The sequence below is a fragment of the Rattus norvegicus genome, chromosome 8, assembly GCF_021556685.1.
Source record: "Rattus norvegicus strain SHRSP/BbbUtx chromosome 8, alternate assembly SHRSP_T2T, whole genome shotgun sequence".
In the NCBI taxonomy this organism is placed as follows: Eukaryota; Metazoa; Chordata; class Mammalia; order Rodentia; family Muridae; genus Rattus; species Rattus norvegicus.
This window is the reverse complement of record NC_141541.1, coordinates 73,432,093-73,502,677: the sequence shown is the minus strand read 5'-3', so window position 1 is coordinate 73,502,677 and position 70,585 is coordinate 73,432,093. Positions and strand designations below refer to the sequence as shown.

Here is a 70,585-nt window from a genome sequence, read left to right as displayed (position 1 = left end):
CCTTCATCATTAATGAAGTTCAGGTCACTTTGGGTGGCTGTGGCCGTAGAGACATTCCGAGGATCCAGGAAGGTCACACTGGCCTTTACTTTTCCTGTGAAGGGCTCCCCATTCTGCTTATAGAAACTTTTGGGTGGAATCTCCAGTTCAGCCACAGGATCCTCACCAGCCACCTCTCCCAGGGGGATAATGTTGGTTTCCGTGGCTTCCAACGTGATGGGCTCTTTCTGCCGAAGCATCTTGATCTCATGGAACACTGCGCTCCCTTTCTTGTTGAAGGGCAGCACTTTGGTAGTGTTGACAAATTTCTGCAGCCTGTCCACAAATGTGAGCACCAGCCTCTCCGTGTCCTGGGGGACGTGGAGGGTGAATGTGCCTTTGTAGCCAGTCATGCTCACACGGTTATTCCCCATGTACACGTGGCCAAAGCGCATGGGCTCCCCATCGTCAGCAGCAGTGACCCGGCCCCGAACGATGCTCCGTGTCTCTGCACATCGTTGACAGCTGCACTCCATGGCCACCTTGGTGGGCAGTGTGTACCCACTGCACTGGATCTCCCTCTCCTCTGTTCTGGAAATACCACAGCAGTTCTCCATGGCATCTTGGCACCGGATCCCATTGTCTTGCTGCCCTGCACAGGTCTTGATGGGGCAGCGGCCTACATCATAGTAGAAGGAGTTGGTGGCATTCTGGAAGCAATCATGGGGCAGCCGGATAAGGTAGCTCTCTGGGGTTGGGTTGCAAGGAGCCTCATCGTGTGCTAAAGAAGAAATGGTGCGGACGTTAAAACGTAAGTTTATGCCTTACACAGAATACTTCAACTTAATGGGCTCTCTCTCTCTCTCTCTCTCTCTCTCTCGCTCTCGCTCTCGCTCTCGCTCTCGCTCTCGCTCTTGCTCTCTCGCTCTCTCACTCTCTCTCACGCTCTCTCCCTCCCTCCCTTCCCCTCTCTACTTGTTTTTGTTTTGTTGAGATAGGGTCTCGAATGGCCCAGGCTGGCTTTAAACTTGAGCCTAGAATGATCTTGAATTCATGATCCTCTTGCTTCTACCTTTCAAATACTGGGATTGCCAGTGTGTGCCTCAGGCTAGTGAGACGGTTCAGCGGTTAGAGACACTGGGTCTGGCCTTACAGAGGACCTGAGTTCAATCTCCAACAACAAGTGTGTGCCTCCAAGACAATTTGTGTGTGTGTGTGTGTGTGTGTGTGTGTGTGTGTGTGTGTGTGATGGTGTGTGTGTGATGATGGTGCTGCTGCTGCTATTGTTGCTGATGATGTTGGTGGTTGAACCAGGGCCTTGTGTATGCTAAATAATTGCTCTACCACTGAGCCACACACACACCCCTTTCTACAGTTATCAAATGACTTATATATCTGCAACCCTGAGGTATGGAAGAACTATTACTAATCCTATTAGGGAAACATTAGTTGCTGAGGTCCATAGAGTAGCAGTTCTCAATGAGGAATCTTGCAAGTGTGTGAGGGTCTTTCGAGATTATCAGCAGACTCGGAAGTGTTGCTGGTGTGTAATAGAAGGGAGAGATTCCTGATCTATGTCCTGCAGAGCCTGGCAACTTCCCTATACCCTCAGCGGTTTCCACACATCCCAGGAAGCTAGGTAGAAATGCTGGTCTTGTTTTTATTTTATGTGTATATGGGTGTTTTGCCTGCATGTATGCCTGTGCACTATTTGCATGTCTGGTGCCTACTGAGGCCGGAAGACTACCTATCCATAGAGGCCATAAAAATGGATCTCCTGGAATTGGAGTTGCAAATGGTTGTAAGTCACCATGTAGGAATAGAATTTGGGTCCCCTGGAAGAGTAGCCAGTTCTCTTAACCTCCAAGCCATCTCTCCAGCCCCCCAGAAACCCTGTTTTAATGAGGCATGGTGACACATGCTTATAATCCTAGTGTTGTGAGGTGGAGTCAGAAGGACCATAAATTAAAGGTCATTCTTGGCCACATAGTGGGTTTGAGGTCAACCTGGGCTACAAGAAAACCTTGTCTCAAAAAACAAACAAATAAGGCAGAGAGACAGGAGGATCTCTATAAGTCTATAAGAAGCCAGCCTGGTCTAAGGCTACACAAAGAAACCATGTCTCAAAAAAAAAAAAAAAAACCCAAAAAACCAAAACCAAAACAAAACAAAAACAAATAACAAAACAAACAAGCCTTGTTTAAAAAATGGGAGCCTGGTGTTCTCCCTATGGCCTCTACCATACAAGAAGTTCTCAAGACTCAACTTTGCTGCTTAACCTGGAACAATGCCCAGAATTGTTTCTCAATGGAGAAGACCTGTCTTTATAACAGTAGTAGTCAAGGACTAATCCACTGAGGTTCTCCCTCTCTACCCATCAGCCCTTATAGGTCACAGTGCTGGGGACTGAACCAAGAGCTTTATTCTTGCTAAATAAGTACTCTACCAACTGAGTCGCATTCCCAGGCCCCTGCATGTTTCTGTTTTGTTTGAATTTTATTTACATTTCTGTACACACACACACACACACACACACACACACACACACACACCCCTCAAATGATGCAAGACAGCTCTTCACGGTATCCCAGGGAGCCTGGCACCATGCACATCATATGCCCAGTGATGCTGCCAGCCCTGTTGCAGGTCTGGGATCCTTAGGACCCAGACAGGCTTACCAATGACAGTGAGTTGGGTGACCTTGGACTTCACAGCCCCAGCATCACTCTGCGCCTTACAGAAGTACTCCCCTGCTTGGTCCTGCTGCAGGTTCCTCAGCACCAGCTTGCTCTGGTGTTTATAGAGGGAAGGATCCAGCAATGTGTTGTTGTGGTACCTGTAAAGATGTGGGGTGGGGAGGTAAATTTGAAGATGTGCTGAGAAGCAAGGGTTGCAGACGGTTCACTTTCACTCTGCTTGCCCGAAAGCCCCTGATTAGCTGGGAGTTGGGAAATTGCTTCTAAACCCCAGCCCCACCTCTTAACTGATGGCGAATCTTTAGACAAATGATAATTCCTGCTCCATAAAACAAGAGCAGTGATCTCCCAGAACTGATGGCATTCTAAACAAGCCTGGTGGCTGTAACTGCTTATTGAAGGGTAAAGAATTCACACCTAGCACAAGGGATTCTGCTCTTGCATTGGGGAGCAGGACTGGGAAATCTTGTGGCATGGTCCAAAAACATGCGTATTAGGACAGTAAAGTCAAGAGACATTTTGGGAGAATGAGCTGAGCTTTGAAGTAGAAGAGGGCTGGCTGGTTGTCTGGGCAGCCTCAGTCCTGCCTGGGTTCCCACTTGTAAGTGCCACCATTCAGTAGCCTATATGCACCTTAGTCTATCAGTCTTTGCTACTGTTTAGTCTAGACACAAGGCAAGCAAGCTCCGGGCAAGGTAGCTGGCAGAATACACACCAGAAGTACTTGTCTGGACTAGGTTTCCCTGTGGCCTTGCAGCACAGAGACACACTCTGCCCAGCCCGACGTGCTTTCGTCTCAGGGTTCATTACAATGTATGGGGTCTCTGGGAGAGAAGATAAAAGAGAAGTGTTTGGTTTTCTTAATTTGTGTCAGGTTCTAGAGAGCCCTGATTCCTCGGGGTCTTTGATGGTATTTCAAATGTATGGCTTTATCCCATTCCCCGCCTATCTCCAGTGGTCCCCTCAGACCCAAAGGAACTGATCCCCAGTGGATTTCCCTCCTCCACCTCCCCACCTGGGACCTATCCCATAAACTTCTCTGGTGGAATCTGGATGGGCTAACGGAGAATGCAGAGGACCTCTTGCCAGCCACACTCCAAGTGCTACAAAGGACAGAACTCATTGCTTCACTAGTGCAATTCACGGTCTTGTGCTCCAGCAGAATCTTTCGATAACTTCTGCACCATTTCTGTGCTTCCCAGGATCCTCTGTGACCTTTGTGGTAATTGACTATTTCAGACAATAGGTCAGGGAAGTCCTAATGCATTCGGGTGCTGGACCTACCAACATCTAGAAGAACACTAAGTACACACAGTAAGTGCAAAAGCTCTGAGGCAGGGGTATGTCTCTCTTTGAGAAACAGACAAAGCCATTGTGGCTATAATAAATTGATTCTGCATAGCAGGAATGAAGAAGGGAAATTAGGGAAAGCCAGAGGATAGAAGGCCTATGGGTCGTGGCAAAGATTTTGGGTTTTTACACTGGGGTTTTACACTTGAGCTGGTAAAGAAACCCTCAACATGGTAACCCCTTGTCCCCACCACGCATGTCATCACCTGCCCTCACAAACTCTGCGTTGATGGTGGCTGACTTCAGGCTAGTCTTGGGCATCGTGATCATAATTGGGGCAAACTTGCTCTTGGTGACTTTCAGGACGGTTTTGCCATCAGGACACAAGCCAGGAACTCGGAAACTTCCGCTGCTGTCTGTTTGGGTCAGCATCTTTGGTGCCTTAGCCAGCAGATAGACAGTGGCCCCTGGAGCTGGGCCACCTCCAGGGAGGGAGATGGCCCCGTGAAGCATGAAGTCCTGACACATGCAGGCATCACAGTCAGCATTTACCTGGCCCATGGGGCAGGTCAGGTCACAAGCTGTGAGACAAGGGGCCACATCAGCAGGACTTTACGGATTCTGACCCGTCCTATCCTCTGTCCCAGTCTGGATGTTCTCTCACACATGCTTCGTTTCTTCCTTGGTTCTCTCTTAACCCTTCCTTACCTGCCTGTACACCTAATTCCTAGTTGTCCTTCAGACTGAGCCCCAGAAACACCCTCTAAGCAACTTCCTGATTTCTTTTTTTCTTTCTTTTTCTTTTTCTGGGGTGGGGGGAATGGTGGATGTTTTTAAAAAATACATATTTACTTATTTTATGCATGTGAGTACACTGTAGTTGTCTTCAGACACACCAGAAGAGGGCATCAGATCTTATTACAGATGGTTGTGAGCCACCATGTGGTTGCTGAGTTCTGGTAGAACTCAGTGCTCTTAACTGCTGAGCCATCTCTCCAACCCCCGTGGTGGACGTTTCAAGACAGGGTTTCTCTGTGTAGCCCTGGCTGTCCTGCAACTCACTTTGTAGACCAGGCTGGCTTCCAACCTGTCTGCCTCTGCCTCCCAAGTACTAGGATTAAAGCCTTTCCCTACCACTTCTCAGTTGATTTCTTAAGCTGTGATCATTGACAATGCACTGTGTTCTTAGCTGTCCTGTCTCCCATCAGAACAGACGAGATGCCTAGTTAGGGCTCAGTGATCGAACAGGCAACTCAGTCTCACGCTGGTCCTCAAGCCCATTATGTAGGCTGCTTCAATCCCACCTACCACTGAGGCTCAGTCCGCAGACAGAGGGAGATACCTGTGCAGGCCTGGCTCATGCAGAGCTGTCCCTCCTCAGTGGCCTCATTACATAGTGACACTGTCTGTGCCAAGCAGGTGCGGGTACGGGTCTGGACCCCGGTGTGACCACAGGCGGCTGAGCACGCGCTCCAGGGAGACCAGGAACTCCAGATATGCTCTGTATCTCTCCGCAAGGACCCTACAAGATGAGATCAGCAGAGGTCACCTTCTCCCCCAGGGGACTGGGTCAGGAAGTCTGACCTCAAGGCTGTATCTTCTCTGGTGAGGGAGCACAAGGTGCCTATTGATAAATATCAGGGATATTTATATGTATTGCAATGAAGTAAAAATAATTTTGAGACAGTCTCTTTAACTGAGGCTAGCCTCCAACGTCTGATCCCCCTGCCTCTATCCTCTGAGGACCGTCACTATAAGGAGACAGGCTACCGCATGTCTAGTTGCGGACATGTTGCTGGAGATGAAACCTGCTGCTTTGTGGATGCTAAGCCAGCACTTGACAAACTGAGCTACACCTTGGCCCTGCGACAATTTTTTTCTAACAAGGGAAGTCTTGAGGAAGCAATGGCCCTAAAGCTTGCACAAAAGCAGCCTATGGGTGAAAGGGTTTTTTTTTTTTTTTTGGGGGGGGGTGTCCCAGCACTGCTTGTAGGACCTACATTGTTGGCAGCCCACTGTCTTCCATGAGTGAAAACAACTACATTCTCCCTGGAGACAGGCTCCCTGGGAATTCAGGGCCTGTAGTTTACAATGACCTGAATAGTCAGACTCCTTTTCGCTTCCTCAGCCTGTGTATAAAAAGGAGGGTCAGCCCTTGCTGTTGAAACCAGCTGGGCTCCTCGGCAGCATAAAACCATCAAAGGAACCTGATCCTGCCACATTAATCTGTATGGACAGGTAGAGCCCCAGGGGCTGGGTGCCCATCCAGAATGCAGGCCTGCAACTGGTCAATTAATATCTGCACTATTTGATGCATGGATGGAGTAGGATTTAAAGAACATGGATTCAAAAACATGGGCATGGTTCAAATCCCCGTGTAGCAAGCACTTAGCGGTGTATCTAGTGGACAAAAGTGTCTTCTCTGAGCTGCATATATCCTGTTGAGATGGCAATGCCTCAAAGATCAACTGTCAGGGCCAAATAATGAGGGCAGCCAGCATCTTGCACACACAAGCGTCTTGCACACACAAGCATCTTGCACACACAGATTGTAGCAGCAGTTGACATTTAGCTAACCTGGGCTCAACTGCTTCCTTCACTGCCTTACATAATCTTCATCAAAATCCCATTATGAATAGAAGGACACACCTGTATTCCCAGAACTTGGAGACCGAGGCAGATGGATTATAGGGGCTAGCTTAAACTGCATAGTAAATTTGAGGTAAGCCTAAACTAAGAGACTTTATATCAAAATTTAAACAAACAAACAAAATAAGAGGCAGGCAGACCTCTGTGAGTTCAAAGGTCAGCCTGTTCTACAAAAAGATGGTACCAGCTGTTACACAGAAAAAAACCTTGTCTAGAAAAAAACGAAAAACAAAACAATTTTTTTTTTGTTGTTTAACTTTAAACTCTGAAGATACATTGTTACGCCTGTCTCACAGGTAAGAGGCCAGTAGCAGGCAGGCAGGGGTGGCACTCCTCTTTCACCCCAGCACTCAGTAGGCAGGTAGGCGGATTTCTGAATTGGAGGCTAGCCTAGGTGAGTTCCAGGACAGCCAGGGCTACACAGAGAAGCCCTGTCTCAATTCAGAAGCAGCAACCTCCAGGACAAACAGGAGGATCGTGGCTTCAGGATCAGTCTGCATGGAGGCACAGGACTGTAATCCCAACATTCTGGGGAGAGGCAGGAGAATCAGCAGTTCAAGGATAGCATGGGCTACATAATGATTTCCAGGCCAGCTAGGGCTACATAGGGAGGAGAAGGAGGAGGGCAGAGGCTGGGGAATGTAGCTCACAGAATGCTTGCCTGACACTCATAAAGCTCTTGGTTGGAGCCCCAGCCTGTGGGTGTGGTGGCACGTTTCTAGAATTCCAGCACTTGGGGAAGGGGGCAGGTGGCAGAAGGAGAATCTGAGTTCAAGGTCATCCAAGATTACACAGGAAGCCCAAGGCCAGCCTGGGCTATAGGAGGAGTACAGTTGCACTGGGCTTGGCTTCACATATTTGTAATACCAGTTACTTGAGACAGAGGCAGCAAAGTCACAAGTTTAAGACCGGCCTGGGCAATTTAGAGAAACCCTATCTCATTATTTAAAATAATAATAAAATGGTAGGAGCCTGGAGATGTCTCTGTGTAGTAGAGGGCTTGCCTATCGTAAGGTCCTGGGAACCACAAAAATAACAGTGGCACACAGTAAGCTAGAGACTCAAAGCCCGGAAGTTAAGACTCTGAGCACTGTCTTCCCTACTGAGTCACCAGAACTCAACACAACCAGTTGACTGGAGCAGCTCTGGGGATCTTACCTCACTAAAGGGGCTGAGAATGTTTGCAGGTATGTGCTGTGCAGATCCTGGCCTCTGTGCAGATCCTGGCCTCTCCTGCTGAGAGGCAGGGGCTGCCTTCAGCCTTGTAGACTCACCTGGTGGGCAGAGGAAGCGCACTGTGTAATTGGAACAGTTCTGGCCTGGTCTCTGTTCCTTGTTGAGGCACCAGAAGCCCTCACGGGGACTGCCATGGACCACCTGGCCAGTGATGCCCGCAGGCATCCAGTCAGTGGTCCGAGCCTCTAGCCGGAGGGGACGGGCGCACACGCGCTCCCCGTAGTAGAATCGAATGGCATCCAGTCGCTCATAGTCACCCTGCCCACCTGGGTGGTCGATGTTAAACCAAGTCGTCCACTCTCCAGGACCTGAGGGACAGAGCTAGGTTGAGGAGGCACCATCCCTGAATAACAGGTGAACTCCAGCTATCCTTTCCTGATGCATCCCTGGGAGTCCTCCTGCTTCTGCTCAATCTCCACTTCCCACCCTAACCCCGCCCCTTATTTCTCCAGCAACTCTCCAATCCTTTCTCTGTGTCACAATGTGGACCCCTCCATCCCAGCTCTCATCAGCCTGGTGGACCAGGGCAGTGAGTTTCTGTGTAATCTCTCTTTTCTCCCACTCTAGTCCTCCCTCTCTAACACTGTGCATGGGGTAAGCTTTTCCCATGTGGTTTGGGCCACAGCATTCCCTGGCACAAAAAGCTCTCAGTTAGGGCGTTGGTGAGATTCCTGTGCTATTTCTATACCCTCATCGACCCCTTTCTACCCACCAGCTCCAGCATGTAAACACTCCATTTCTGGAACACATCAGGCCTGACTCTGAGCTTTCTTCTAGTCTATCTGGAGAGAATAGCCAAGTGTCTTGTTAAAATGAAGTTTCCAGGAATTCCTAACATCCTACCCAGGCTTCAGAGACTTACTCTCAGCAAAGACCCCGTCCCAACCCTCCCTGCCCTAGTGGAGACTCACTCTCCTGGGAGTTAACAGGCTTGGTGAGGATCTTAGGGGTCCTCTTCACAGGCTGGACTCTTCTTGCTGACTGGGTAAGCATCATCTGTCTCCCTGTAGGACAGAAAAAGAGAAGCCAGGGCTCACAGGGCTTGAAGATGTGGAGGAAGGTCAGGAGGAGTGGATGTAGCATGAATCCTAGGCACGGGCCCAAGCCCCCACTCTGCCACTCACTGGTGTGAAACCCCCAAAGGCTTCATTTCTCAGCCTGTTTCCCATAAACACACTGGGGCTGGCATGCTTGACAAATGGTAATTCCCTTTTCAGTTGTTTTAGAAATGGATGAGCAGCTAGCTTGGTGGTACAACGTGTGTAATCTTAGCATCTTGGAGCTATAGGCTAGAAAGTCAGAGGTGCAAGGATAGCCTTTGCTACATAGTAAGTTCCAGGCCAGTCTAAGCTACATGAAACTCTGCCAGAGAGGGGGGGGGGGGGGGAAGAAATGGAGAAGAGATGGCTCAGTGGTTAAGAGCACTGACTGCTCTTTCAGAGGTCCTGAGTTCAAATCCCAGCAACCACATGGTGACTCACAACCATCTGTAATGAGATCTGATGCCCTCTTCTGGTGTGTCTGATGACAGCTACAGTGTACTTATATATAATAAATAAATCTTTAAAAAAAGAAAAAAGATGTCTTTAATGCCTAAACTTAGGAGACAGAGGGAGGAGGATCTCTCAAGACCAGCCAACTAGGCTACATAATGAGACCCCATTCCAAAAAAATAAAAGAATAAAGGAAAGGAAAAAAGAGGGATTGGCAGGAATAGAAGGGGGACCAGAGAAATTAATTTGAGTAAGATATTCACATGTCTGAAAATGACATAATGAAATCCATTAATTACATTAATAATTTTAAATGGGGTCATCAGATACTTCAGGCAGCTAGTAGGTTGAGACTTCTGCTAGAGAGTCTGGATGTCTGGATGGAGCCTTATCTTCCTTTCCTATAAAGTAGAAACACACATTTCCCCTTCATAGGGTGCTGTTGGCCTGGGGGTCCAATGAAATGAGACACCAGCGACTCTCTGGAGAGCTGTGTATTCTGCCACTTCCTAACCAACCTGGGCAGGCTGTTTAACCCACGTGGCTCTGCCTACTCTCCCATAAAAAGAAGACAGTAAGAGTTTGTTCATAAAAATACTTAGTATAGCGTTTCTCAACCTATGAGTTACAACCCTTTTGGAGTTTTACAGATCAGATATCCTGCATATCTGATATTTACATCACAATTCGTAACAGTAGCAAAATTACAGTTATGAGGTACCTACAAAAATCATTGTATGGTGGGGGGGTCATCATAACATGAGAAACTATGTTAAAGGGTTGCAGCATTAGGAAGGCAAAGGACCACCACCTTGGAACACTGGGTAAATGTTAGCAAGCTCTAGCTCAGTGCCTGGCAAAGAGTGGATGTCCCTTTCCCGTGATTGGTTGGCACTGAGATCCCATCCCATAAAGGACTGGGTACACTAACTGGGCTGTGGTCTTCATTGTTCGGAGCTGAGGATGAGGACGGGGTGAGCATTCTCCAGCCCTTCTCTACATGTAGCTGGCACGAAGACTCCAGAAGCAGGAGAAGGGAGAACAGAGCAAAAGCCTTGAAAGGCAATTAACTCCCAGGCAAGGAGCCAAGTCAGAATTCTCTGTGCTGCTTAATTGGGGTGATGGGAGCCCGTTTAATCAACCTAATCTGATTTCCCCTCAGATGGCTGAATGTTAATCATCTACACCAACAGCAGCTGCCAAGGTGGAAAGGGCGGGGCAGGAGGCGGGCACACACAGGGCTGACGCTGTAGGGGGTTGGGGGAAGGGCTGCCTTTGTTCCTGCTGCGGTGGCCAGGAGCCTGCGGGGCACGCAGCTTTAGAAGAGGGTTGCAAGCACTCTGCATTAGCAGTATAATTTGAAATGAGGGGAGGCAGGCGAGATGGGAGAGTGAGAGATCTCCAAAGGGATGCAGCAACTCAGGTAGTCAGTAGCTGCAGCAGGCACCTTCTCCCTGATCTTTGGGTCACCAGAGTATCGGAGCAGAGGGCAAGAAAACCAGAAGGGCGTCTGGTGTGTTCATCAAACCTGGCTCCGGGGTATACAGGAAACAGAGTTTTCTTGCCAGAAGAATTTTCATGCAACTGAAAACAGGCGAACCTCAAACCTGCTTCTGGGAACACCGTGGATCCCTTGTGACTCCCTTTTTGCTTTGGCTACCAGGAAGCTCAGAGCTAAATTTAGTGCACAGGAGCAGAACCTTTCCTAACTTTTTTCTTCCTCCCCAAGAGTGACTTCATCTTGCTTGTTTGATTCTGTTCTATGAATCTTAATAGAAAGAAAGATCTCAGATTTGAAGTGAGAAAACTTCACAAACTATCAAACAGCCTCAAGTCTTCAGTCCAGGCTGACACATAGATAATTGGGTCCCAGAACAGAAATTGAATTCACCGTGGCAAGTAGAAGCTTTGGGAGCAAGCAGAGACTTGGTACATACATACCCAGCACGGTGGTGACTTCAAGGACCAGGAAAGAGAGTACCCAGGTCTTGGTTGCTGCCATCTCTCCCTCAGGCCCCGTATAAATGTCAGACAGGTGACGCTGCTTCACAAAGTTGGACCTGTGGCTCCCCAGGAATGTTTCATAGAGTCAATGATCTGCAAAGAAGCAAAGTGTATCATGTCCCACACTCCTGAATCACTTCTGAGACATAGTCCTCTGTAGCCCAGGCTAGCCTCAAATGCACTCTGTACACAAGGATAACCTTGAACTTTTGATTCTCCCGCCTCCATCTTCTGAGTGCGGAGACTACAGGTTTGTACACTGACTTTATGTGATGCCAGAGATGAAATGTAGGGCTTCCTTCAAGCTCGGCAAGCAGGCTATCAACTGAGCTACATCCCAAACCCGGGTCACATCTCTTACAGCTCCAGTCCAGGATAAAGGGAAGAGTCTCATGGAAGGACATCTGCTTGAACTGCCAAACTGAGCTGCTTGGGGGATGTAGAAATTGAGGATCTGAATCCAAACAAGCAGCACCCAGATTCTAAACCTGCCAGGTTCCCCGGCAGACAGACCACAAAGGAGGAAAGAGATAAGGAGGTTCCTGGAGAGTAAGAGGCCTGCTTCCAGCAGCTGCTGGGTAACTTATCACTTTCAAGCCCCAGGCTTTTGTGTTGCTGCCCTTTAATGGGGCTCACAGCTTTGCATAGGTGGCTACACATCCTGGTCCCAGGAAGACTGAGCCCTCCTTAGGGTGGGCAGGCAGGCAGGCAGGCTGAAAGCCACCAATGCTTCACCAAGCCACCTCCAAGAAGAAGACATTCCCAGATGTGCATGGACCACAGCTGGAGCCCATTCTGGTCTATTTATTTGCAACCTGGCTAGGAACACGTAGTCAGGAGCCAGCTAAAGAGAACTCAGTGGGTGTGTAGTGAGAACCCAGGGCTTCCAGTAACTGGGAGCATGAAGTTAGGGCTACAGAAGTAGGGAGAAGAAAACATGCCCAGAAACAGTGTTAAAGAACCAGGCTCCTAGGGGCTGGGGATTTAGCTCAGTGGTAGAGCGCTTACCTAGGAAGCACAAGGCCCTGGGTTCGGTCCCCAGCTCCGAAAAAAAAAAAAAAAAAAGAACCAGGCTCCTCCTCAGCTGGGTATTTTTCTCCCCGAGAGTTAGGACCAACCAGAATATAACCTAATAATTTGTTCCCTCATCTGAGTAGAATCCCAAGTGCAATATCAGCCCGTGGGAGACTGAGGTAGGGTAGATTGCTGTGAGCTGGAGGCCAGCCTGGGCTATTATAGTGTGTTACAGGATAGCCTTGGCTACCCAGCAAGAGCAAGATTCTATCTTAAAATAAAATAAAAATAAATAAATACATACATACATAAAAGTTACCTTTGATCACTAAGTCCGGTGCAGAAGGAAAGAGAAGCTGTCTTTTCTGGAAGAAAAGGATCCCTTGAATTTTTGGATGTCTGAGGAAACAAACAAAACCACAGCAAAGACTGTCTAACCCTGAGACCGCTGTACCAGTTGGTTCAGGCTACTCCAAGCTCCAGGGCTCTGAGCAGACAGAAACAGCCAGAGCCAGCTCTAAATCTGTGGAAGAGGCCAGGGTGGCCTGAGGCACCTTGTGGAAAAGCCATTTCCCATCTGGCAGCCAGCAGAGAGGCTCTCTACAGCCCACCATTTCCTCTGAAGAGGCCTGGCTCTCAGGCTCCCCAGCGGATGTTCCCTGGAGTTCCCGGACAGCGCACAGTGGCTGGCCACAGAGGGAAAAGGTATAGAGACCAAGATGGGGCCACTTGGGGGCATTGTGACTTCAGGTAGGCAGTGCTGAGGGAAGACTTTGGATAATGAGAAGAATGAAACAGAAAAAGACATCTGTGTGTGTGTGTGTGTGTGTGTGTGTGTGTGTGTGTGTGTGTGTGGTCAGCCAGCAAAGGAAGAACAATGAGGTATCTAGTGAGGTATCTAGGGATGGGGTAGGAGCAGAGCCAGGTAGACACAGAGGTTGGAGGAGAGATTGGGGTTGGAGCTCACCGTGTCCTGAACAAGACTCTTCGCTGGGGGTCCAAGACTTCTTCACCTCTCCAGCAGTCCAGTCTCTTATATAGCACAGCTGGTGGCTCAGCCCATGGCAGCCAGCCACTGAACCAGCAGCAGCAGCAGCAACAACAGTGAAACCAGATCTGAGCATGAGGCTCCCTCCCTCCCCATGTCTCCAACAAGTCCCAGGGGCAAGAATTTAACATCAAGATCCTTTGGGATGTGGGGTTGTGGTGGGGGAGGATGCCACTGCAGTGATGACCCAAGTGGGCCACAGCCTGGGCGCCACAGTCTATATCAGAGAGACAGGGGTCAGGAGGAAGGCTGGACATAGGACTCAGCCCTGGGAAAGGGCCAAGGGGAATTCTCCATCTAAGCAGCATTTCATACCCTGGGATGGTGTGAGCTGGCCTAAGCTTTGTCTGCTGACCCTCCACCTTCCCCAGAGGACCAGCCCGTGCACAGCAAGGTCTTAGCACTTACTCTGAAACTCTGGCACACAAGTCACCTCAGCTTCTGTGGAGCGGTGTGCTTGGTCTCAACTGGGCAATGACTCGGCTTCTCTGGCTTCTGAAGGAACCCTCAGGGACCCTCAGAAGGGACAAGGAACAAAGACTATGGGGTACAGGATGTCACCTGATAAGAACAGTTCATTCTTAATCACCTCTTCACTTCCATTTGTGTCCCTCCCTACACCGAGACCAGAGGGATTTAGCATGGGAACTGCTTTGAGAGTCTGCAAGGGGTGTGTATATGTGTGTACATATGTGTTTGTGTGTGTATGCGTGTATGTGTGTGCGTGCGTGTGTGTGCGTGTGTGTGTGTGTGTGTGTGTGTGTGTGTGTGTGTGTGTACCAGCAAGCCTTACTCACATCACAGGTGACTGAACCGCCGCCTGAACTTTAAGGCTTCTCCCATACCCCTCTTTCAGCCTGAAGCTGCCTGTTGTCTTAAGTCATGGCTGTCTAACTTCAGCACCACCAGAACCATCTGGAAGGAAACGGGGCTGTAGTTCTCTTAGTAGAGCATTTGCCTAACATGAACAAACCGTGTGTGTGTGTGTGTGTGTGTGTGTGTGTGTGTGTGTGTGTGTGTGTACCTGTAATCACAGAACTTGGAGGTGGAGACAGGAGAATCAGGAGTTCAAGATCATTCTCAGCTATATGGGGAGTCTTAAGCCAACCTGGGCTACATGAGTCCTTGTCTCTAAAGTCCTGAGTGGTGAGACACACCTTTAAATCCCAGCACCCAGGAGGCAGAGGCAGGAAGATATCTGTGAGTTCAAGGGCTGCCCAGTCTACAAATTGATTCCAGAACAGCCAGGGTTCTGTTACACAGAAATCTTGTCTTGGGGTGAGAGGGGGTGAGTATTTACTGTTCTTCCAGAGGACCTACCTTCAGCTCCCAGCATCCAAACCAGGCAGTTCGCAATCACTTGTAACTCCAGTTCCAGGGCATCCAACACCCTCTGGCTTCCATGAACACATGCACATGGTGCACATACACTCATCCAGGCACGCACATGCGTGTGGACACACACACACACACACACACACACACACACACACATTTAAGAAACAAATGCAGGTTTCTTGGCTCCCCCACCAGAGTTTCTGACTCAGAACATGAGACTTGGTTTTGCAATGGAGCTGGTGGTCCTCAGACCACATTTTGAGAATTTGGTTGAAAAGATAGAACCCCAGGCAGAAGTAGAAAATAAGAAGGGGGTCTCCTGAGTCCTGTCTCATGTCACGACCTCATCCAGGGGGCTGCCTGTCCTATACAACACATGGAGGTAGGTGCCTGTCCACAGCAAGGAATGAGGTCACTCTCAAAGGCCGACTGAGCTCTTCTTCACAGGAGGTGGCCAGCTCAGTGGACAGTGGGAAGCCACAAGAAGGATGTGTATTAGTTAAATTTCACATTCTTGGAGCCAAGATAGGAACAACTTAAGAGAGACCGGGTTTATTCTGGCTTGCAGTATAAGAATACGCAGTCAATCATGGCAGGAAAGGCATGGCACCAGGAACTTGATACATAATACCCAGTCAGGAAGCAGAGAGAGACGGGTGCTACTGCTTAACCACTTTTTCTCTCTTCTGTCCAGGATCCACGCCATGGAATGGAACCTCCTCCACGTAGTGAGGGTCTTGCCTCAGTTGACTCACTTCAGAAAGTTCCTCAGGCGCATGCCCAGAGGCTTGTCTCCTGCAGTTCAGATCCTGTAAGCTAGACAATCAGTGTTAATAACCTCTATAGGCATATCTTCTGCACTCCGAAGGGAAAGCCTCGCATGCCCAGGTCCCACAGTGCAGCAGGACAGATCCTCTTGTCAGTAGTGCGAGGGTGCGCATGCTCATGCCCTCTCGTATCTCTCGCTTCCTCCGTGTGTAAGCTCAGAAAGTGGGACTCATCTGAGACAGGGCTGAGAGGAGACACAGAGGTCTTGCGTTGACACAGGACACAGAACTCAGCTTGTTCTTAGGGACCCTGGTTCCTAGTCCAGCACCCAGACTTTAGCCCACAGGCTGTGTCGCTGTAGCTGGCTCTAGTCTGGCCCAGTTCATCAGAATCAATTCATGAAGTGGCTTCAGCCAAGGCTTGGGATTTGGGTTTTATTTTGTTTTTGGTTTTTCAAGACAGGGTTTCTCTGTGAACCCTGGCTGTCCTAGAACTCACTCTGTAGCAGACTGGCCTCGAACTCAGAGGTCTGCTTGTCTCTGCCTCCTGGGTGCTGGGATTAAAGTCATGGGCCACCACCATGCAACTAGGCTTGTTTTTGTTGTTGTCGCTGCAGTTATAACCCCAGACTGGCCTCGAACTAGCTATGTAGCCCAGAGTGACCTTGTATTCCTAATTTTTCTGCCTCACCTCCAGAGTGTTGCAATCACAGGAGCATGCCATGGCCGGTTTATGCAGTGACAGGAATCGAACCCAGTGCCTGGCGTGTATTTGGCAAGCACTCAACCGACTGAGCCACACCCCCAGTCCTCTGCTCAGCGTCTGATAGTAGGCTATGAAATGAGTAAAGCCTATGTGAACAGTCTAAGGAAAAGACAGATTGATGGAGACTCAGCTACAATCATTAGAATAAAGCGTAAGAGAAAACAAGAAACCTGGGATTCAGAAGTCTAGTCCTGGTCCTATGACTCATTCTGATGTATGACTGTGGGTTAGCAGCATACCCGGTAATCCCGGGCCTCTGTGTCTCCAACCTTGCAATAGAGCTGTGGGCTGAGGGAGCTCCAGGCCCCACCAGCTCTAGGATAGCAAGGTCTGTTCACACATGGAGAGCAAACACAGCAGGCATGAGAGAAGGGGAGACGTGACCGATGAAGAAGCTGTGCTGTGGGGTGGGAGGCTTACCAGAAAAGCAGGATGACTGCTGAGGTTGGATTTTAGTAAGATGGGAAAAGAAAGGATGGGATCCCTGGAGTCCCCCCAGCTCCTGCCCCTCTATACTCCCATAGGTCTTTCTTTTCCTCAAGTGAGACAGTTGTGAGCTACACAAAACTAGACTTGGGAATCTGAGCCTCCCCAGCCCTCTCCTCCAAGATCCCCTCCAAGGAAGAGGCTGCTGCTCCCTCAGCCAGGACCCCAGGACAGGAGGTCTTGGGATGTGGCCATAGGCCTGTACTATCCAAGGCCTGGCCTAGATGGGCCAGCCATCTGGGACTTCTGCAAGCCAAGCTCGTCTGCAATCAGCTCCAATCCCCTGCTTGGAACACACTGGAAATTCATTTATCACCCCCACTCCTGCCCAGGCAGCAGAAGAACTGGGACCCAGCTTAGCTGTCTTCTGAGGCCAAAACCTATGGTCAAGGATCCCCACTCTGCTGTTGGGAAAGAAGTTAGGCAGGCAAGTGGGGGCGGGCTGACCCTGATGACTCCAGAGGAAGGTGTTGATCTGCCTCTAGCACTCTTTGATCTCCCACCCCTTGCCTGGAATCCCACCCCACCCTGGTTGCTGTCCTGTGACCTGAGGAGGCTTTACAGAGTCCAACTCTCCTGCCACTGCCTCCCAAATGCTAGGAGAACAGATGCTCACCACCTCGCCCGCCCTGTTTTATGCAGTGCTAAGAATCGAACCCAGAGCTTCAGGGATACAAAGCAAGCTCCATCAACTGAAACAGGCCCAGCCCTTTATTTTTTGAAATGAGGTCTCACATTTCAACTCAGTCTGGCTTTGAACTTATATCAGTCTCTACTCTAACTCCCAGGTGCTGGGCTTACAGGCATATATCACCATGCCTACGGAATTAGATCCAGGCATGCAGACACTCTCTCTCTCTCTTTCTCTCTCTCTCTCTCTCTCTCTCTCTCTCTCTCTCTCTCTCTCTCTCTCTCTCTCAGAAACATTATGTGTGCGTGCCCTATCTGCATATACACCTAAATGCCAGAAGAGGGCGTCAGATCACACTATGTAAGGGTTGTGAGCCCAAGTGGTTGCTGGGGATTCAGCTCAGGAGCTGTAGAAGAACAGCAGTGCTCTTAACCGCTGAGCCATCTCTCCAGCCCCCTCTCGCCCTGCCTTAACTGCTTCCTTTGTGATGGTTTTTTGTTCAAGGAGGTGCCGTCTGCATTTTCCAAAAGTGGCTTCCATTCTAGCATCCTTTTTCTTTCTTTGTTTTTATTTTTGTTTTATTTTTGACAGGGTCTCTTTATGTAGCCCTGGCTGTCCTGGAACTCGATAGACCAGGCTGGCCTCCAACTTAGACCTCAGCCTTCCTCTGTTGGGACTAAGGGTGTGAGAGTGACTACACTACTCCACCTCAAGATGTAGAGTTGGATTTCTCACGCCTTGAGTCTCAGGTGGCCTCATGACTTCCCTGTCATACAGCTTCCTCTCCTGGGTCATTCACTCTAATGTGGTGGTTCTCAACCTTCCAAAGGCTGCCACCCTCTAATACAGTTCTTCGTGTGATGGTGACCCCCAACCATAAAGTTATTTTCACTGCTACTTCCTAACTGTAATTTTGCTACCATTAGGAATTGTAATGTAAATACCTGTGTTTTCTGATGGTCTTAAACCCTAAAGGGGTCAAACAAACCCCATAGGTTGAGAACCACTGCTCTAGAGAGAGCCAACCACTGTGTAGGAAATCAAGTCTACTTACCACCAGTCCATTGTACTAATTACCACCAGACCATTGTACTAATTACCACCAGGCCATTGTACTAATTACCACCAGGCCATTGTACTAGAGTAGCCCAGTGGGGCAACTCTTGCTAACAGCCCCCACTGAGCACAGCTTCCAGACATCACCAGCAAGGCTGCAGACATGTGAGTGATGTTTTGGGTCTTCTATACCAGCTCACCCGCCCACCAGCAGAGTTTCATTAAGTGGTCTTAGTTAATGCTTCAAAGAACACAGTTGGAACTGGTCCCAGGAAGCATGTTGAGTAACTAGCTCTGCAGACACCTGCCCTCATGCACATAGCCACTTAGACACACACACACACACACACACACACACACACACACACACGTGTGTGTGTGTGTGTATATGCATATATATGTATGTATACATATATACAAATAAAAATGATTTTTAAACGTTTAAGGGGCTAGAGAGATGGCTCAACAGGTAAGATCTAGATTTGATTTTCAGCTACCAAAGGTGGCTCACAATCATCTGTTAACTCCAGTTCCAGGGATCTGATGCCCTCTTTTGTCCTCTAAGGACAGCAAGCATACATGCGGCACACAAACATGCATGCAGGCAAAACATTCATATTCATGAGATACATTTTAAAAAGTTTTAAGACTGTAAGAATACAACTGGTCCTGGAGAGATGGCTCAGTGGCTAGGAGCGCTTGCTGACCTTACAGAGGACTGGAGTTTAGTTCTGATAAATCAATCAGATGGTTCACAACTGCCTATACTTCCAGTTCTGGGGCATCTGACCTCTTTGAGCACCCACACACATATGGCATACCACTCTCGCAGTCATGTATACCATTCGCACAGGCATGCAGACATACACACACTGAATAAATAGTAAAAAAACAAAAACACCTGAATTGTCTATAAAACCAAGGAGTATTCAAAATGGAGGAAGGAAAGAGGAAAGAGAATAATCGTCTGGTCAAGTCCTGCGTGAAATCTTGAGCTACTGAGTCTGTGGGTCATAGACAGTTATCACAGACAACAGTGAACTGGGGTCGTTTGTTCCATAGTGACAGTACCTACTTGGAATAGAGGCAGGGTCCACGTCATCTCTCCTGGTAGTTTCAAGACCCCCTTCCAGCATATCTCAGATCTCTTGAACAATCGTCTCATTAAAATGCCCTCGAAAAGAGGGCTGGAGAGTTGGCTCGGTGTCCAGAGCGCTGGGGGCTTTTGCAGAGGACCTAGGCTGGGTTCCCGGCACACTCTCTCAGACCCCTCTGTTCCTCCTGCAGTTTAAGTGAGGAGGCTCAGTGCCTGCATCTGTCAGTACCTCGTTCCCCAAACACAGAGACGCTTCCAAGAATACAGACTCAGACTCAAGATTTCCTTCAATTTCTAATATAGTAAGGCTTGCCCCAGTACCTACCCTTTCCTCTGGGAGCTCTTCCGTGTAGCCTCAGGCTAAGCCAATGGTCCCTCTCTGTCCCACAATTGCTGAGCTCTCCTCCGAACTGTAGTCACATTGTACTGACGTGGTTTTCCTGGTTTGCCCTCTGTGGTGAGAGGCCCTACAGAAGAAAGCATCTTGACATTCTTGCCTTTCTCATACCCAAAGCTCAGCATATGTGTGGAGTGAGCTAGCCTGGCCTCCCCCACGCCCCCCCCACACACACTGAGATAGCCCATGGACCATAGCCCATGCTGCTGTGCTCTCTGCCTTCCCTAGAGTATGGGATAAACCAAACCTAAAGTTCTCTCAAGTCAACAAAGCAGGGCCTTCCTTTGGCCCAGGAGAGGCTTGTGCTATTCCTGAAGATACAGATGGCCCTGTTGGGGTTACAGGGTGTGGGTGGCTGGTAGTTGACCCCCTGCAGACCCCTGGGTCCTCAGTAACAAGGATGTTCCTTCTTCTCTGTACTTTCTGGCTCTGGCACGAACCTCATTGGCGCCATTGGACTTTTAATATTTTCCATTCCTGGCTGTTAGACAACATTTCACCTCAAAAATGCTTCCTCCCCCTCACCAAAGGGTGTGTCTCTCCAGTGAGAGGAACCCAGGATTGAACCAGGAGAGGTGACCTTACCCACCATACTCTAGGCCTTGGAGCAGTCACAACCTAGAGAGGTGCCAGAAATGGATGGCGTTCCCAGGCTGCCCGAAAGCTTCATGGTCCCACAAGGAGCTCTGAGACTCTGCTCCATCCGAGGCCCTGGCCGCACCCATCCCATCTAGCCTCTGACCTTGGCTGTGTGTTTCTGTCTCTGTGAGCTGCATCTGTCTCGTGGGGAGACCCACGATGCTTATTTTGCCAGGCCCTTGTGAGGCCCTCAGACAACAAGTTTCGGTCACCAAGGAGCTGTGGAAAGCACCCAGAAGGCTGGGAAGATGGCTCAGTCTGGAACGTGCTTGCCAGATGAGCAGGAGAACCTGACTTTGATTCCCAATACCCATCCAAAAGCCAAGTGTAGTGGAACGTGCTTATTTTCCTAGCCCTGGGGGAAAGACAGGCAGATCCTAGGAACTCACTGGCCAGCCTCACTGGCAAATAACAGGTCCCAAAGACCCTGTCTCAAAATATAAAGCAGATGGCTTCTGAGGAACAACACCCAGGATTGAGCTCTGTTTAGCACATGTATGCTCACACATGTGGACCTGCATGAACATGCATGTGCACACACACAAAGTACCTAGTCCAAGGCTGGAAAAGCCCTTTCTAAGATAACTCTCTGCTTCTGTTTTCATGATAAAAAATAATATACTACCCATTTCCCTAGTTTATGCCCCAGTGTTAGGAGAGGAGAGGAGGGGAGGGGAGGGCAGGGGAGGGGAGGGGAGAGGGAGAGGGAGAGGGAGAGGGAGAGGGGTAGAGGGAGAGGGGAGAGGAGTCCCTGTGGGTAAGAATTCTCAAGCCAGCCTTGCCCACCTGGGAGCCACTAGGCCAGGACCCAGCAAACCAGCCTGTAGCTCTTGCTCTTCCCCTAGGCAGGCCAGGTCCTCTCTAGAAACACCTAGCTATCTGTTCTGCTGAACAATGGACCCTTCTCCCCAGGCTCAGACAGTCAGCCCAAGCATGGGATATGGGATCAAGGCCACCCTGCTACCATCATGCTTCTCTTTGCCCTGGGAGCTAACAGGCCACACTCATGAGAGGATTATGCATGGAGAAAATATGTTGCCTGAGTTGTGCAGGAACGGATGATCTGTGACCCTGATAGGGACAGCATCTGCTTCTGTCCTCCTGGGGAGTGGGATCTGGAAGAGGCTTCCACAGCCCAGTGGAAGGTATGTAGCAGGAGAACCAGGTTCTGCCTAGTAGAGGCCCAGCCTCTGCCTGGCCCCTGCAGAGACCAGAGCCCTCAGTCTTTCAGCCCACTTTCTTCTCTGACAGTGAAGAAGCCTAAGTTGACTTGGTTGGACCACAAGTGGCTTGTGCCACACCAAGACATGGCTGCCTTCTTCAGGGGAACTGTGGTTGCAGGAACGGCTGCTCTGAAGGTTGCTTGCAGCCCTCCATCTCAGGTTTTTGGGCAATGATGGATGTTAGGTTCCAAGTTGGCCCCCAACCCACAGAATGACAGGCTGGGCTTAGCACAGGCTAGATTCTGAAGGGATAAAAAGGAAAGCAAGTGGATAAGCAAAAGCTTCCAGTTTCTCAGAGACTGGTGAATTGGCTCTGTCTGTCGGGAAGAGCCCTACGTCCCTGTCTCTCCCTATGGGCAAGTGGGGGCATCTGGTTCCCTGTCAGCACATTCCTTTAACAGTGCCCTGCCACCACGCTAACCTCCAGGTGGTTCCAGATTACAGACACAGGGGACAGGTCCCCTGAAATACTTCTCTCTAAACCTGACAAGACTTTCCCCCACTTTCCGGCATTCTCTCTGCCCCACAACTCCCCTTCTTGGGGAAATGTGGTGCCTTCAGGTTTTGGTTTTTTTTTCCTACTGAGGGCACGCTGGTAGGGCAGCCCATTCCAGGCTTTAGAACCAGAAGTTACAGAGACTGGAGAGACAGCTTAGTTGGTAAAGTGCCGTCTCAAAAGCCCAAGTACCTGAGTTTGATCCTGAGAACTCATATAAAAAGCCAGGCATGTCAGGGCATGCTTGTAATCCCAGAGATGGGACAACGGGAGACGGAGACAGGCAGATGCCAGAAGCTGGCTGGCCAGCTAGCCTGGCCTACTTAGTGACATTCCAGGACAAGAGGCCTCGCCTCACATAAAAAGCAGAAGGAACTTAAAGTGTGGTGGCTGGCCTCTAATCCTAGCACTTGGGAGGCAGAAGCAGGTGAGTCTCTATAAATTCAAGGCCAACCTCAGATTCAAAGCGAAACCCGGTCTCAAAAGACTAGAGAAGCAGGAGGAAGCGGCAGAAGCTGCAGTGATGGCAGCACTTAATGAGGTTGTCCTCACACTCACGCTCACACTCATGCTCAAATGCGCCTGCTCACATACAGTCACACACACACACACACACACACACACCCCACCACACACACCACACACACCCCACCACACCACACCACACACACCCCACCACACACACACATACCCCACACACCCCACCACACACACACACACACACACACACACAAACACCACACCCCACATACACACACACCACATCACACACACATACACTACACCACACACACCCCACATACACACACACACCACACACCACACCACACACACCCCACACACCCCACCACACACACACACACACACCACATACACACACCACATCACACACACACACCACACCATACACACACACACATACACTACACCACACACACCTCACACACCCCACCACACACACACACACACACACCACACACACCCCACATACCCCACCATACACACACACACCACACACACACACACACACACACCACACACACACCACACATCATACCACCCCCCGACACACACACCAAAGATTCATTCATACACTCCTTTACCCAGAAGAGCCTTGGACAATGGCTAGAGCTAGGCAAGAGCTCCACCATCAAGCTACAAACCTGACTTTCAGCCTTTGATTTTAGAAACAGGCTCTCATGCTCTTGATCAGGCTGGCCTCGAACTCACAATCCTCCTGCCCTGGCTCCCATGTGCTGGGATTACAGGAGTACATCACTGCTCCCAACACTTGGTGTACTAATTTTTCAACTTGGTATGTGCCTTTTAAAAGCTTAAGTATAGTGTTTGTGTGAATGTTTGGCACATGCCACAGTATATGTGTGGAAATCAGAGGACAACCTCAGGTGTCTTTCTTTTTTTTTTTTTTCTGGAGCTGGGGACCGAACCCAGGGCCTTGCGGTTGCTAGGCAAGCGCTCTACCACTGAGCTAAATCCCCAACCCTCAGGTGTCTCTCCTACTCTTCTATCTAGTTTTAAGATAAGGTCTCAGGACTGCAGAGGTGGTTCACTGGTTAAAAGCACTTGCTGCTATTCCAGGAGACCTGGGTTCAGTACCCACAGCCCACATAATAGAAGAGGAATCTCCCACAAGTCCTTCCCTGACTTCTTCATGTGTGCATACACACAATAAATAAATGTGGGGGAAAAAAACCACGCACACATACACACAGAGACATTTAAGCTGAGCATCATAGCACACACCTTTAATCCAAGTACCTGGGAGGCAGAGGCAAATGTATCTCTGTGAGTTCAAAGCCAGCCTGGTCTACATATCAACTTCCAGGCCAGTCAGGGTTATAGAATGAGTCCCTATTTTCAAAAGTAAACAAACGGAACACTGAAGATCTGGTGGCTTTTTTGTTTTTGTTTTTGCTTTTTGGTTTTTTTTTGGGGGGGGGGTGTCTATTTGTTTCCTTCTTTCTTTCATTTTCCCTTTTTAATTCTTTATCCTAGGACACCCCGAAACTTGTGGGAATACTCCTGCCTCAGCTCCCTAAGAGCTGTGATTATGTGTATAGCTATCGCATCAGCAGATCTCATAGTGGGTTTTTTTTTGTTTTGTTTTGGGTTTTTTCAAGGCAGAGTTTTTCTGTGTCTGGACACATTAAGAGCAATTTTCTGGTCCAATTATTTCAGTTTTTAGGTCAAGAAATAGATCCTACATCCTTCTGGTAATAGGAAACTCACTCTGTAGACCAGGCTGACCCTGAACTCAGAGATCTGCCTGTCTCTTTAATCCGAAGTGCTGGGATTGAAGGTATGCACTACCAGTGCCCAGACAGATTTCATGTTTCTTAACCATAATAAAAAGTAAAATTATCTAAGGCAAGAGACAGTTTCACAGTTCAGATTGCCGTGAGATTATAAATATTTTCAGCTTGAATATTTCTTGTTTTCTTGCCAGTTCATAAGTCTATTTTTTATAGTTTTTTTCTTTTATCCAGAATTATTTCCAGAAGGAAATAGGATCTATTTCTTGACCTAAAAACTGAAATAATTGGACCAGAAAATTGTTCTTAATGTGTCCGGACCACAGATTCTTTTGAGAATCTAATAAAAGATAAAGTCTGGGAATGTCTCCCCAGAAAAGAACACATTAGAAATGTGCAAAATTACTGTTGTTCTCCTGAAACTACCCATGGGCCCGGCATTAAAAGCACACAGTGAGGGAACACTTTCCTTCCCAACTCTCTGGATCTCTTTCTCGGGGAAGGAAAAGCAGCTCAAACACAGCCACGGCTATCCAGACCTCTTTCCTTCTGTTCATTCCAAGCACGTATTGGAGCTAAGCATTGGAGTACAGACCTGCCGTCCCAGTGCTTGGGTGGCTAAGACAAGAGGATCATGAGTTCAAGATCAAGGTTAACTAGGTCCTGTCTCAAAAAAAAACAACAAAGTATTTACTAAACTCTGTTCCCACTGTCTACGGCTGCGATAATCATTTACCTCCTGTGGTTCTAGGAGAAACTGGGCTCAGCAGGGCAACCCCTGCTTGGTCTCATATGGCTGTAATCCTATGGTGTCAGGGCTAGCATGTGGGCTGATCATGTTCGTGTGCTGGAAGCTTAGCACCCACTGAAGATGTTTCTAATAGAGCTATGAGAAAGCGGGGCCTAATCAGAGGGAATTGGATTGCTAGGGGCACTGTCCTTGGAAGGGTCTAATGTAGTTCTTGCAGAACTTGAAAGTCTTAGACGTTTAGGCTCCAAAACTGTGAGCTTAATAAACATCTTGTTTTTTATAAAGTATTCAGATTATGGTATTTTGGTTTAGCAGTGGGAAAGCAGTGGCCTAAGACCTAGAGGCGTACTGAAGGCCTCTGTGGTTTATGCCTGGCACTTGGTGCTGATCTTGGGCCAGGTTCTCAGTGGAGTTTTCTCACTCACTTTTTTTTTCTTTTTTCTTTTTTTCAGAGCTGGGGACCGAACTCTCACTCACTTTTATGTAGCTCTCTCTGTGACCCTGGCATGCTCACAGCACAGCAACTGTCCTTTGATTCTGTCTTCTGGGGAAAAGGGCAGTTGGTGACTTTCGTGGGTTGGTTGTTTTTTGTGACAGTACTGCTATGTAGTCCAGGCTGGCCTCGAATTCATGACAACTCTTCTGCCTCAGACTCTTTAGTGCTAGGATAAAAAGCAATGCTGGAACTCAATCTGTAGATCAGGCTGGCCTCAGATTCACAAAGATCTGCCTGCTTCTGCCTCCCATGTGCTGGGGTTAAAGGCGTGTACCACCACTGGCTGGCAACTGTCTTTTGAAAGGGAACATCTACAAAGAAAGCCAAGATGCCTCTCCGGCCTGCCTCAGATGTTACACCTCCCTGCTTCTGCCACATTTGGTTAATTAGCTACAAATCATTAGACTATGTCAGACAGACATACAGACAGATAGGCACACAGATATGTATCCCAGGCTCATCTTTTTTTTTTTTTTCTTTTCTTTTTTTTCGGAGCTGGGGACCGAACCCAGGGCGCTAGGCAAGCGCTCTACCACTGAGCTAAATCCCCAACCCTCAGGCTCATCTTAAACACTCGAGATCACATATTCTCTGCTGTAGCCTCCTGCAAAGCTAGATAACAAGAGTTCAGGGCTATCCTAGGCAACAAAGCCCAACCACAACTGTCTAAATTTTGTTTTATTTTCTTTATTATTATGTGTATGTGTGCACGGTATGGAGGACACACATGCTATGGTGTGTGTGTGTGTGTGTGTGTGTGTGTGTGTGTGTGTGTGTGTAAGTCACATGACAACCTTATGGAGTGGGTTCTCTCATTCCATTATTGTATGGGTTCTTTTGGGAATCAAACTCAGACCTCCATGTTTGTGCATCAAGTACTGAGCCACTTGTAGGCCCTTGAATTTGTGAAAAAGTAATATAAACATGTACTTTGACAGTATTATGGAAGATGAGGCAGGAAGCCAGGAGAGTTCACATCACACATCTGTATGGCCTGAAACTGACGAAGAAATCCTACTGAAGAGAGATCTGAGGCGTCAGTGGACACTAACTCAGTAAAGGGGGTCACCAGGCCAAGACCCCAGGGCAGGAGGGACACTGGCCTAAGACACTGGCAGTGAGAGACAAGAGCACAGAGATGGGCCGGGCCCGGACACTGGCCTTTGTAGACCAGGGGAAGTTTTGAGGGTCACACGCTGATGAATGATGGGAATAGATTTACAACTTCAAGATCACTTTGGCTGCTGTGTGAATGGCCTGTCGCCAGATGTTGAGTCAGGACTGGGAGGAATGAGAGACTCCTGTCTACCTCCCGGCCCCATGAGGCTCTCCCACACATTTCAGGACAGCTGCAGCCTCAGCCCTGCGTGTCTGGTCTGGGACAGAGGCTAGGCTCTGTTTTCTTTTTCAGACAGGGCCTCACATAATTTAGGCTGGCCCTGAACTCTTCATGTAGCTGAGGATGTCCCTGAACTTCTGATTCTCTCCCCTCCATTTCCTGAGCGCAAGGATTACAGGTGTGCACCACCATGCCCGGGTTTATGGGGTGCTGGGATTTGAACACAGGGCCTCATGCAAGCTAGGCAAGTGCTGCAGGACTGAGCTGCATCCCCAGCCCTACCTCCTGCTTTTGAAGCAGATTTTTTTTGAGATATATGAGTTAATATTTCACATAGTACATACAACGTGAGATATATATATATACATATATATATATATATAAAATCTCATGTGATATATAGAACAAAGAAAGAAACAGCATATCAACATCACATGGGCATGGTGGTGTATGCCTTTAATCCCAGCACTCAGGAGGATCTCTGTGAGTTTGAGGCCAGCCTGGTCTACAAAGTGAGTTTCAGGACAGCCTGGGCTACACAGAGAAACCCTGACTTGAAAAACCAAAAGATCGGGGGCTGGAGAGATGGCTCAGCGGTTAAGAGCACCCTACTGCTCTTCCAGAGGTCATGAGTTCAAATTCCAGCAACCACATGGTGGCTCACAACCATCTGTAAAGAGATCTGATGCCCTCTTCTGGTGTGTCTGAAGACAGCTACAGTGTACTTATATATAATAAATGAATAAATCTTTAAAAAAAAAAAAGAAAGAAAAACCAAAAGAAAGAAGTAAACAATCACCAGGCAGGGCAGTGGCTCAGTGGTAAAGTGTTTGCCATACAAGCACAAGGACCTGAGTTCAGGACTCAGCTCCTTCATAAAAGCTGATTGTGGTGCAAACATCTGTCATCTCAGCAGACAGGAGGCAGAGGCAGGTGGATCACTGGATGTTCAAGGCCAACCTGGTCTACAGAGCAAGTTCTTGGACAGTTACATAAAGCGGCAAGCGATTGAGAAAGACACTTGATGTTGACCTCTGTACATACATACAAAAGAAGCAAACAGCCCCTCATGCCCCTGTACTCATGTGTGTGTGCATGGTGTACAACAATGACTACTGGAGTTACTTACAGAAGATCTCAGACTCCTTTGAAAGCCAGAACTTCCCTGACTCACTTCCTTTCCCCTCCATTCTCGATGATCCATTTACATCTCTATAGATTAGTGTAAATATGTATTCAATTTTCTAGAACCTTTTAAAAAGATTTATTTATTTATTTTATGTATGTGAGTACACTGTAGCTGTCTTCAGACACACCAGAAGAGGACATCAGATCCCATTACAGATGGATGTGAGCCACCATGTGGTTGCTAGGAATTGAACTCAGGACCTCTGGAAGAGCAGTTAGTGCCCTTAACCATTGAGCTCTCTCTCCAGCCCTCTACGTATTCATTTTTATGAGGCTTGTCGAGAGACTTGTCCACGGCATTCGCTCTGTTCATGGCTTGTCCCCTATCACATTGAGGAATGTACCTCGATTTCTCTATGCATCCTTCTGATGATGCACATTTGGGTTGGGAGCCCTCATGTACCTACAAGTCTTTGTGTGGACTTCTGCTGTCGTTTGGTAAATACTAAAGGAGGTGTGTGTTTAACTCTCTGAGTAACTGTCAAGGGCTGTTTCCCAGAGTGTTGGCAATACTCACATTCCCACCTCCAGATTTCACACCGAGTTGTTCCATGAACATTACTCTACACTTCCTAATAAGCAAGGACCATCGTGTGTGTGTGTGTGTGTGTGTGTGTGTGTGTGTGTGTGTGGTGTATGTGTGTGCGCGCGCGCAAGAGGTCAACTTCATCTGTCGCTCCTTAAAAGCTGTGATCTCCTATAGCCTAGGCTCACCTCATAGTTGCTGTGTAGATAAGGGTAGCCTTCAACTCCTGACCTCCTGTCTCTACTCCATGCACCACCACACATGACAGTTTCTAAAAGACTGTATTCTAGGGTGATCAAGATGGCTCAGCAGTAAAAACCTGCACAAGTCTGATGATCTGAGTTCAATCCCAAGAGACCACAAACGCGTGGGATGAGAACTGGCTCCACAAAGTTATCCTCTTGACATCTATAATAGTAAGTAAAACAACAACAAAAAAAGCAAAACTGTATTCTACATCGAAGTCTTTTGTTGGTTATGTTTTATAATTCACTCTATCCCTCCCTCCCTTCTATCTCTGTCTCTCTCTCCATCCCTCCCTCCAACCCTCCCTCTATCTTCCTCTTTCTGTCTGTCTGTCTGTCTGTCTGTCTGTCTCTCTTTCTTTCTCTCTCTCTCTCTATCTCTGAAACTGGTGTTCATATTGGGACTCACTGGCTAGATTGGAATTCTCAGCCAACCCTCCTGCCTCACCCTTTCAAGTGGCTGGGCCACTGGGTCTGGTGGACCTGTGATTTTCATTTTCTAGAACATCTGTGTATCCGGTCAGAGTGTTGCTGGCTTTGTGGAATAAGTGGGAAAGTATTCCTTCCTTCCTTGTCAATTTTTAGGAAGATTTACTGCAAAGCTGGCATTATTTCTTCCTCAGATGTTTGACATCCATTTCATTCTCTCTGTTCTTGGATGTGACACATTTTCTAGTCTCCAAGATCTTCCCCTACACCTAAGTCCTCCCTGTGACTGAGAGGAGGCTCCCACCTCGCTTTCTAACTCACCTCTCCTCTTTCCCTACTCCCATGCCTCAGGCACATGGCTGGGCCTTCTCAGTGTTCTAAGAGCAGGCCAGCCTCATGCCTCAGGGTTGGGTGTTCTCTTGATCTAAGATTAGGGGGACCCCATACCTCAGAGTTGCTTTTCTAATTTCCTGGCATCTCTTCCACATGCTTCTGCATGACCCTTTCTTATCCTACATCCCCCATTGTAACCAGGGTAAGTCCTACAGACAACTGTCTTCCATGGAGCCTCATCTGCTCCCTGCGTGATTAAAAGAAAGTATAGATCACACTAATCGTTTGCTTCTTGGTCAACTTCCTAAAATCGAGAATCTTGCCTTCCATTTTTGTGCCTCTAACTGCTGCGTCCAGCAAAGACTTGGCATAAACCAGGTAGGGCAGTGAGCGAGGGTCTGTTGACTAAGGAGGTGAACAGCAGACTGGCCCTGTAGTCAGACAAGCTGTACACCAAGAGCTGCTATGAAGCATGTCAGCCAGCCTGAGGGCTTGGTTCAGCCCAGACCAGGTCAGGCAGCCCTGGAGTTGGGTGGGTAGCTCTATTGACTGATGAGCCCACAGTGAATCCTGGGGTGACAACAAAGCAAAAGACCCAGGCTTCCTTCCAAGAAGTTTCTGGCCCACTCTCTACTGAGTTCCACTGTTCATGACTCTCCCTCCAGGAAGTGAAGTCTTGCTGTGCGGGGGAGTATTGAGACTGTGAACCTGTCCCCACCCCTGGCAGCTGGGGCTCAGAGATTGCTGGAGGGTTTTTGAACCCCATAAAACCTCATCTGGGGTGGCAGCGCTCAGGAAGAGCCTGTGGAACCACAGAGAAGGCTTTGTGGCTTCCCTTCTCCCCACCGTGTCCCCCACCCCTCCTCCTGAGGCCTGGGCTCTCTGCTCATGGAAACTCCCCTGCAGAAGTTGGCTGCCTAGCCCCAGGAGACAGGCAATGTTGCACGTTGCCACTGTCCAAGCTCTGGGGGTGGGGTGGGGATGGGGGGAACAGGACATGAGCCTGTGCCTCTAAGGACCATTTTTTAATAAGTGAACCCACCCTCAGTGACCTTCCTTAGTCCAAGGGAGGCCTTGATCCTGGAGGAGGGCGTGGTCTTGTGTGGAAAGTAAGGGCTGGGACAGTTAATCCCAGGCATCCCCAGAAACACCTCTGCTGCGGGGTCATGGATGTGGCTGGGGTCCCATCCTAGCAGATGCGTAGGAGGACATCCTAGCGGCTTCTATGGGAAGCAGCTGTTCCCAATAACCAACAGTGGCATCAGCCGCCAGCGATCGGGTAGCCTCCATCCCCGTCACTGACAAACTCCATGACCATGAGGCCCCACTCGTGATGACGTCATTCCCCATCTCACCCGCTGAGGGAAATGAGCTCAGAGCGGCCACTGGACTTTAGAGGCGGCCTGTTTACTTGTAGAGACCCTGGCCGTCACCAGCTCTTTGACCAGACATTCCCTGCTCCCGCCAGCATGAAGCACAAATTTCCTTAAACACATTACTTTGGCTACAATCTACCAATGTCTCCCTTCCTTTCAATAATTTGTTTTTCCAGTAGGAAAATTCCCAATTCTGGTCCCAAACAGAAAAGCCCAGAGTTGTCAGGGCACAGTCACAAAGACACCCCGTGTACCCCATCCCACCCCACCCCCTGTACCAGGTTCGGTAGTACATGCTTGGAATCCTAGCATTCAGGAAGCCTGAGGATTGTGGCCAGTCTGAGGCCTGTCTGAACTATGTGGTGAGATTAGATCTAACCTGGGCTACATAAGGAGACCAGAGAGCAAAATAAACACAAGACTCCATAGGGTCTTTCAGAGGTTAAATCATTCCTACCTGTGAAAGAAGCCCTTCGGTCTGGGTGGAACCACCAGATTGTCTCTCAGCACCAACATGAGGAGGGTGAGGTATGAGGATGACCTGGAGGGCAGGCTAGACCCTCTCCTGCCTTCCCTAGGCCCTCAGCCACCTTGGGCTCTCTTTCAGTGCATTTCCCAGTCTGCATCCCTGGCTGCCCCCTTTACCTCTCCTTCATTCCCCACAGGTCAGGGATATTTCAGGAGAGCAGAGGAGCCACCAGTATTGACAGGTTCCAGGGGATTCCCAGGATAAGCACCCCACTAACCCGAGCTGCCCCCTGCCCCACCCGATAACTCCTTGTGTATTATCCCTGGAACTCAGCTGTTCTAAGAGGTTTTGAGGGGACAGGAGTCATAGAGGTCTCCCGTCTCTCCGGCGCACACAGATCTCAAGGCCACCCATGCCAGGAGCAGAGAGATCCCCACTGAAGAGTGTTAGCCATGAGGACAGCTGATGAGCTGGGCCAAGGCTGGGCAAGCAGGTGCAGACATGTCAAGGGGCTGAGGCCTGACCTGACCCAGCCCTGCCCTGTGCCTGGCACTGCTGATCTCAGCATTCCACAGCCTGGAGTTAGGCTGGAGATAGTCCAGGTGGAAAAAGGCATTGAACCTGTGATTTATAGTACCTCTGTGTCCACGAGACTGCAAGGTATCAAAGCTCCACCTTGGGATAGGGTGAACGGGTGGAGGGAACTGCTCACCTAGTACTAAAGAAATGGCTCAGTTTTCTTGCACTGTTTCCAAATCATAACAGGCCAGAACTAACTAGCATATGGTTGAAATTAATTCAGTTAGTATGTCCACTGGACCCAGGAGTAGTGGGGGTATGGCCGCTGAAACTCTAGACAAGGACAGAAGCAAGTATTTATTGAGCACCTACTTACCGGATGCCACGATCCTCAACCCTTCATGTGTTGCTTTCTCTAATGCTCTTAACACTCCTGAAGGAGGCTCAAAGATTCTAGATTTGAGCATCTCTTAAGGGAGCACTAAAGATTCCTTAACTCAGGGGCCAGCAAAATGGTTTCCTTGCCACTAAACCTGATGACCTGAGTTCAATCCCTGTGACTCACAGGTAAAAGGAGAGATTTGGCTCTCACAAGCTGTCCTCTGGCCTTCACATGTGCGCTCTCTCTCTCTCTCTCTCTCTCTCTCTCTCTCTCTCTCTCTCTCTCACACACACACACACACACACACACACACACACACACAGACACTAAATAAATGTTTAAAAAATGTTAACCAAATTATTTTTATAAATTAACCTTCATTCTATAGTTTTGCACTAGACTATTCCACAGATCAGACCCAAACTAGGAGCAGAATCTTGAACTCTTCTTTTTTTTTTTTAAGATTTATTTTATTTACTTTATGTATATGAGTATACTGTACTCATCAGACACACCAGAAGAGGGCATTGGATCCCATTACAGATGGTTGTGAGCTACCATGTGGTTGCTGGGATTTGAACTTGGGACCTCTGGAAGAGCAGTTCAGTGTTCTTAACCACTGAGCCATCTCTCCAGCCCCAGAATCCTGAACTCTTGATGGGTGATCGTCTAGCACCCCAGCACTTCTAATTGTCCTAAGTCAACCCCAGCAGGGAAAAAGCTCAGGGCTATCCCTCTAAGCAATGAAACATACATGTAGCTAACATGGAGGGAGTCACACAGACGTGTCTACAGGCAAAGGTACACACATGACGCATGGACCGATGTATACTCTTAGAGCTTTTCCTGTCATGGGTCCATCCCATACAAAATAGACAAGGGTCCCAGAAGGCCACAGCATGGCTCTATTTGGGTCTATATTTTCAGTGCCAAGTACAGGACAGCACCAAGCAAGCACTTCAGAAATGTCTCCTGAATAAATGAGGATATAATTTTATGAATGAATCAATGAGTGTAAGATAAATGCTTCTGCATAAATACAAAGATGTCACCGCCATGTTCACAGAGACTCTGGATCTAGTATTAGGGGGGAAGCCTATTTCCACAGACATATGCCTAGGCTTAACATCTATAAAGACAAGCTCACATTTACTCCAAAATGACCTCATGGAGGCAACTCTACTCATCTCTGGGAAGATGAAGAAGCCCATGGTTTATCCTCCATGACACCCACATACAAAGGCTTACTCAGAGTGTGGACACTTACACCCAGGCCTAGATACACATAAGCACACTTTTTACCAAAGAAGCTGTCTCCCATCAGAAACACAGCTGCCCACACAGGCAAGCCCAGGATATCACACAAACTCACACAGACTTGGACAGCTAGACAAAGAAAAGCATAGCCTGAGGCCCAAGCCAGACCAGGATGGAGACACCTGTCCACTGAGACCCCTAAGCTACCCCAACCCTCCCACGCTGTCTGGTTCCCACCCTCCTGTCTACAGCTGGAAGGGAAAAGAGGGGTGGGAATCCTAATGGAATTCCTGCTGCAGATGGCTGAGGAGGCCACCCCTCCCCTCAGTAATCTAAGGCCAGGATCCTAGGGCACAGAAGCAGATGCTGTGCATTGGGGGAAGGGTTCCCTTTCCTGAGGACTTTACCCTTAGCCCCTGGCCAAGCTCAGATCAACCGCTAGACTCTCAGACAGCAGCAGAGACCCTGCTGCATCAGCTCTGCTCTTGACAAGATGATTTAGCAGAGCCTGGTACTAGTACTTTTCCAAGGGCCCCCATCGTCTTCTCAGGAAACAGCCCAGCCATGAGCTTGATCTCCAAAACAGGCCTAGGATGAGAACACCCCACTCCCCTTCAAACGCACGGGCAGTCGGTCATGTCATCAAGCGGTGACCACATTACTCCAAGGCTTAGGGATCAAAAGTCAGGGTTCTAGTCTCATTCCGCCTCACATCTGTCTCTCCACTTCTGTGAAACAAACCATTGGGGTGTGACAGCTGCGCGTCACATTTCAAGTACCCCCAGGTAATCCATAGGCACCAGTTAAAGGACACCAACCCCAGGGACAGTGGCCATGTAGGGGTCTCCCTCCCAACTAACAGAGTTGAAATCCAGGTTGAGATACACAATAGCTCAGTGGATAATGTTTGCCTAGCATGCATGAAGCCCAGGGTTTCATCCTCAGCACAGCATAAACCAACATATGCTGGCATACACTGTGATCCCAGCTCTCAGGAGAAGGAGGCAGGAAGATCAGAAGTTTAAGGTCATCTTCAACTGAAGTGCAAAATTCAGAGTAGCCTAGGTTATGTGAGACCCTATCTCAAACAAAACAAACAGAACCAAAAAAGCCCAAAGTGGGACTTGAGGCTAAAATGTCTGATATTGGAGCAAAATTGAGACTCAGAAGGAGTGTCTGTCCTCTCTAATCTAGGAGTGTCTGTCCTCTCTAATCTAGAGATACACACAGGCTCTCCCTCACCCTCCTGCCACTTCCAGGCCCCCCAGACCTCAGCAGGAGGTGGACACAGCATTGTAACCCTGCCAGACAGCAGCAGGAGACAGAAATACAGCTCAGCACAGCTGGCGAGATGGTGGAGACTGTTTATTCTCTGATGTCCAGAAAACTCAGACAATCAGAGAAGGATTTGGCTGCTGGCAGCTCCTGGATTTGTGGTCTCGAAGAAATCATATCACAGCAGGCTGAAAAGCAGCCAGGATGGGAGGGAGGGCCCCCCTGCCTGCCCCTCACTCAGTGTCCTGTGGGTCTCGGGCTCACCTCCTGGACCTGCAGTGACCAGGCTAGATAGGTGACCAGTAGTGAGTGCAGGGCTGTGGCTACTGAGTGACTATCAGGGGAGACTCCCCACGGGATCTACTTCTGGCACCACCACGTGGCCCCTGCTTAACTAGGCAGAGCCTGAGGCTCTGGAGAGGGGGATTTCCACCCACTGGGCCTGGTGCTGGCACCACAGCCTCTCTTCACTGTCAGCCAGGGTCTTTGCCCCTGGGATAGCTTCTCTGGCTGGAGCCTGTGCCTGCTTCCATTATTTTTCCTGCCCCAGCTGACGAACTCACACTTTCTGGGGCCTGTCTCTCATCTTGTGTACATTTGAGTGCATTGTGGGACCATCCAGGGCTTATAACAGCAATTAGACCTCAGTGATCCAGACTTGTTAGCTTAAATGTCCCCCACCCCATAATTCATAGATTTACACCTAAAGAGAATCGGGGACAGCTGAGGCGTCAGCTGTCAGCTAAGAACCCCTTACCCCAATGTGCACATCTTTATTTCTCACCAGACCCAATTTAGCTTTGTTAAATCACGAAGAACACATTGGTCACCAAGTGGAGAGCTTGGTGTTAAGCACCCATTTCAGTGCCAAACGGCATCACAGGTTCTGTGCTCTGCTTGCCACTGTGCTGGGATCAGTCTGAGGCCTTTCCTGGGCGTCAGGTGACTGCAGGGTCTGACAGGAAAACTCACGCCTATAATCCTAGCACAGCTCGGCTGAGTCCCATGGTATGGGAGGTACAGCATCAGACCCTGCCTCAAAGACAAAATGCAAATGGTCCCAAAGGCAGCAGAAAGGTCAGCAGAATGTCGGCTTCTCACCTCAGCCTCTCACCCCTGGGACCAGGGGAAACACGAGTCTCTTTCCCAGGAGCATCCACAATTGGGCGTCATCTTGTTGAGACTTTATTATCCGGTTGGGTCTCATGCCCACATCTGAAGCCAGCTACTGCTCTCTGTTCAGAGTGGGTGGATGATGGAAAGACTGTCAGCTTGCTTTACCAGGATCCAGGGAGAGGAGGAAGTGGGGCTGATGGCTCAGAGTCAGAGTGCAGTCAGTACCAGGAGGGTGAGTGGCCCCGGGAGACAACAAGAACAGGTGGTCTGATGCAGAGGAAATGAGGGAGAGAATGAAAGCTCTAAATGGATGAGACTTGACTTGGGCCAGACATATGATGGCTCAGTGGTTAAGAGCACTGACTGCTTGCCCAGAGATTCTGAGTTCAACTCCCAGCAACCACATGGTGGCTCACAACCATCTGTAATGGGATCCTATGCCCTCTTCTGGTGTGTCTGAAGACAGCGACAGTGTACTCACATAGATGAAATGAATATAAATAAATAAATAAATAAATAAATAAATAAATAAATAAAAGGACGGGACTTTCCGAGTCCCAGCACCACTCTAAACTGTACCTGGTGGCAGGGGATTCAGTTCAGCTGTCACGAGTTATGTACTGCAAGCAGGAAGGCGGTGGCACACACCTTTAACCCCAGCAACTCAGGGCAGAGGGCCTATGTATGGTTCCTAGTATGCATGGGATGGGGGACCAGATAGAGGTAGATAGATAAAGATGGATTAGATAATGAATAATCCATAGCCTCGAACTTGTGGCAATCCTTCTGCCTCAGCCTAGTGGGTATTTTTGTTTGTTGGGTTTGTTGGTTTTTCTGAGACAGGGTTTCTCTGTGTAGCCCTGGCTATCCTGGAACTTGGTCTGTAGACCAGGCTGGCCTTGAACTCACAGAGACCTGCCTCTCAAGGGCTAAGATGAACGGAGTGTGCCACCACACCTGGCTGCTGCTCAAGCGTCTAGATTACGGGTGTGAGCACAGTGCCTGGCTGGAAAGGCTTCGCTATCCTAAGTTATTGACCCCTGTGTGAAGACGCTTCAAAATCCAGTTTTCCACTTTCCAGGCCATCTGCATTTTAAAATGAAACACAAGCTCCACGCTACCGTTAGGAGCCTTCACCCGCCAACTCTTTTCTTCCCCTTCCCTGAGGTCTAATTCCAAAGCCTTAGGCTGCCATTCAACCAGCACTCTCTTTGAGGTGCGTGGATTCGAGAATCTTTCCATCTCTTCACTCAGCAAACTTCTCTTGAGCACACTGACGGAGACAAATGTATGTATTTGTCCTAAGAGCCTTGCCCTCAGGAAGCCTCCAGTAGAATTTTAATTTAGAAAACATCAACTTCACCCATAGCACAGCTCTTTGGGTCTAAAATGCTCAAGAGACATCACTTTCCGTTCAGCACATGGATGGACACTGCTGCGGAACACTGGAAATTTTCAAAAACCCTTTCCAGGTGGACCAGGGCGCCAGCAGAGTGGGTGGGGACGGCGGTTTCTATCTTGCTTTGGAATGTCGGGGTTTGTTTTGGATGTTCTGAACATCAGGTTGGAGATACACGCAAAGCGGAGGGGTTCCTAACCAGATCAGGGTTAGAGGCAGCCCAGGACACCGTCTCCATGGTGCGCAGACCCAGACAGTTGGGAAACAAACAAAACACCATGGCAGGAGTGGACAAAGGCGAAAAACAAACAAAAGACCAAGAGATGGAAAACCCAAGGGATCGAGCATGTGGTGAGGGAGGGGGGTACTAAAGGGGCTTGGGGAGGGAGGGGGTACTAAAGGGGCTTGGGGAGGGTGTGGTCCTGTTTGCTCAGTGAAGAACTGAGTTCGACACCCCCAAGAGTTGCCATGGCAACAGGGAGGACGAGTACGGCAGACTCCATGCCAACAGAAACCTCCTGGGTTCAGCAGTGGATGGGTGCAGATGGGATGCAGGCATTTTATTAAGAAAAAACTCCTGAATTGGACTCTTTAAATCAAGTCCCCACCTCTGGCCTGGCTTGGGAGGTGATCGCTATTTAGTGGAATGAATTAATCAGAACCAACCCTGAATCACATATGCTCCTCTCTCATCCACTCAGGAAGACACTCTTAGCTCACAGGATTCTGAGCCCTTCAAAGCCAGTTTCTTACCTGTGAGAGGCCCACTTGACACCTCTCAGATAGCTGCACTCCAGACAATGACTTGTAGTTGACAGAGTTGGGGGGAGGGGGTTATCTCACAAGGCCAAGGCAGCCGGGACCCCAGTGTGAGGTGGTAGCACCTGAGTCCCCATCTGACCACTTCTGCCATCAACTACCCAGGTATTTCCCTCCACGGTGAGTAAATAAGACAGAGAGGAGGCTGCTTTCTCCTCCTGAGCCCCACCCCAGGGCTCCCAGCTTACCCAGGGCCACTGTTCTAATGGCGTCTGCCTTAAGTTTAGGGTAAGAGCTGAATGGAGATGAGTCTCCTAGGGCTTGTCTCCCTTCCTTCTGATCATCTCCAGGCACCACAAGTTACCTCCACGAGGCCACCTCCTATGACCCTCCTCCACGGCTGGCACATTCACTATACAAAACATGCACAGCGTTTCAGACCTGTAGTTGGTTAATGTTTTAATTTCTTTTAAACCAGAAGTGGGGAGCTTCAGATATAGTTCCATGGTAGGTGTTTGCCTCACACAAACAAGGCCTTGAGTTCAAAACTCCTGGAAAAACTTAAAACTGGGGCTGGAGATGGCTGAGGGGTGAAGAGCACTGGCTGCTCTGGCAGAGGGGACCTGTTGCCCTGTATACTCATGATACAGTCATACATGCAGACAAAACCCATATGCATAAAGATAAAAATTAAAAAAAAACAAAAAACAAAAAGTAATACCAGACCCGGTATCCTGCGCTGGATTTCACAGCACTCAGGAAGAAGAGGCAGGAAGATCAGAAGTTCAAGGTCATCCTTAACTATGTAGCAAGTTCGAGACCAACCTGGATTACATGACACCTTGCCTCAAAACAAACCAGAGCACCCCAATTCTCCCTCAGCTTTGCCCTGGCCCCTTGTTAGCTCAGTTCAGCTCCTTCCTCCTTTCTGCTTCTCTGAGGGCTCGAGCTCTTCGCACGTTCTCACTGTCCGAGACACGTTTCTCCCTCTCTTGGCCTATACTGACTGCTCTTTTAGGTTTCAGTTGAGTGTAGTCTCTGTGACTTGTGAGAGAGGACAATGAAGCTGTGTTGTAGTTTTAGCTACGAAATGTTCCCGTAGGCTCATGCAATCAGCTCTTGGTCCCCAGCCAACAGTGCTAGAGAACTGTAGGAGATGAGGCTTGGTCAGAAGAATATCTGGGAACATGGTACAGGCTCAGACCCCTTACCTCCAACACACACTCTGTGTGTGTGAGTGAGTGTGCGTGAGTGTATGTGTGTATGTGAGTGTGTGAGTGTATGTGAGTGCATGTGTGTATGTGTGTGAGAGTTTATGTGTGTGTGAGTGAGTGTGCGTGAGAGTGTATGTGTGTATGAGTGTGTGTGTGTATGTGAGTGCATGTATGTGTGTGAGAGTTTATGTGTGTGTGAGTGTATGTGTGTGTGACAGTGTATGTGTGTGAGTGTATGTGTGTAAGTGTGTGTGTATGTGTGTGAGTTTATATGTGTGTGTGAGTGTATGTGTGTGTGTATGAGTGTGTGTGTATTATGTGAGTGAGTGTATGTGTGTGTGAGTGTGTGGTATGTGTGTGTGTGAGAGTGTATGTGTATGAGTGTGTGTGTATGTGCGTGTGTGAGTGTATGTGTGTGAGTGAGTGTGTGTGTGTGTGTGAGTGCATGTGTGTATGTGTGTGAGTTTATGTGTGTGTGTGACAGTGTATGTGTGTGAGTGTATGTGTGTGTGTTTATATGTGTGTGTGAGTGTATGTGTGTGTGTATGAGTGTTATGTGAGTGTGTGAGTGTGTATGTGTGAGAGTGTATGTGTGTGTGAGTGTGTGTGTGTAGTGCTCACGTTTGTAAGGACAATGACTACAAGTCCTTCTTACTAGCTATCCTCGTGACACTGCAGCTCATATCCACCGTGAAGGAGGAAAACAAGGTAGTTTGTAAGCCTGAGTACAGCTTACCTGAGCCGAGGCTGCAGACAGTCATGGACAGACAACTTGGTATTTAGGAAAATATCTTTATTGGTTTTTAAACATCTCACTACTTGGTTTAAAAATCATGATAGTGGCTTCTTCACAAGCTTTACAAATCATAGGGGGAAAAATGATTTCCTCCTTCTCTATGGAAATCCCATTGCCAGTAGACAGAGTTCTTCGCCATTGAAGACTGGCAGGAAGGAGAGAATAAACAACACAGCACGAACGGCCGGGGGGCTCTGCTTTCAACTCAAGCTCAGGCTCCTTGGACAGAGGCTCGGCCTGTGGAGATCTGTGGCCCACTGAGGCAGGCCTCTGCCTTGAAGGCCATCAGGGCCCCTGAAAGCCTAGAGTGTTGTTTATCAAGGCAGCTTCGTGGGAATGAGGACCCTAGCGAGCCTATGGCTTGGACCCTTCTCCATAGCAAAACCAGACAGAGGCTGTGGATCCAGCCACTCGGTGCTCAAGGCTCACACAGCTCCCTCTCTATTTGGCTCATAGAGGCTAATTGGTCAAACAAACAACAAAGAAACAGAAACACAAACATTTGGTTCCATTTGAGCTGTAATCAGCAGTTGGTCATTTTTAGAAAAAGATGACAGAGTTGCTAGTTGTCAAATCTGCATTTTGTTATCCCGCCTGTGGCTCCTCCTCCTGTGTGGTTGAGGAGGCAGGGGAGTACAGCTGTGGCAGAGACTGTTGTTGATCTGAGAAAACTGTTAAAATGTTTTGCACCCGCAGACTAAAGCCGATGGAATTCCCAAACGGTCCCACTGATATTTTTATGAGAAACACGACTGTCCCTCTTGGGTGTCTTGAGTCAAAACAAGGCAGCCGCCTGGTGATTTATCGTTCCCGTTGCACATGTTCTGTCTTCCAGAGGCATTAACGTCAGGAGGCCTCCATCTGGGCTATTACAAACACACCGCGGACAGCTTGGACACTTTGCTTTTAAATGCAGCAGGACTTCTTCCTTTGGCCCTGGCTGGAGAGCCACCTCCCTAGACTGTTTCGGAAGAAGCAGATGGTAGGATACCCCTGAAGCCAGCAAGTGAGGGGCCAGGGTCCCCGCTGACTGGACTGTGTCTGAGCACACCAACAAGGTAATCAGTACACTTATGGCATATAAACATCGCCCTGTGCACCCCGCAACTGGTTCCCAGACTCGACCTGACTGGATGTGACATGCAGGAGGTAGAGGACGAGCGCCCATAAGGCACACGGTGAGTGGCCCCACTCCAAGCACCAGGGATCATCTCTTCAGGCGATTCCAGAAGTGCTGGAAGGCAGAGGAGTTGGTGACACTGACGATGAGCAGCAGCAGCAGATAGAGGGACATCGCGACCATGAACCAATGGCTGCACAGCCAGGAAAGCTGGCTCGAGGCCCTGCCCGGAGGGAGAGAAGGTTGGCAACTCGGGGAAAACAGTTTAAGTGTATGCATGAAGCTCTGGCTCAGAGAACACCACAGGATGGATTTCATCCTCTGTGTGAGCTGCTAAGTGAAGCTGCGTGCGGCTGAGAGAGCTGGGGCGGCTTGCCCTGGCACCGCCAACACACCTTTCAACAGAACATTTTCTAAACTCACAAAGACAGCTATGCAATGAGGTCACCCCACTCGTCCCTTTTTAGCTCCTCTAATTATTTTTTATAAATTGTTTTTTTTTCTTTAACCAAAGGTTGGATATCTAAAAAGATGCCCCAGCTCTACCCAGACGGTGACTTAGCAAAGGTCTTTTACGTATGAACAGATATAAATCTGAGCTGGGAAACCTTAAATCTTTAACTAGTGTGTGTGTGTGTGTGTGTGTGTGTGTGTGTGTGTGTGTGTGTGTGTGTGAGCATTTGTGTACAAGTGTGGAGCCAGAGGACAGCTTGTGGGAGTCGGTTTTCTTTCCACCATGTGGGTTGCAGACATTGAACTCCAGCTGTCAGGTGTGATGCTAAGTGCTCTTACCAGCCTGGGGAATCTTTTTGCTACACAGGAGGTGTTCGAAGCCTTCCAAGCATGCACGGGAAACACTCGCTAAGGAGAATCGGTTAAGAATGGGGTTTTTTCAACCAAATAGCATATAACTCCAGCTTCAGGGGATCTGATACCTTTTTCTGGCTTCACTGACACACACACGCGCGCACACACACACACTGTGGGTTTGGAGGAAGCTATACCACAGATTCCAATAATGCATTAAAATGGCTAAGTGCCAGTCCACCCTAAGGACCCTGGGCATCTTCCCTGACTTCCCAACTTCTTCCTTCAGTGTACAGCATTATGGGAAACATGCTTAGCATACGTTGGAGGCCTGAGGCTGGGGGAAAGGGATGTTGTCGACTGAGCAACCGACGTTCTAAGCAGTGGGCAGCCATCTCCTGACCCTCATGGGGGACCATCTTCTTACCTCTTGGGCTGCTTCTGGGAATACACCAGTAGGTACTTCACCCGCAGAAGCTGGTTGTTAGTGACTACAAAGTACTTAGGGGGGACATCTCCCCCTTCGCTGTGCTTGATTCGAGCTCTGCTGCGGTCGATTTCCTTGGAATCTGAGAGAAGAAGGAAGAGCATACTTTGTCAGGTGGTGTGTGGGGTTGGGGGCGGGGAACACAATAACAAAATAAGCGCATTAGGAAAAGAAATGTGTCCTGAGGCACAGGCTGAGGTATGCACCTGTGTACATAGGTGAACCCGACACAGAGAACAATGAGTCTCTGTCGGGCAGAAAGATACATGGGAAAAAGAATATGAAAATATGAGAAGAAAATAAAACCACCTAGTGGAGAAAGCAGAAGCAAACTGAAGGCCGAAATAGCAGATCAGGATCACATGCCCTGGGACCAGAGCACAGCAGGGGGCAAACTTGAGTAGGGCAGGCCGCCTACCTGCTGCCTGCCTGCCTGCCTGCCTGCCTGCCTGCCTGCCTGCCTGCCTGCCTGCCTGCCTGCCTGCCTATCTATCTATCTATCTATCTATCTACCTACCTATCTATCTACCTATCTATCTATCTATCCATCGACAAGTCTCATGTACCTGAATTAAACAGCTAACCAAGGATGACCTTAGCTAGCCTTATCTTCTGATCCCCCTGATTCTAATTCCTACGAACTAAGATTACTTACATCACCACCCCCAGCAAACTGTTTTGTTTTGCTTTTTTGTTGTGGATTTTATGTGCATGTGCTGAACCCAGGGCCTTGTACGTGCTAGGTGAGTCTGAAAGGGAGGGAGGAAGAGAGTCAGCATTCGAGCTTTGCTTTTTACCAAACATGAGCCAGGGCTCTGTGGCAGCGGAGGCTGAGCAGTCTTGTTTTGATGTTTAATGTCACCTTATGCAAACTTGCTAAGAATTACGAATGCGAGCAAGTGAGCGTCCGTCAGGCCGTCTGGTTTGGGAGGATGGTGTCAGACCTGGGCCTGTTCCTTGGGATCCAGTTGTTTCACATTAGAGGCCAGAATAGCCCGTGTCTTGAATTCTTCTCTTCTTAGTAAAGACAACAGCCCAGTTTGGAGCCCAGAATGACAGTCCTATGACTCTTCTGCCTTGGGGGAGGGTGACCCAGAGGGAGGCGCAGGGCACATGGTCTAAGGGACACCTCAGAGCAGTGGAGTTGAAGTGGCTCCTTGTTATCTGTTCCTGGAGAATCCATGTCCTCAGATGCCTGTATGGTCATCTGGGGATTCCAGCACACTCCAGTGTTCTCTGCTGACGCCAAATGCCCAGGATAGCACCAATCCTGACTCTCAGGGAGCCATGCCCTCCCCTTACACACTAGCTCTATTTGTCCTTTGCCCTTCATTTTTGTTTTCTACGTATGAATGTTTTATGTGAATGTGTGTACGTGTACCACATGACAGTCTGGTGCCCCTGAATTTGGAGTTACAGGTGGTTGTGACTTTGCACAGCACGGGTGCTGGGAACTGAGCTCAGGTCCTCTGGAAGAACAGCAAGCACTCCTGACCTGTGGCCATCTCCCCACCCTCCACCTGTCAGACCTTCCCAAAACTTTCCTTGGTCACTTAGACCCACTCAGCTGCCCCATGTCAGCCCCTTCCCCATACTCCTTGAATCCTACCTATAGTATCTGACCTTTTTCTTGTTTTTCTGTTCATTTTCTTTTGTTTTTTGAGACAAGGTCTCCCCATATAGCCCCAGCTGTCCTGGAACTTACTCTATAGACCAGGCTATCCTCGAACTCAGAGGTCTGCCAGCCTCTGCCTCCCAAGTGCTGGGCTTAAAAGTGTATCTGGTCTTTTCCTATATGTTCAATCCCCGAGAAGACATTTCTCCCCTTGAAGACCAGCCTCTGCCCTGCACTGCTCTGGACCAACCCATCTGTAAGCATGTGGTGGCCCTCCACCCGACTTCTGGGCCAGGAGCAAGAGCCTGCAGCCAGGCTGGGTCAAGCACTCACTCACCCTTCTTCTTGGTTTGGCACTTGACATCTGGATGGTCGATGACCTCACACACAGCTACACAGCTAAGGGTCTGGCCAAGGAGGCTATGCTGCCACCCACGGCCGTGAGGACTATAAATGAGGGCCAGGCTCAAGTCACTTGTGAGGTAGGTCCCCTCTCCAAACAGAGAAGTCTGGAATAGCAGACATGACAGAAAAGAAACACACCAAAGTGAATGAGAGTTGGCGTCACAAGATGGCACACGTCCTTCTTCTACAGAGCTGTAAACATAGAAAATTTCACGCTCCCCCAACCTCTTTAAGACAATAGTATCAAATAACCTCTGATGTCATCACAGGGCTTGTTACTAAACACATTCCCATCTGACAACAGTTTAACCGACTGGATTTGGACACCTAGCCTAGCACATGAGCTGTACCTTGTGGTCAAGGTTGAACGGAAAAACCAACAATGATATCAGGGTTCAAACAGACCTCAGTTTCAATTTTCCAACGGGTTACATAAATTCTCTGTCTCAGTTTCTACGTCTACAGAATGGTGGTAGGAGTTCCTCTTCCATAAACTTTAGTCAGTGATTCAAAGACAAAAGGTAGGGGTGTAGGTCAGTTGTAGGGCCCTTGTGTAAGCATTCACAGGTCCTGGGTCCTGGGTTCACTGGGTTCAATCCTCAGACACACACACACACACACACACACACACACACGCACAAAGCCTTAAGAAACAATGTGCCTGCTCAGGCAATCTGGCATGCAGGGTGGACATACCATCACAGGTGCTGCTGTTAGAATGCACAGAGAATTCCTGCTGTATCAATGCATTAAACATCGCTACACCTAGGGGTTTACTAGAGTGACCTAGTAAAGTCACACGTTACTACTTGAAAAAAATGAGTCAGGGTTGGGGATTTAGCTCAGTGGTAGAGCGCTTGCCTAGCAAGCACAAGGCCCTGGGTTCGGTCCCCAGCTCCGAAAAAAAAAGAAAAGAAAAAAAATGGGTCTTTTGAACAGAAACTAGGACTAAATGGGGGGTCTGGCAGGAATCGCTGGATGAGTTTTACTCTGTGTTGGTGTGGGTTAAGAAGACATCTAGGACTCTGCTTTCCTCCCTCCCTGTGTGTGTCTGTGTGTGTCTGTCTGTCTGTGCTTGCCATGGCCTGCATACTTAGGTAGGATAACCTGTGGGAGTTGGTTCTCCGTTCTGCCCTGTGAGTGCCAGGGATCAATCAGGTCATCAGGCTTAGTAGCAAGCCCACTTCCCCCCACCCCCCGCCCAATTAATCCTCTAAGTCCTACATGTGTTTTCAGTTCCTGAGACTCAAAATTTTGTGCCTGGCTGCTGTCAGCAGAGAGAGCGAGAGAGTCCTAGGACATTTCCACTCTCACGCTAACTTCACGGCTCCCAGTATAGGAGCAACCTCAAAGGAGCCCTTCGCTGAAAGGAACAGGAGAGGCCAGAGATTGAGTCCAAGTACCCGAGGCGCCCTAGATTCACATAAGCAGCACACGGCCCGGGTACTTGAATGAAGGTTTTAGTGTAGAAGGACTATAAACCTCAGGCAACGTCTCCAGACAAGCTGCAGGGTAGGACAGAGACCCCTGGATTCCAGTAGCTTGGCCAACAGTAAGCCCAGGGCCGACACAAACAAGCCCGTCACCCTCAGCTCAACCCACCCTCACTAATCAGATGCAGCAGGGCTGGAAGCAGCTTCTCCAGCCTCAGGGCGACATCAGCCGCAGCTGAGCCCAGGCTCCTGGAGCCAGCCCATCAAGACAAGACAGATGCTGCTCTGCCTGGCGGTGGAGGTGGGGGGTGGCATAGCACCCACTACCTCAGATGCCCTCTCCACTGGCCTACGATAGCAGCCGCTGCTTCTCCTGGTGCCTGGAAGACGAAGAAGCCATTGCCACCCTCTCCCGTGCTCAGAGCATAGTGGTCACGGGTGCCACAGAAGAGGGAAAAGACTCAAGTGGTCCGCATGGCTGTCGTGCCTGTTTAGCTGCAGGCTCTATCCTGCCATCTTCCTCCTACTCCTTCCTAGGAGGCAGAATATGTGTCAGAAGAAAGAGGGTGGCTGACACAGTTTTGACGCATAAAAGCGAGAGGAAAGCAGTTCTGTGGGAGAACCTCCTCCTGGTGGATCTTGGTGCACCCAGCGATTTCTCAGGGGCGACAGAGGCTCAACAATGCTTATGGTCAAATGGGATGTTGTGTTAAAGTGTGGGTTGTCACTGGGCTATTTAAGTGAGGCTCCACATTTCCAACGAGGTGCTCCTGGGTAATCCTTAGGCTGCTGTCCCAGGGTCCACACCGTGTGACTAGGGCCAGTCACGTGTTAAGACCACTGGAGAGTTGAAGTGTGCTAATGGGTCCCACCCCCACAGTATCTCAATTTCTTGGTCTGGGATGCAGTTGGCACTGGAATTGCCATCTGTTTTTGTAGCCCAGGCTAACATCAATAGCCTACGAAGCCCAGGATGACCTTGTACTTGAGAGCCTCCTGCCTCTACTTCCCCAGTGTTAGGTCACCACCACGTCCAGCTTACACAGGTGCTGGGAATTGAACTCAGAGCCTAGTGCATTGCAAGTAAATGTTCTTCCAACCGGGCTACATCCTGAGCCCTCTGGGCACCAATATTTTTGTTTTCTTTTCTTTTTTTTTTTTTTTTTTTCCGGAGCTGGGGACCGAACCCAGGGCCTTGCGCTCACTAGACAAGCGCTCTACCACTGAGCTAAATCCCCAACCCCTGTTTTCTTTATTTTAAACTTTTTATTTATTTGTATGTGTGTCTGCTTGTCCATATGGCCACCATGTTTGGGCAGTACCCACAGAGGCCAGAAGAGGGTGCTGGATCTTCCGGGATTAGAGCTACAGGCAACTGTGAGGCCACCCAGTGTTGATGCTGGGAACTGAACCCAGAACCTATGCAAGAGCAGCAAGCACTCTTAGCCCCTGACACTTCTCCAGCCCCAGCACTGGGGTTTTTAAAATTTCTCAAGGGATCTAAATGTAGAGCTCTGGTTGGGGATCACGGATGCTTCTCCATGCATAGCCATCAGAGGCTCTCCCCGGGATTCTGAAGGTCAGCAGTGGCCTGAGAGGCCACACTTACCCAGGTGGCCAGATGACAGCGCCGCTGGTCTGCAGGTCCGCCTGGTACAGGTCCCCCTGGTGCTGCGGCCTTGGTAAACCTACCATGTACTGTCCACCAGCAGTCCCTAGCTAGGACCCAGCACCCCCTCCCGTGCTCCTCAGCAGGGTGCCCCAGGCTCACCTTGTTCAGGTGACAATGCAGGCCGTTGTGAATGATGGAATGGAAGTTCTCTAGGCGGCTGCCATGGAAGGCATAGATCAGGTCTCGCCCTCCTTTGGTCTCATAGAATCTGGCATTGGCCGGGTCAAAGTACTCAATTTCAAAAAGGAAATCTGGGATGGGGACAGGTGTGTGAGGTGCACCGGTCAGCTGCTGGATCTTTTCAAACTTGAAAACATGATGAAAGGGAAACACAGAGTCACTCACAGCTTTATTTCGGACAGTGGTAAAGTGTGCTTCGAAAGTGCCCTCCCAACAGCCAGCATGCTAGCACAGGCCTACACACCGTCCCCCATTCGGGAGGTAGAGGCAGGAAGATCATGAGTTCAAGGTCATACTCAGCTATCAAGTTCAAGGCCAGCCTGGCACTATAGGTGTGTACCACCACGCCCAGCTAAAATGTCCTTTTGTGAAGTGAAAATACACGGGAAAGATCCTGACTTGAGCAAAATAAAAAACTGACATTCCTGTGCTCTAACACACCCACACACATGTTAAAAATTGTATTTATTACTATTTATGTGTTTATGTGTGTGCCTGTTTATCTGTATATGCACCACCTGCACGCAGGTGCCCATCAGGGCCGGAAGAAGGCGTGAGATCCCCGAGACCTGGAGTTAAGGACAGCAGCACAATGCATGCGGATGCAGGGAACTGAGCCCAGGTCTTCTGCAAGGACAGCAGCACTCTTAGCCACTGAACCATCTCTCCAACCCCACCCAGACACCACCCTGCAATTCAAATTGGTTCATCACCAAAAGTCAAGGAGCCACCATCACAGCTGCTGTAGCTGCGATACCCAGCATCTAACAGGACCTTGATCCCAGATGAGAACGAAGAAATCGTTGCATCTCAATTAACAAAGGAAGTCACCCAGATCATTCTGGAGTACAGACTCCCTCTCCATGCCCACCTGCCATTTCTTACCATCTAGCAGTACTGGATGTCCCTGTGATACCAGGACCCCTGGAATGAAAATCTGTGACATTTAGATGCTTGTAAAATTGAATTCTTAGAGCTGGACCTGGTGGCACATCCCTGTGATCCCAGGAATCTGAGGCAGGAGGACTGCCATGACTTTACAGTCACCATAAGCTATGCATTGAAATTTTGTCTCAAAAACCAAAAGCAGGGGGTTGGAGAGGTGGCTCAGAGGTTTCATACTTGCTGTTCTTGAAGAGGACAGGGTTCAGTTCCCAGCATCCACATGTCAGCTTATAACCATCTGTAACTATAGTTCCAGGGGACCTGACTCCCTCTGCTGGTCTCCTCAGGTACCGGGCATGGATGTGACAAACTTACATACATGCGGGAAAAACACTCATACAACTAAAATAAAAATAAATACATCTTTAAAAATAAAAACAGTCAGGGCTGGAGAGATGGCTCAGCTGTTAAGAGCACTGACTGCTCTTCCAAAGGTCCTGAGTTCAATTCCCAGCAACCACATGGTGGCTCACAACTATCTGTAATGGGATCTGATGCCCTCTTCTGGTGTGTCTGAGAACAGTGACAGTGTTATCACATATATTTTAAAAAAAAAAAAAAAAAAGAATAAATCTTTAAAAAAAAAAAAAAAAAAAAAACCAGGGGTTGGGGATTTACCTCAGTGGTAGAGCGTTTGCCTAGCAAGCGCAAGGCCCTGGGTTCGGTCCCCAGCTCTGAAAAAAAGAACCAAAAAAAAAAAAAAAAAAAAAAAAAAAAGAAGCACATGCACTACTGGATTCGGTGAAGTTAGAAGCCTGATGTTTTCCTGTACAAGGTATTTTTTTTTTGCATTAAATCCTGGGGTCCATTCCACAATTCCTTATTTTTGACCACTGTTGCCTTTAGTAATGTGAAAATGTGGTTCTTTTTATGCAGCTGCACATATTTCTCTTTGTATAACTTAATGTGTCAAATAAATGAGTTCATCTAAAAAAAATTTTTTTAGCTTTTTAAGTTGAAGGCCAACAAGATGGCTTAGTGTGGGAAAAGGTGCTGGCCACCAAGCCTGACAACTTGAGCTCAATTCCAGGACCTGCACCATAGAAGAACAAACTATCCCCTGACCTCTACGCGTATACACCCCCAGTGGAAAAACATTGTATTTTAAAATTCAATGCTTATTTAAAATTGCTTAGCTCAGTAGCAGCACAGATAACCATCCCGTTGTTGCCATTCAGAGGACAGAACACCACACCAGGAGCCACATGATCTAGTCTGGACCTTGTCCCAGCCTGTCCCTGTGAACTCCCAGCCCGACAAGGAGGCCTATATTACAGGACATCTGGCTTCTGCCAGAAACTGTGCTGGGGTAACACCCTTTCTGTCATTGCCTCTTAGAGGTGACTACGGCCTTACCTTACCAAGGGGACTCAGCCAGTGACTAGAATAGGATTTGAACCCTAAAACTGAAGGATCCTACCACTATGTGGGATAATTTTCTGTTTAACAGCTGGACTAAGCCACTTCCTCACCTCTCCTCGCTCATCCCCTCTCTGTCCTTTTTCCCCTCCTCCCCTCCAGTGCTCAGGATAGAACTCAAGACCTTGTGTATGGTAAGCAAGTGTTCTGCCATCGAGAGACACTCCTAAGGCATGGACAGGCCCTCCCCTTATCAGAAATAACTGCAAAAAGTACACTTGCCCAACTGAAGTACACCACAGTTATCGAAATTTATAGGTGAGGAGACCCATGCCGAACTGCTCCGTGCAACCCGTCACACGGAAGCTCCTGGGCTCATACAATGAGAATCTCTGAAAGTGACACCCATGAATCTGAAATTTCAACCAGCTGCCCATGGGTAGGTCTCAGAGCCACTGAACTGGTGCTGCTGTCTCAAAGAGCCAAGCTTGGGAACCTGTGACCCTATACCCCAAAGTCTCACCTCGGCCTTCTCTGCACTGTGGATTGTCAGGATCTTGGAGGATAGAATCCAGCTCACCAGGTCCCAGGTCTGTTTGTCTGTGTCCCTGGAGGACTGCAGAAGTTCCTTCAAGTTAGGTAACCTGCCAGTGTCCGCAAGCTGAAAACAACGAACCTCCATTAGCAAGAATCCCAGATAAAAATAGTGATTGGACGCCCTCTAGTGGTGAGGTGGGAAACTTCACTCCTAACCAGAGTAATTTTCCAAGGGGTAGTCTCCTCCCTAAATAATACCAAACCCTGAACATTTTCAATCCTAAAAGGTAATGCTCTGTTTCATTCACTTGGTACAAAACATGGTTTACCATGATGCAGGTTTTGCTCTCTGTCCTGTTACAACTTATACGTTGAGCTGCAAGAATGTTACTGCGTGGGATGGCTTGAGGCTGCAGGAATTACTGAATGAGTGGTCTCGGTACTTTTCCCCCTCATGAGCACTAGGGGTTGGTGCTATTCTTACTTCTTGCCTCCTACATCCTGCTTCTTCCACAACTAGTCCCCATCCAGAAAGGAGATCCTTTTTACTGAGCATCTACTCAGTGCCAGGCCCTGTACTTCTGGGAGGCATGGAGAGGGGAATCTTGGTAGAATGGAGAAGGAAGCAAAGTAATTCTTATTTAAAATGATCACCACCGACTTGTGAGAAGGCTCAGCAGGCAAAGGCACTTGTTGCCAAGCCTGACAACCTGAGTCCCATCCTCAGGACATCCATGGTGGAAGGAGAGAGCTGGCTCCCACTTCTCCATACTCTACTCTGACGAGAGATCCAGCTGCAAAGATGGCTGGGGGTGGGTGGGGGTGGGGCATGAATGGTGGGCAGAGCTGAGAGCTTGGGACTGGGAGACAGGAAGTCTAGATAACCAGCAAAGAATGAGCAGGGTGAGAGCCCCAGTGAGTCAGAAGGAGGCAGCTCAGCCTCCTGGCTTTGAGTGACAGGGGATGCTTTAGCACCAGCTCCTGGATCAGAGGCCCAGGAATCTGTCTGCAGATGACCACAGGTGACACTCATCACTAGGCAAAACTGAAGCTGCTCAGATGCAGGTGACAGTTGCTGCTGTTCTGACAGGTGCAGCAGGTGAGAAAACACCTGGAAAAAGTAATTGTCTAGGAAAGTGCCAGAGGGGATGAGGGAATGTGGGACAGTGTTGCACAGTCAATGAACCAAAGGGTTTTACCTCAGGGACTAAGCAATGTCACCTGCAACAGTGAGGGGAGGAACAGCGGCATGGAGGGCGGCCAGGCAAAGCTAGGCAATTCCATACCGGAGTGCCAGGCCTAACACACACCTACAACACTACAATCTAGACTTACCTGCAATGGAACAAGGGGAGGGGGTAGAAAGTGGATGGGGTGGGCATGGTGGTAAGTGTCTTCATCCCAGCATTTCTCAATGAAAGAAAGGGAGGTGGATGGGGAGGGGGAAAGCGATGAAAGACTAGGAGAAGTAAGAAGGAGACTACAGGGCTGGAGTGATGTCTCAGCGGTCAAGAGCACTGACTGCTCTTCTAGTAGTCCTGAGTCCAATTCCCAGCAAGCACATGGTGGTTTACAACCATCTCTAGTGGGATCTGATGCCCTCTTCTGGCATGCAAGCATACATGCAGATAAAGCACTTATATACACAAAATAAATAAATCTTAAAATAACTACAGGGTGGTTCCAGGTACAGGCAGCTCTTTAGAAATGCCCTCTTTGGTCTAGTTGTGGACATCACTGATCCTCAGGCAACAGGATGTGAATCACCTTATGGCTGTTACTTCTAGGTGACACTCCTAATGACCCAAGCTCCATCCCTGAGACCCACATGGTGGAAGGAGAGAACCAACTTCTGCCTGTTTTCCATCCACTGACCTTTGAACATGCACTACACACATGCGCACACACACACACACATACACATATACACATACACACACATACACATATGTACACAAACCCACTACACACACAAACATACATACATACACACATACGTACATATACATACATACACACATATACACATACACACATACATATACATACATATACACATACACACATATACACATATATATACATACACACATACATACACAAACACATACATACACATACACACACATACACACATACATACACACATACATACACACACACATACACACACACACATACACACGTAAACAAACAACCTAATACCAGGCCAGGGATGTAACTCAGTTGTTGCATTGTGATCGTCCAGCATGCATGAAGCCCTGGGCTGGATCCCCAGCACTGATTAAACCATCATCCTAATCACCAACCAGTCTACTGCTCACCAGTTACTCACTATGATGGTTGGTAGGAAGTGGTTGGTACCTTGAATTTGATCCCCAACACTGAAAGGTGCAGTTAACCTGAAAGACTAAGAACCACACTGAAAATTATCAAGTCTTAGGGGCTGGAGAGATGGCTCAGTGGTTAAGAGCACTGCCTGCTCTTTCAGAGGTCCTGAGTTCAATTCCCAGGAACCACATGGTGGCTCACAACCATCTATAATGGAATCTGATGCCCTCTTCTGGTGTGTCTGAAGACAGCCACAATGTGCTCATATTAATAAAATAAATAAATCTTTAAAAAAAAAAAACAACCTTAGAATGTGATTTGGCAAAAAAAAAAAAAAAAAAAAAAAAAATCAAGGATTGACCTAAAGGATTTTTATTAGACAAGACCTAATTTCCTCCCTACACAGCACCTGAATACTTGCTATATGTGATCTACAAACAAGAGGAATAAGTCCAAGTCCAGGGCTATACTGAATGGTTAAACCGTATGCTGTAAGGATGACACCCTGACACCCGAGCTGTTTGTTTCACAGCTGCCTGGTGACTTCAGTGTCAGACGAGATGGCGAGATCTGTCCCAGCAAACGTCAACAGTCAGTCTCTAATCTGGAAATAAGCAGCAGCGGCCTTCCCCACATGCCTTTGAGCCAACAATCCCAGGTCTCAAGAGCTTACCTCAAGAAGACAGTGAGAAATGTGGACAGTTATTAATGTAGCAAGGTGTTTTACTGTGGCATTATTTGCGAGAGCCATTTAAAGTTATGAAAGAAGCAGACCCAGTAGTGCGCGCCTGTGGAGCCAGTACTCAGAAGTCTGAGGCAGGAGGATTCCAAATTCCAGGCCAGTCTAGGTTTAAAAAATACAACGGTACAAACTGGGCAGCTCAGCCGAGGGCAGCTCAGTCGAGGGCATCACATTAAAGGGGCAGAGGGTTGGGGTGGGGCCTGGGGTCATAGCTAGTGGGGAGTGTTTGCTATGCAAGCATAAGTTCCGGGATTGGAATCCCTAAAATCCCTGCCAAAAAGCTGACAGGTGTGGAAGCCAGCGATAATCCCGGCACTCAGGCTAGCTAGACCAGCCCGAGCTAGCAAGCTCCAGCTCGGGTGAGACATTCTGCCTCCATAAATAGACGGAGATGTAGGAAAACCCCAGATATCAGCTTCAGGTCTCCACACCAACTCCAGCACACACGGGAGCACACCAAACATGCGCACACGCGAGTCCACACACACAGGCGAATGCACACACACAAAACACATGCAAAATAAATAATTAAAATACCCTCACGGTAGGGGGCTGACTGCTGCAAGTGGGGCGCAGAACAAGAAAAACTTTCTCGTGAGTCTTAAAGGAGCAGTTTCCTGGACACGGTGCAGCCATGGTATCAGGGGACCCAGGACAGCAGCAAGCTTCTACAAGGTTTCCGTTTGGTTTTGTTTTTAAATAATGTGTTTTAATTAATTAGTTAATTTTTCTGAGACAGAGTCTAACTGGCTAGCCTGGAACTTGTGATATAGAACCAGTTGTCTTTGAATCCACAGAGGTCAGCCTGCTTTGCCTCCGACAGAGAGAGAGAGAGAGAGAGAGAGAGAGTGCATGTGTGTCACAGTGACTGTGGAGGTCAGAGGACAACTTTCAGGAGTTGGTTCTCTCCTGCCACTTCGACTTCCAGGGATCAAATCCAAGTCCTCAGTCCGTGCAGCAAGCACTTTTACCCACAGAGCCCCAAGGAGCTGCTGACTGGGGCACTGGTGTTGATTCAGGTCCCAAACATCCTGAGCAGAGCTAAGCCCTGGAGTAGTTCAGAGAAGCCACCACCAGTCACCTCCTACCCCCACAAGGGTCTGTGGCCTAACAGAAAACCAGGGTGTAGTATTTTCTACAGGAAGAAAACAAAGAAAAGCTAAGCAGTCATTGACAGCCAGTGTCAAGGTCTGCTGTCAAATGACAATGTAAGTCTGGAGATAAAAGTCAAAGGGCTAGGAAATCTCAAGAGGGCTAAGAGATTCTTGGCCCGGATAAGGGCTTGTGTAATGTGCCAAGGAACAAGGTCAGAGACTCTAAGTCTGGGCAGTCAGCATAGACTCAATCAGATGCCTCCCAGGTCAGGCCCAGAGAACACAAAGAATTCTCAGTGTTAAAAAAAAAAAAAAAAATCAAAGAACTGACTGGGTAGAAATGTCCTCAAAACAAGGCATCTAAGATCACTGAGGGCTTTGGGGACAGTGGCAGGATAAGACCAGACCATACCTAACTGCCAGGGACTTGGTTCATCAAAGGGGTTCTCTAGCAATAGTCAATAAAGTAGTTTAGACCAGGGCACTGACTGTTCAGAGCTGCGGCACTTTAGTACCACCTAGGCATGTGGAGAAAGGAACTGGGAATGGTCCGAAGTGGCGAATGCTCACATCAGCTCCCCAATTTATAAAAGCAGCTTCCCAAGTTTCCTTCTTCAGCCACAAAATGATCTAACAAGTGAGATCCAGACTGGACTTGACCTTCTTTGAAAGTTAGCCTTTGAAGTCACTTGGGCTACAGACATCTGCTGTCACAATGCATGTTTTGTGTTTCAAGTCCCTCACACCACAAACTCAAGAAAGTGAACGAGAGCTCTGCAAAAGAAACCATGAGGGAAGTCAGTTGGCCTGTTTCCTCCCACTTCCTGAACCCAGACCTGCAGAGGCAGTGTGGTCACGACCCGAGGTATCCTCAGTGCATGGCTAGGATGGTAAGGACCAGGTGGAGTCAGATGGCTCGCCTTTGCTGCTTGACCTCCAAGGAATGAAAGCAAAGAGGGAACCCAGGGCGGTGGGAGATATGCAGTGTCCATTCTGAACAGTCTTTCATCAGATAACATGGTTGGTTAATTAGCTGACTTCCTAACATGGAAAACCTTATGCGTTCGTGGCACAGACTTAACCTGGTGATGATGAATTACCTCTGATTATACACTGTCGGGGCAGGGGGTGGGGGGAGATCCTGGTATTTCGTGGTAGAGTTTTGTGTTTTTTAAAACAATGTTCTTTTGGGGTTGGGGATTTAGCTCAGTGGTAGAGCGCTTGCCTAGGAAGCGCAAGGCCCTGGGTTCGGTCCCCAGCTCCGAAAAAAAGAACCAAAAAACAAACAAACAAACAAACAAAAACAATGTTCTTTTAATGCAAATGGGTGGTTTGCCTGGATGTATGCCTGTGTACCATGTGTATACCTGGTGCTGGCAGAGACCAGAAGAGAGTCTTAGACCCCCCCTGGAACTAGCACCATGTTTGTGCCAGGAATTGAACCTGTGTCCTCTGGAAGGGCAGCCAGTGCTCGTAACTTCTGTGCCATCTCCCAAGGCCTGGATTTTTGCATTTATACTCGGGAATGGAATTGCTTGATAATTTCCTTTTCTTGTATTACCGTTATGAGACTTAATACCAAGGATATTCCAACCTTTTTCTTTCCTGCTTTCCTGTTTTGTTCAAGATAGTTTTATGTAATCCAGGCTGCACAGAAGAAGTTGAGGCTGACCTTGAACTATTACTGATCCCACTGTTTCCCCCTTCCAGAGGCCGGGATTACAGATGTCTGCTGACCGCCATATCTAACTACATTTTCAATATTTTGGAAGAATTTCTATGAAACTAATTATGCATTACTCCCATATTTGAAATAGAACTTGTCGATGAAGCAGGTAGGCTCAAAGGTTTGCTTGCCTGGTTTTTTTGTTTGTTTGTTTGTTTTTGTAGCCCAGGCTAGCCTCAAATTTGTGCGTCTGCCCCCATCATTCTGAGTGTTGAGATTGTGGGTGTACACCACCACTACTGGTGACTCTATTTCCTCCACTGAGTCAATGTTTGGCAAGCTATATCTTTCCAGATAATTCCAAATATTTGGATTACAAGGACAGCTGACATCTGGAATACTGACCCTAACTCTTAAAGAAACTCTATGTCTTATATAGGTCATGTGTCCCGCTGAAACCTGTAATCTTTATATAAGAATTGTTGGTTTGTAACTTCATCTGAAGGGCAAAGTCTAGCTAGTTGCAAAGGAAGGGACGACTTCCTATCTAGGCAGAACAGCTGGTTCAGATCAACGCCCCTTTAGGGCCACACTTGAGCGTTTTGTGGAGGACTCTGTAGCTATTCCTCACATCGCTCCTGGGAGTCAGTCACTGACAAAAGGAAGCGGCCACCAAGTGACTTGGCAGTGTGTCTACACGAGGTTGTTTAGGAGTGTTCTTGCTGATAGGAAGCTTCCCCAAGGCCAAGGTGGGTGGGAAGTCCAGGGAATTGGCGTGTTTTCTAACACGAGTGGAGCTGCTCCTGCCTGCCTTTCCACAGGGCCACTTGGCCCAGGATGCAGCGAGCAACGGTGGATCAGGACGAACTCACCAGGGCCTCGAAGTCCTTACAGTCGTGGCGGGCGTAGGAGGCGGGGAAGGGCCGCAGCACCGAGTCCCGCTTGTAGCTCTGCAGCGCTGAGGCGAAGAGGCTGCAGCGGAGGTCCGCGGCCAGCACGTCGCGGCTCACCGACTCCCTGGCTGCCGCCCTGTTGGAGAGCTGCATCCCGGGCTCGTAGCGCGTGGTCGGGAGGAGGCAAGGAGGGGCAGTGCGGGGCCTGGGCCCGGGGGACCTTGGACGGTCTGCTGCCAGGTTTCCCAGCCCGGGGGTGGAGCTAAGCAAAGGGGCGACAAATTAACAGTGATGAGAAACGCGCTGGCGAGCGTCCTCTGCAGGACACTGGGCTCGGTCGCTCAGTACGGGAAACACGGGATCTGGGAGAGCCGCCTCTGGTGCCCCGCCAGTCCCAGGGTCCCGGGTCTAGAGGAGTGGCTATTGCACCGGGCTAGGGTAATATCCTGGGGACCCCGGCCTGCCCGCCCCACACTGTCTGCAGCCACGGCCTACCTCCGGGCCCGCCGCTCCGCCCACCGGGCCCAGGCCCGCCCCTTCCCGCGCCCTAGCTCCGCTCGCGCCGGCCCACACGTCCCCGAGGATTCCAGCTGCCCAGGGTGCGGGCCAAAGGTACCCGTGCCGCTGCTAATCATCCTCGCCACAGCCCTAGGAGGAAACCGATCCGGGATCCGCCCCGGGGAATTGTCTTTGTCCTGGCTGTTCCGGTTGAGTCTGCTTTTCTCACCTTGGGAATTACCACCTGTTGAATAAGTCGGTTTCCTCTGGAGCTGACACGTTGCACAAAAGGAGCCACTTGACACCCAGGGAAAACTGAGGGTCGGAGTGACACAATACTTCCTCAAGACATTGTAGCTGACCCAAAGTCCTTTCTCTCTACCTTACAGCCTCCGGAATTCTCTGAATTGCTCAAATGTCTGACCTCAGATTTCCCAGGATCCTCCTCCTTCGAAGGCCTCTAACAGGAAGTCGGGAAAACATGTACTGAGAGAACAATGACCTAACCCTGCGGAAGGGAAAAGACCTGACCCCAAGATGACTCAGCGACTGGACAACCGGATGGGTAAAGGCACTTGCTGTCAGTCCTCACGACCTGAGCTCGATCCCGGGATCCCACATGTTAGGAGCTAACGGATTCCAGCAGTTTGTCCTATAACTTCCACACATGCCCAAGGCTCAAGTGTGCCCATATGTGAATGTACACAAAATAAATAAATGTAAGAACAGATTCCCTTTACTTCTTCCTCCTCAAGACCTCACTAGGTATTTGGCCTACTGATCACAGAACTCTAAGCCTGTGGTAAATTGTTAGACCAAAAGGCCCCCCTTTAAAAACCTCACATATGACACACTTTTAGTCCCAGCAGAGGCAGGCAGATCTCTGAGTTCAAGTCCCGACTGGTCTACAGATCAAGTTCCAGGACAGCCAAGGCTACACAGAGAAACCCTGTCTCAAAAAAACGAAAACAAAAATCCCAAAACAAAACAAACTTCACCAAAAAAAAAAAAAAATTAAGAAATAAATCTTTAAAATTTATTCATCCAGTACTCAAGAGGCAGAGACAGGTTGATCTCTGTGGGTTTGAGGCCAGCCTGATCTACAGAGCAAATTCTAGGACAGCCAGGGCTACCCTATGTTGAAAAACAAACAAATAAAAAAGATAATAATAAAATTTAAATTTAAAAGATTCCCTCCTGGTCTTTGACTCTCCATATCTTTGCCGTGTTGTTTCTCTTTATAAACTTTTGCATTGATGCTACTTGAAGTTCATTGGGCTTCCTGGAAACCTAGAAGACTTATTTTTGTCGCCGTTTGTTTGTTTGTTTGTTTGTTTTTGTGCTGGAAGTAAAGGCATTCTCCATGCCACAGTGCCACAACAACTGGCAATAACGACAACAAAATGTATGGAATCTTCCCTTATTTTCTCTGTGGTCTTACTCTGTAGCCCATGCTGACCTCAGACAAAACAACACAGTTTCTTTCTTCGGTGATATGCTGTATTTGATGTGACATTCTCCTTTGGCAGTCCTGCCCTCCTTTAATCATACTCTTTTGGCTCCTTATTCATAAGAGTGACCTCTGCGCACTCTGCAGTCAGTCCTGCTACCCCTTCTGTTTGCTCTTCACAGAGAGTCCTATTCTGCTTCTGTGCCCTCATTTCTGTTGTTCTAGAGAAAGGGCATTTTAGAGGATAGACTATTGCTTGTCCTCCCATTTCTGGGGTGTGTTATTACTGTCTGCTTGTTTGTTTATTTAGTAATGTCAGTAGAGGGAATCGAGTCCATCTCATCCCTTCAGAGCCTCTGAAGTTGCCACTCTTATCACCCAGAAAGGGGTACATCCACAGTGACTGCAGGGGTATGCTCACCATGACTGCAGGGAGTATACCCACAGTAATGGCATAACAGTGGGGGTTTCTTGTTTGGTTGGTTAGTTGGTTGTTATTTGGTTGGTTTTTGGTTGGTTTTGGTTTATTGTTGCTTAGAAAAGTTCTCACTATATAGCCCTGATTGGGTTGGACCTTACCATGTAGATCAGGCTGTTCATAAACTCACTGGGATCCCCCTGCCTCTACTTCCTGAGTACTGGGATTAAAAGCATATGCCACCACAACTGGCTTGATTTTGTTTTTGGGTTTTTTTGTGTGTGTGTGTGTGTGTTTGTTTGTTTGTTTTGTTTTGTTTATTTGTTTGGTTTTGTTACAGGGTTTTGGGTTTTATGAGACAGGGTTTCGTTCTGCACAGGCTGGCCTGAAACTCAAACTCAAAAAAAAAGGCTGGCCTCAAATGTGCAGCAGTCCTCCTGCCTCAGCTTCACAGGTGCTGGGGCCTCAAGCATGCAGCCATCCCCCTGTCTCGGCCTCACAAATGCTGACAGTGTCTTTGCAGACCTTTCACTTGTTTTTGTCCCCGACAACACCCAGACGTTAAAACCCACTCAGCACTGTACGATGCTCGGTTGTTTAGACTCCTGGGAAGGAATAGTTCCCTGAGTTGGTGTTCATATGTTGTGACTCCAGCTGTTTACTCTCCTGGAAATATGCCCAGCCTACAGATTAGCCCATAAACCCAGTAAGATTGACAGTCTCCCAATTGCCCTTCCATACAACAGCCAGGATCGCTCCTCTTTACCTAGGTGTTGTTGTTGTTGTTTTTATTATTGTTGTTATTTGCCTAGCTAGGGATTAAGCCCAGAGCCACGCTCACACTGGAGAAGTGCTCTACCATTGAGCTGCACAACATCTCAACCTGCTTGCATGGGGCCTCTCTGTGCTCTGTTACAAAGGAAGCCCGTTCCTTTGGGAGACCATTCGTCTTCTCCCTGTTGGTAAAGTCTCTGGCCCAGGACTATGGAGATGGGGTGGGGACAATGGTGAGCTTTTTTTCTGAGTGTCACTCTCGCTCTGTAAGAAACGTTCTAGTAGGGGAGCTGGGAGGGTTGCCCAGTGGTTAGAGCACCTGATGTGAGATCGTGAGGAACTCAGATCCAAGCACCCAAGTAACAAGCTGAGATCCTGAAAACATCTGTAACTCCAGCTCAGAGGGATCTGATGCCCTGCTCTGCCCTCTACGAATGCCCAGACACAAATAAAAATGTGTCTTTTAAAAACAGTGTTCATTTTATGCATTCATGTGTGCGCACACATAATTAAAAATAAAATATGGGGGGTTGGGGATTTAGCTCAGTGGTAGAGCGCTTGCCTAGCAAGTGCAAGACCCTGGGTTCGTGTGGAAAGCCGTGATAACATTCGCCATTACAAGATGGCGCTGGCTTCCGCTGCGCCAGCCTGACTTCCTTTCAGGAAACTAGCTGTGTGCGCATGTGCAAGAGTGTGTTCGCGCCAAGTCTTTGCCCACCCCGGGGCATGCCAATGAGATCATGGGTAAGCGACCAATCAGGCGTGGACACGCCACATTAGGGTGTATATAAGCAGCGCCATTCTGGGGCTCGCTCTCTCCTCTTCAAGATGTAATAAACGCTTTGCTGCAGAAGGATCCTGGTGCCCGCGCGTGTTCTTGCTGGGGAGACGATAGCACGGGACAGGTTCGGTCCTCAGCTCCGGAAAAAAAAAGAAAAAAGAAATAAAATAAAATAAAATAAAATATAAGATACTTCGGAATCGAAAGCAATCCTTCTGCCCCAGTCTCCTGAATGTTGCAGTTACAAATGTGAGTCACCATGCCCAGCTTTTAGTACGTCCTTTAATGAATGCTGCGTGTCCTTAGGACTATTTCTAGAGAGTGTAGATTGTGTGGAGTGTGCATGGGTGTGTGGCGTATGCATATAGCCATGTGCATGCACAAAGACCAGAGAATGACAGACGCCTTGCTCTATTACACATCACCTTTCCCCCTTGAGACAGGGTCTCTCGCTGGGCCTGGAACTCGGCTGGCAACCAGCAGACCCCCATGGTGCTGGAATTATTCCCATACCCACAACCCACATTTTACATAGGTGCTGGGATTCGAGCTCAGATCTTCATGCTTATACAGAGAGCACTCTTACCCACCACCCCATCTCCCTAACTCCTGTAAATATCATTGGTTTTCTCTCTTTAGCTTAGGGCTACAACTGGGATATAGGACTTAACCATTCACCTTTCGTGCAGAAGACCCTGGGTCAACTTAACACCATATAATGATAACAACAGGCAGTCATCCAGCTTCAAGAGTAAAGAAGGAAAAACAGAAGAAAGCCAATGAAAACATAAGAAATTAAATAAAAACAAGATCAGAAAACCGAGTACAGACATGGTATTGTGGGACCGTGAAAGACACCCTGGTTCCTGGTTGAGCTAAGGCCCCAGTGACCCTGAAGGGATGGTAGGAGCTTTGCCTGACTCCTGGCATACCAGGTCCCTGTCACTAGCCACAGCCCTCCACAGATTTGGGGCTATCAGTCACATAAGGGCAACACCCCAAGCCCCTCCACAGGTAGAGGGTGTGACCAAAGGTCACAGAGGCTCAAAACAGATCTCCAATACAATGAGGTACCTAAAGGTCTGGAGGCTTAGCCAATGAACTTTCCTTCCCATCAACTCCTCCCTGCAAAAGGTAATCTCAGGCCCACACTGAGAAGTGGGGTAAGGTTTTACTCATCCACTTCCCGCCACAACAATAAATGTCTTAAAACCATGGGCTGTCTCTTTTCATCGGGATCCGCCGTGGGGAGCCACAGAGAAGGACTTTGCCTACAGAGCCGCCATCTAATCTCCCGTGGAAGGCCTCTCTGTGCTCCCAGGCATGGCCACAACCAAACCAAGCCTGCAGCCCACCACCGTCAAGCCAAAGACTCTCCCCTGAGGGACGAGCTAAAGCTCCCCCACTTCTCCCTCGGCTCCGGGCTAGATCCAGTCTTGTGGGCCTCCACTCTGTTCTCAGCTCTTCTGTGGCTTCCAGTGGTGCCTGGATGTCAAGGGCCTGAGAACCAGATGGCCCCGGCCTCTTTGCAGGCCCAGGGACCCCCAAGCCAGCTCCAGCTGTGTCCTGTGCCTCAGACTGCTTCTCCACTCCTGGAGGGGTGTCCAGTGGCTTCCCTACAGCTCAATACCCGCCCTGTGACCGCACAGGTAAGCGCAGTAAACTTTCTGCACCCTGCGTCCCTGAGCATTTGTGCCCTGTGGCAGAGCAGACATAGGACCCCACCCCCCCATAACCCTACATGGCAAGGCATAAGCGAATTCAGAAGCGGGGCTAGAGAGAGATGGTCCAGCATCAAGGTCACTTGCTTCCAGAGGACCTGAATTTGCTTCTCGGCATCCACAACAGACAGCTCACAACTGCTTGAAACTCCAGTGATGGGAGCGTTTGTGGGCTTGAGAACACATAGCTGACACTCAACACACATGCATATAAGTCAAAGATAAAAGTTGTGATGTTTTGAATACGTTTGGCCCCATAAATTCATGTGTTTAAATGCTTGGCCATGGGAATGGCACTGTTAGGAGGTGTGACCTCGTTGGAGGAAGTGTGTCACTGCGTAGGCGGGCTTTGAGGTCTCCTAGTGCTCTGGCTCCACCCAGTTCAGAAGAGAGCCTCCTCCTGGCTGCCTTCAGAAAAGACCGCTCTTCGGGTTATCTGCAGAAGACAGTCTCCTCTTTGCTGCCTTTGGATCAATATGTAGAAATCTTGGCTCCTCCAGCACCATGTCTGCCTGTGTGCTACCATACTTCCTACCATGATGAGAATGGGCTGAATTTCTGACACTGTGAGCCAGGCGCAATTACGTATTTGCCTTTATAAGAGTTGCCTTGGTGATGGTTTTTCTTCATAGCAGTGAAACCTATCTAAGACAGAAAAAAAAATCTATAAAAAAAAGGAACAAACAGCAGAGACAGGCAGATCTCTGTGAGTTGGGGGCCAGCTTGGTCTATGTAGTGAGTTCTAGGACCAGGGCCTATCTCAAAAAACAAAACAATCTTTCTTATTGGGTGTTCAAAAGGCAGTGCACTATCTGGCATTGTTGGTTTCTTGGCTTTGTGCATATTAAAGCTGGTATTTTTTTTTAATATTTATTTATTATATATAAGGACACTGTAGTTGTCATCAGACACACCAGCAGAGGGCAACAGATCTCATTACAGATGGTTGTGAGCCACCATGTGGTTGCTGGGATTTGAACTCAGGAGGTCTGGAAGAGCAGTCAGTGCTCTTTAACCACTGAGCCATCTCTCCAGCCCAAACCTGGTATTTCTAATGATACCACTTATTTCATATATACCTATTTTTGGATGTAGGTGTGCCAGGAAGGGTTGAGCAAGTGAAGCCTATCTTAAAGTGGTTTATAAAGCTAATTGGAGAAGGGTCCCTAAAGTAAATTGAAGAAATCCTCAAATCTTCTGGCTAAGAACTTAGAAGTTGTCAATGACTGCGTCTTTAAACCAAGGACAGATTAAAAAAAGGGGGGGGGGGGACTGAAAAGCACAATTGGATGACCTTTGAGAAAAGGCTATTTTCAGATGACCTGGAAGGACAGCAAAGGAATCAAGTCCCTTAAATAAGAATTTTTTGGGCTGGAGAGATAGCTCAGTGGTTAAGAGCACTGACTGCTCTTCCAGAAGTCCTGAGTTCAAATCCCAGCAAACACATAGTGGCTCACAACCATCTGTAATGGGATCTGATGCCCTCTTCTGGTGTGTACTCATATATATGAAATAAATAAATAAATCTTTTAAAAAATTTATTAACTTAATAAAAACAATAAAAACAAACAAACATCAAAAGAAGAGAAAGAGGAGAGTGTAAAAAATAAACAAAAAACAAAAAATCACCCCCCCAAACCAAGATGGCTCAGCATGTACAAAGACTTGAAGTGAAAGCCAGATGACCTGGGTTCCACTCCTAGAATCCATGGGAGGCGGGGAGGGGAAGGAGGGGGCAGTGCCTGACAGTCACCCACTGACCTCTACACACATGCTAAGGCACATGTATGCCCATAGGCAAGTACACACATAATACACTCACACAACAATTGGGGGAAATCCTAAAGGAAATAAAAGAGCCATTTCCTTGGAAAGATTACTATTACTAACCACCTCAGAATACTCCCAAATTTTACTGTTTGTTCTAGGAAAAAAAAAAAAAAAAAAGGATTATACTCCAACTTCTACCTCAAAGCCAAGGCAGACCACCCACTTAAAACTTTAATCTGGGGGTTGGGGATTTAGCTCAGTGGTAGAGTGCTTGCCTAGGAAGCTCAAGCCCTGGGTTCGGTTCCCAGCTCCGAAAAAAAGAACCAAAAAAAAAAAAAAAAAAAAAAAAAAAAACTTTAATGATCAGGAGTCCAGTGTTATCCTGGTCTACATAAGACCTTGTCCCCAAAACAACAACAAAACAGCATTAGGGTGCACACCATTAATCCTAGCACGTGGGAGGCAGAGGCAGGTGCATCTCTATGTATTCAAGGCCAGCCTAGTCTACACAGAGAGTTCTAGGCCCCAAGGGCTACAGAGTAAGTTCCTGACCAAAAAAAAAAAAAAAAAAAAAAAAAAGTAAAAACAGAAAACCAATGATCGTCTTCATATCCAGAAACCTATAAACAGAGTGAAAGAGGCTTCATTAAAACAATTCTTCCCAGAAACCTTGAGCAGCTTGGAGCAGAATAAAAATACAAGGACATTAAAGACTCCCTAGGAAGGGCTGCTTGTCAGCTCAGCACAAAGTGCTTGCTTGGCGGTCACCAGGCGCCAGCTCCATCCTGGTGCTGAGTAAGTTACTAAGAGCATCGTGAAGGCAGCAGCAAGCAGGGCAGCCACTCATTAGGCCTCACACACTTGTGCAGGCTCCCTGCCAGCAGAACCTAGCTGCTCTACCGTAAATTTGGTTCTTTTTTTTTTTTTTTTTTTTTTTGGTTCTTTTTTTCGGAGCTGGGGACCGAACCCAGGGCCTTGCGCTTCCTAGGTAAGCGCTCTACCACTGAGCTAAATCCCCAACCCCGTAAATTTGGTTCTTAATGGTGACCAGGAAAGCAATCACTCAAGTGGGTTAAACTACAAGGAAAAGTAGATAACATACACAAGGCAGGAAAAAATGACAGGGAAAGTTCAGGGGACACCAAAGGGAAAGAAGCCACTCGCTCCAGGATCTCGTTGACATTTCTTGCTGGCTGAGGGTCAAGAACTATTAAAACCAGGGAAGACTGCCCTCTATGACAACAGTCTTGATCCATAGAGATCCCTCAACACATGTCAAACAGGAAATGGGCCGTGGCTGCTTAACACCGGATACTATGGAGCCTTTGATTTTATCAGCACTTTCTTATCTCCAAATCTGAACCTCATATGCCAATTTAAATGTTAGATTTACACAGTAAAGCTCCTTTTAAAACTATATGTGTGTGTGTGTGTGTGTATGTGCGCGCGCGCGCGCACCTGAAGGTCAGAGATAATTCCCCCACGTCAGTTCTGGAAATTGGACTCAGTTCATCAGGTCTGGTGGTCTCATCCAAGGAGCCATTTCCCAGCCTCCCCTCACTTTTTCTTGGGAGACAGGATCTCACGTAGCCCAGGCTGGTCTCCAACTCCCTATGAAGCTGAGGATGCCCTTGAACTTCTGGCTTTTCTGCCTCCTGTATTTCCCAAGCGCTAAGATTGTAAGCGTCTTCCTCCAAGGGCTGTAGACTTAATGCTTTTGTACACTTGTCAATATGTGCTGACTTCTCAATGGGTGGGCAGAACAGAGGGTAGGGCAGGAGCTTCCGACAAGGCAGCCTGATTAGCAAAAGGGTTAATATAAACCAATATTGCCCAACTATTGAAGTGCAGCTTGAAATATCTCGGTTTTTCTGTGTGGTTACTGGGGACAAGCAAGAGTAAAGAAATCCAGCTGCCGGAGTAATTCACTGCATGCATGTATATTTAAAATATTTAATTTTACAAGGTGCCATTTTATGAAGTGCTGACAATCAAAACTCAGGGCTTTGTGCATGTTAAACACTGTGCTGGCTGAGCTATGTTCCCAGACCAGAGAACAGCATTCTTTCGGATACACGAGTAAGCTAACATGTTAAAAACTACTGTTAGGGGTTGGGGATTTAGCTCAGTGGTAGAGCGCTTGCCTAGCAAGCGCAAGGCCCTGGGTTCGGTCCCCAGCTCTGAAAAAAAGAAAAAAGAAAAAAAACAAAACAAAACAAAACAAAACTACTGTTAGCTGCGGTGGTAGCCCACACCGTTGATTCTAGCACTTGGGAGGCAAAGGCAGTGGATCTCTATGAATTCCAAGCTAACCAGATCTATGAGAGTTCCAGGATTGACAGTCAGGGATGCACAAAGAGACCGTGTCTCAAGAACATTTTTTAATTAAATTAAAAACTACATACATATATATTTATTATTTCAAATTATATGTACGCATGTGTTTATGATTTTAAATGGCCAGTGAGGCTGGAGGCATCCAATCCCTCTAGGACTGGAGTTATAGGCAGTTGTTAGCCATCCACAGCTCATAGTAGCCTGTAACTTCATTGCCGAGGCTTCTGAAGCCTTCTTCTGGCCTTCCAAAGCATACACTTGAACACATGTGGTACATATACCCATACAGACACACAACTTAAAATAAATAAACGCAATTAAAAATAAATTTCTATACTATCCACAAACACTGCAAGATATCAAGACAAGAAGTCTTTTTTAAAAATTATTTTGTAAGTGGGGCCTGGTGGAACACACCTTTAATCCCAGCACTCGGGAAACAGAGGCAGGTAGAGCTCAAGGTTTCACAGACAGAGCGAATTCCAAAAGCCAGGGCCACACAGAGAAACCCTGTCTTGAAAAATCACCATCACCACCACCACCAACAGAGTGCTTGCTGCTCTTCCTGAAGACCTGAGTTCATTTCCCAGCACTCATGTGGGTCAGCTCACAGTTGCCAGCTTGCCAGCTCCACAGCATCTGACTCGGCAGCGCGCGCGCGCGCGCGCACGCGCGCACACACACACACACACACACACACACACACACACACACACACACACACGACACATATATCAACGGTGGGAAAAGTACCTTCGTTTAGCACGTTAAGTTGGTACAGAAATGATCAGCCACATTAATTTAGAAATGGTAAACTTCATTTCCCCCCATCTGTACTGTGAGTATGCAAGGTTTCATCTACTTTAGTTTCACTACAGAAACTACTGTTCTCAGTAAGAGCAGAGGAGTACATTGCCAACACCTTTGAAATCCTCTGTGCTCCTGTGCCAATCCCCACCCCTCAGAACAGGGAGTCTACCAATTATGTTATTTCTTCGTCCTTTACAGTTCCTCGCGGTCTAATCCATTGGAAACCTCCTTTATTTAAAAGAAACCAAGTTCAAATTCCAGTGCGCAGAGGTACAAAACTGGCCGCTCCGGGTGAGAAGGAGGTGCAAACCTCCGCCCCGCCCCCTGTAGGAAGCCCCGGGAAAAGAGCCAATCGCTAGGGCGATTACTCTTGTCATTTACATACCCATAACACACCGCAGCTAATGCAAATATTTTTGTGGAAAAAAATACTTCCATTACTGAAAGCTTTAAGAACTAAAAAGAAAATATTATTTCAAAAGATCATGAAGAAATTCCTGTAGGAAACGGAAATTTAAATTTATAAGTGACCATCAGTAAACTAGGAGGTTCTGCTACTCTAGAAATGCATTGAGTAAGTCGGCTGTATACTCTGGTTTCTCTTCAGATCGTATAAATCTTTCGCCTTTTACTAAAGATTTCCGTGGAGAGGAACAACTCTGAGTCTTAAACCAATTTTTTGAGGCCTTGTCTTGACAAGGCTCCACAAATTGTCTTAAAAGTAGACTAAGTCATAAGCATCACTAATACTTAGTCTAGCTGAGGGTGTTTAAGTAGCTGTTTTAAGGTCTGTGTAGTCACCAGAATACTGTAGGTCTTTTCAAAGCCAGTCAAGTAGAGATAAAACTTCTCAGCCTAAGAACTAAGCTGCGTGCCAGTAGTAATAGTGCACTTTTCTTTTAAACTGCCTGAGCTTCTGTTTGTCTCTTCTTAAATTCTATTACTAATGAGACTAAAAATCCCTCTATTACTAATGAGACTAAAAATCCCAACAAGGGACATCACATCAAGTTCTCTGATATCATATGATGGCCTGCTGGATGTCCCAAGATGTAGGATATTTCTTTCCTGTCTTTCTTTAATCAGAGAAAGTGAACCTGTTCTTGCACCCCTAGATAACATCAAAAGCACTTGCTGCCAAGCCTGATGACCTGAGTTTGATCCCTGGAAATCACATGGTAAAAGAAAAGAACTGACTCCCTCAGTTGACCTCTGACCTCCACACAGACACCACAACATGTCGACCCCACTCCTAATATCTTGGAAAACATTAAAGAGGGCAGGGTGCTAGAGAAATGGCTCAGCAGTTAAGAGCACTTACTGTTCTTGCAGAGGACCCAGGTTCAGCCCCAATCTGGCAGACAATTCACAAACACCTATATTCCAGCAGCTCCTGGCACTGTCTTCTGAATTGACCTTGTGGTGTCTACATGTGCTCGAGTGCGTGCGTGCGTGCGTGCTTGCGTGTGTGTGTGTGTGTGTGTGTGTGTGTGTGTGTGTGTGTGTGTGTGTGAGAGAGAGAGAGAGACAGAGAGAGAGAGAGAGAGAGAGAGAGAGAGAGAGAGAGAGAGAGAAAGTACTTTTTTTTTTTTTTGTTTTGAGCCAGGATTTTTCTATGTTGCCCTGACTGTCCTGGAACTCACTCTGTAGACCAGGTTGTCCTGGAGCTCAGAGATCCACCTGCCTCTGCCTCTCAAGTGCTGGAATTAAAGGTGTGTGGTGTGCACCATCTCTCCACCACTACCGAGAGAGAGAGAGAGAGAGAGAGAGAGAGAGAGAGAGAGAGAGAGAGAGAGAGAGAGAGAATGAATGAATATCTCAGAGTTCCATGTGCAAGCTGGTTTCTGTTTTTGTTTAGTTTAGTTTTGGTTTGGTTTCGGTTTTTCAAAACAGATTTTCTCTGTGTAGTCTTGGCTGTCCTGGTACTTGATCTGTAGATGAGGCTGGCCTTGGAGTCACAGAGATCCACCTACCTCTGCCTCCCAAGTGCTGCAGTTAAAGGCATGCACCACCACACCTCCCAAAAGAAATCTTTAGCCCAAAAGAAATCTTGTGTCTCAGCCTACTTTACTAGAACTCTTCAAACCTAACTTCAGAAGAGAGGGTCTCCACTCTCATTTCCTCTTCCAGTGAGGGAAAACCCAACATTTCAGCCCCTTTCTGAAGTAGAAAACCAAGTCCCAAACATGACTGAGTCATCACTGTCTGACATCGTAACCATGCTAGCCATTAAAGGTAATTAGAATAACACAATAAGAAGTCCCAGGGCTGAAGTTAGAGAAGACAGCTAAATG

General features: G+C 48.2%; 2 protein-coding genes, 2 long non-coding RNA genes and 1 other non-coding gene across 15 annotated transcripts in view; 2 read left to right on the top strand and 3 right to left on the bottom strand.

Annotated features, from left to right (window-relative positions):
• Positions 1 to 13,372, bottom strand: part of Cilp (cartilage intermediate layer protein) — a 15,413-nt gene extending 2,041 nt beyond the window's left edge. Inside the window, exons 1-10 of one of the 8 annotated variants that reach the window (XM_087562095.1) lie at positions 13,329 to 13,372; positions 12,670 to 12,760; positions 11,285 to 11,440; positions 8,762 to 8,854; positions 7,889 to 8,158; positions 5,308 to 5,487; positions 4,232 to 4,546; positions 3,391 to 3,499; positions 2,658 to 2,815; positions 1 to 760 (exon numbers count right to left, since the gene is read on the bottom strand). The exon at positions 1 to 760 is cut by the window's left edge and continues 2,031 nt beyond it. In XM_087562095.1, the coding sequence (XP_087418221.1) occupies positions 1 to 760; positions 2,658 to 2,815; positions 3,391 to 3,499; positions 4,232 to 4,546; positions 5,308 to 5,487; positions 7,889 to 8,158; positions 8,762 to 8,854; positions 11,285 to 11,345 (1,946 nt within the window). In that variant the 5' untranslated portion in view covers positions 11,346 to 11,440; positions 12,670 to 12,760; positions 13,329 to 13,372. 8 annotated transcript variants of the gene reach the window in all.
• Positions 13,373 to 40,426: 27,054 nt separating this feature from the next.
• Positions 40,427 to 58,631, bottom strand: Parp16 (poly (ADP-ribose) polymerase family, member 16). 4 transcript variants are annotated; one of them, NM_001436511.1, is given in 7 exon segments: positions 40,429 to 41,789; positions 42,801 to 42,942; positions 44,813 to 44,984; positions 48,085 to 48,291; positions 50,993 to 51,130; positions 57,712 to 57,994; positions 58,460 to 58,631. In NM_001436511.1, coding segments are annotated over 6 exon segments (969 nt in total). In that variant the 5' UTR covers positions 57,886 to 57,994; positions 58,460 to 58,631; the 3' UTR covers positions 40,429 to 41,653.
• On the top strand, positions 58,275 to 58,960 carry LOC134480196 (uncharacterized). Its single transcript, XR_015627786.1, has 2 exons — positions 58,275 to 58,439; positions 58,620 to 58,960. It is a non-coding gene; the product is annotated as an uncharacterized LOC134480196 (long non-coding RNA).
• A 1,912-nt stretch (positions 58,961 to 60,872) lies between these two features.
• LOC148004207 (uncharacterized) lies at positions 60,873 to 69,799 on the bottom strand. Its single transcript, XR_015627787.1, has 2 exons — positions 69,613 to 69,799; positions 60,873 to 61,790 (listed from the first exon to the last, which is right to left on the bottom strand). It is a non-coding gene; the product is annotated as an uncharacterized LOC148004207 (long non-coding RNA).
• Positions 68,879 to 68,994, top strand: Rnu5a1 (RNA, U5A small nuclear 1). Its single transcript, XR_015628264.1, has one exon. It is a non-coding gene; the product is annotated as a U5 spliceosomal RNA (small nuclear RNA).
• Positions 69,800 to 70,585: the final 786 nt, after the last annotated feature.

Coding starts and splice junctions, on each gene's coding strand:
- Parp16 (XM_087562091.1), bottom strand. CDS start 57,885: ATGCAGCTCTCCAACAGGGCGGCAGCCAGGGAGTCGGTGAGCCGCGAC. Junction 44,985..48,084: donor TGCATTGTCACCTGAACAAG/GTGAGCCTGGGG, acceptor CTGCTATTCCAG/ACTTCTCTGTTTGGAGAGGG. Junction 41,790..42,800: donor TCCCAGAAGCAGCCCAAGAG/GTAAGAAGATGG, acceptor CCCTCCGGGCAG/GGCCTCGAGCCAGCTTTCCT.